This window comes from Pyxicephalus adspersus, chromosome 2 (assembly GCF_032062135.1).
Source record: "Pyxicephalus adspersus chromosome 2, UCB_Pads_2.0, whole genome shotgun sequence".
Lineage (NCBI taxonomy): Eukaryota > Metazoa > Chordata > Amphibia > Anura > Pyxicephalidae > Pyxicephalus > Pyxicephalus adspersus.
The window spans coordinates 94718901-94790989 of NC_092859.1; the positions used below are offsets into that span (position 1 = coordinate 94718901).

The following is a 72089-nucleotide window of genomic DNA, read 5'->3' on the forward strand; positions in this document are numbered from 1 at the left end:
AAAAGAAAGGTTATAAATACAAGAATATGCAACCTCAAAACCCTTACAATGAGCCTAATTTAAAAAAGCTCTTCAAAGGCTGGAAAGGATATACTTTCATTGGTGGAGCTGGGTGACACAGCAAACCTGGAATGGATCTGGTCCAGGACTGAAAACATTTGCTAACAAACAGCAAATGACTTTTAAGAAACCGATTCCAGGTTTTCTGGATCACCCATTTTTTTTACTAATGAAAGTGAATCCTTTCCAGGTGTTGGGGGCTTTAATAAACCAAGCCCAATGTGTTCATAGCCATTGTTCTTAGATAATAATGAGTAAGGAGGATTAAAACTGTTTCCAGAACAGAACATAAAAGCAAACTCATAATATTACAGTTGACAACAAAACAAGCTAATCCTACAGATTTTGGTTCCCTGCTCAGCCTCAGTAGGATAGCACTGTTCCATAATTTAGTTGCCCCCTGGACTTAAGTTTGCAGGGGATACTGTCTGGGGAGGGCAAGGAATGGCAGACAACTAAGGAACCCCAAATAAGGACAGGGTGAAACACACAGGTTAGCCAGGTGATAGATCCAAGGAAGTTAGAAAATGTGTGATCGGGAACAACAAGAGTCATGGAAGAGAGATCAGTTTGTCAGGTGGATAATTGAAGAGAGTTAGAAAGTTTGTGATCACCAGAAAATAAGCCAGAGAAAAGACAGTGAATAAGTGAATGATGAAGGGTTTTGGAAAGTTTATATATTTCAGGAGACAATGAGCAAAGCTTGGTCCAGGCTTCATCGGAGAATTGTCAATCGATATCATGTGGGTAACACAAAGTTACTAACAAAAGGACACCATAGGAATAGGCAAACAATATGCAATGATGGGTAGTACAGCCATGAAATCCAGAGTAAGAAAGGATCAGGTAGCTGAATTGTGGATTTACTGAAATACCTGGTTTTGCTACTGAAGGGCTGTAAAGTCCCATTAGAGAGCTTAATTGCAGCGACGTATGCATACTAACGGCCTGAGAAGAAAAGGAACAGAGCAGCACAGAGAGGTAATCACTCTAAAAAACAAAATCCTTATAAAGCACGAAGGATACATTCTTGACCCCTAAATGTATTAGGATACACACAACATTAACATCTCACTATGTATTACTAGGTATTTATATACAGCCATATATGGGTATACCCAAACACTTTTGGAAGCAATCTACCTAAACTGCTTGATACTCCACCATTTAACTGAACGGAAAGTTACCTGGACTGGGATTAATTTTAATGAAAGTTTAATATTTTGTATTTAAATATACTTATCTCGGTGTGCTATCTCTTGAGAGTTCAGTCTCTTATATACTGCATATTTAAACTCATAGCCATTTTAATATGTAGTCCTTGCTAGCATTGGATTGGACCCTCTTTGCCTTTAGAAACTGCTGTAACTCTTCATGGCATAGATCCAACAAGGTGCTGGAAGCATTCTGCGGCAATTTGGTCCATCTTGTCATGATACCATCACTCTGCAGATTTGTTAGCTGCACATCCATGCAAATCTCCTGTTCCACTACATCCCAAAGGTGCTGGATTAGGATCTGATGACTGTGGAGGCCATTTGAGTACAGTGAACTCATTGTCATAATAAAAAAAACAGTTTGAGAATATTTGAGCTTTGTAACACTCCTGTTTATCCTGTTGGAGGTAGCTATCAGAAGATGGGTACATAGCTGTCAAAAAAGGATATATTTGGTCTAACAATAAGGTAGGCTGTGGCATTTAAAGGATGCAAAAATTGGTGCTAAAGGCCCCAGACTGTGCCAAGAAGCTATCCCCCACACTATAACACCACACACAGCTAAACGGAAGATGAGTCAACCCAAAAAAATGAAAGCAGCCTGACAACCCTGCACCTCCAAAGATACTGTATTTTCAGTGAGCACTGTCACCCTTGGACACGAAGTGTGAAAAAGGGCTTACAAATCGGAATAGAGCTACCATGATAAAGGATTAGTAAATTGAATTATATTACATTTCATTTGGAATTTGGATATGTTTTATTGTGCGATTGGTCCTCTCTTTGCCTGTGGGTCCCACTTTGTAGGATTAAAGGTGGACAGGTACATTTGGTAGAGTACAGTACTAGAAAGGCTGACTGTGAGAGTGAACACTATGCCATTGCTCCATGGTTATCAGTGACCTCATGTAAGCAGCTGGTGGAAGTGGTGGGCAGTTTGACTGTGCATACAATGATCTTTATACTGAAACAGGTGAGTTGTAGGGATGCTAATTTGCATATTGCAGCTGAAGGATGAGGTCTGGTTTAGTGGATTTCTATAAATTGCTAGGGGGTTAGGTTATGAGTGGGTGTAACATGTGAAAAATACTGTTTGTCAGCAGGGTAAATTGATAATAGGGGGATAACTGATGAAGAGTACATATGGTACTGATGGGGTGTGATTATTCAATGCCATTCACTCATATTCAATTGATTATCAAAATATACTGAATTACATATTAAGCTGTTGTTGCATAAAATATAAGACACAAATTTAGTATGTTACAATGCAGACTTACCCCCCAACCAATCCAAATCCTGTAGGACTGTCCCAAGAATAGATCTTTCAGGCAACCTGTGGACCTAGGTGAAATGCCTGTTGGGTGCAAGGACTGGGTCATTTGTGTTTGAATGTGTTGCATAATGTGTTCGCCTGCCACCATCAAACCATGCCCCTAACAAATTCAATGTTTTATACTGTAATATAGGGAAGATCCATGCTCCCATTTTGTCTTGTGGGCTTTGGGTACCCCAGTTCAACACTACTTTCACCCTTAGTTCAACTAGTCTATTCCCATTTCATATGTCTATATTGGGTTAGTAACAAAAATAAGGCCGTTGCACACAGACCTTGATCAAGTCTCAGATTTACTTGCATTGAGCAGCAGCTCCACTTTAAATCTAAGCACAAAAATCCATTAATTAAATGATATCTGATATCATTTTCACATGTCAGTACTAGGAACAAAGCAATGTCTATTAATCTTGGGTAATGTAAAAAACACTTGTGTTCTTACATTGTGCAATAACTCAGAGGACTGCCAGGGTGCCTAAAGGCCAGAAGAAATATGATGACCACAAAAGAATGGAAAAAAAGAATAGATTTGTTCTGCATTGAGGAACTGGAGATAACAGTGACAGCACATTGTATATGGACTTTAACACTTTTACAAAAAATAAAATCAGCTTTTAGATCATTCTATTATTATTTTAATAATACTAATAATAATAATACTAATATTATTAAAATGAAGATTTTCCCATAGGTCTGGCTGTGAAAGTAAAAAGACTTGTGCCTTGTTAATGATTTGTATTGTGTACAGAGCCATAATGGCAGCTCTGCTGACTAATGTATATGAGATCAGCTCATATGTGCTCATATGACCTTCCTCTTTCTCAGTGACCTGATCCTCTTCTCATCTACACAGCTCAACAGAACAGGAAATAAAGCATTTCCTGGGGATTGGCTGTATGCAGACATATCTGAGAGCTTGTACATAGCTTATGGTGAAAACCTACAATACAGAGCCTGCTGTGACTTGTAGTTCTATGACAGCCAGGACTGCATATGATATATGGTGCTGTAAAAGTTAGTTACAACCCTTGCTTCTTGTCCTGTGCAGCATTGTGTATACAGCCATAGATGACTAAGCAGGGCACACCCACATTATAGGGACTTAGTAGAGTCCCTGGCAGGGCAAGGGAGGGGTATGCGATCTTTCCCCCATTATTCACCTATGTATAGGCGGGGCAGCCTGCACACTCAGCACACCTCCACTGCAGACTTGTCTCAGGGGCGGGACTTTGTGCAATCATTGGATTGGCTGCAGATCTGTGAGGTGCAAGCTGTGATTGGCTGACATCTTTCTTTTGTTCACTATCAGAGCTGAACTGCAGGACAGCGGACGTTTAAGTTGTGTGAAGCAGAAGTGTGTGAGAGCTGACAGCTGCGGAGAGAAGCACTTGTATCCTGTGCTCATTACCGGCAGGGCTGACACAAACCCTCTACACATGGAGCTGGAGAATAAAGTCAAAAAGGTGAGGTGATGTTCTGCTCTCCATAAGCTTCCTGGGGTTCCTGGCTGCATGGCTACACCCTGTGTCATGTCATTTGGACACTGACACTCATTTCCTGCTTCACCCTGCAACTACTGCACTCCGTTTATTTGTTTTACTTTCATTGTTTTAGGAAGTATGTGTTGTGGTTTCATAGTTTATTTACATCTTTGTTTGTTTATGTTTTGTTTATTTGGGACATTGCACAATAAAATAATATGCTAATAATAAAATGATGTCACTTGTTATATATATATATATATATATATATATATATATATAATATGACTTATATAAGTTTATAGAGAAGACCTCAGCTTTGAGCAAACTTTTTATTAGTATAAAATAAAAATGACCCAACCATAGAGAAATATTTTAGTATTTCTGACAGTGGTGACTCTCATTGGCTAAAAACCCTATCATTTATTAGCCCCCTTTTCCATGGCCAATCACTGCCCACTGTTCAGAAAACAAGCACTCTTTGATTGGCCGAGGAGAGAATGTGCATTAGTGTTGGCACCAATGGAGGTATTTTTTTATTATAGTATAATCATTTTATTTATCATGGCTGGCATTGTTTTTTAAATTGCCTCTGTTGCTTGTTAAAGGCTTAAGTTGTACTTTTAGGCTTTAGATATAGTAGGTTAAATCCCTGGTTATTGATTTCATTGATGTTTCTCTTCAGTTCCTGTCTCAGAGACACAACAGGAAGTGAGAGGAGATCCTTACAAAGGTAGCAGAGTTCCCCTTTTAGCAAGTTGTCATCAGAAGAATGCTTCTTGTCCTACTGATGACTTTAACACTTTGCATTTCCTATTACTTTCTGAGATCAGTGATAATGGTCAGCAAGGGGGGTTAAGAGGGTGAATTCACCTAATGGTTACACTGGCTGCTTTAAAATCTTGATTGGATTCTAATAAAACTTGTACATGCACTTTATTCAAGAAGCCTTAATAAGAACGCCCTATGGAGCCTATTTATAACCTATTGCCATCTCTTTGTTATCCAGTCTGATGTACCATATATACACTAAAGCAGTGTTTCTCAAACTTTTTAATATGGACCCCTTGAAATAACTTTCAGGTGTTCAGGGAACCCCTGCTATAATCCACAGCTCACAGTACATTAGTATGGTGGCCAGTGGGAAGAATGCCTCTTACATTGCTGGCCAGTGGGAAAAATGCCATCCTTACAGATACCAATGATCTTTTTGGCTATCAGATAAACTGACCTGAGAGGCAATTATTTCTCATTGCTTGTTGGGGAAACGCTGCATTCACTTGAATGGAATAGCCATATCTGGTAGTTATGTACACAGCTTTTTCAATTCCACTGCAATTTTGTACTCAAAAGCAATCACTTGAAAAGTTTTTTTTGAAAAAGCTGTTTGAAACAAATCCCAGTGATCTCCCATGTGGCATATGGCAATCGCTTCTAATGAAGTGATGTACCTATAGAGATTGTGCAGATCACTACTTTATAAATGTGCTGCCACTAGTAATAGTGTCTGTATATTGTAAGATTGTCAGTTCATTTATGAATGGGTAATCATTCATAAAAGTGACTATTGTGTCAGATGATCATATTTTTTTTATGAATGGGACGAGCACCATGATTGCCATCTTTTTTAAATGGGCCTCCTTATAATAACTTCTGCAGTGGGTATGGCATGGGCTCAGATTTTACATTTGGTGGGTAATTTAGACATCCAAATTTACTGGAATTTTTTTTCTTATTATTTTGGAAATATCAAATGGTGGATATTGCTTTCTTAAAGTCGGCTAAGTGAGAGGTCACTTCCTACCGATTTTTTTCATGTTTATTTAAAATGAAATACAGGTTCACTTTAGGAATATGAACTTTTTATTGAAAGCCATGTATATTACACATACAATATTTAGTGCATTCTACACAGTAAGAATTTTTACATTCCTTAGACATAGGCTAAAGGCACTGAGGCAAAAAAGTGATCCTTCCCTGAACTTTTACACAGAGGGGAAATGCGTCATGTCTTTAGGCAAGTTACAATGGCCTGTAACAGTTTCTATCAAAGGGTCCATTCATCCAAAGGTTCAAATGTCTGATGGACTGGTCCAGGAAATTTATAGCAGCTAAAGTTCCCACATTTTAATGACTATTGAGAATCTTCTGTTCTTCTCTGGCTATTGGTGCTGTATTATGCCACAATGTGCCATGGTACCAGAGGGGGGGTCTCAGTTTCCTGGATTGCCCAAATTCAACACTAATGGCAATTTTCTAATAAGTGGGGGCTTTCAAAGAGACTTTCTAACATTCTTCAGGTTTTAGTGACAGTGTCTGCTGGTCAAACCCCCCAATCTTTCCCCAACAATTATTTTTTCATGACTAGACCACTTCAATGAAATCTTTGTTCGGACAGAGCAGGGTTTGTGGGCTTTGGTGTAATGTGACCGTACCCATATGGCCATGAGTGGTTATTTATCTTTTCTGAACATTGTTTCCTGGGGTGTGGAGCCTGTAATACCATCCGCCCAGGTAAACTTGGACCCCAAAGCTTACCCATGATGTACCCCTGCAGCAAGGAGGCATTGGATGAGCATAAATTGATAAGTATACATTGCTGGGTGGGCAGTCATTCAGGAGACACTGCTACTGTGTTCTGAACAAGCAAAGTGACATTGCCTCTTTAAGAATGTTGCGTACAAGCCATGTTATTCATGAAGACTGTGACATATTGCTGTAGATTCTTATTGTCAAGTGTTTTGCTGGTGGATTATAAATTTAGAATACTGAGAAGGAATAGTGGGAACTAAAAGTGGCATTCTAAGAAATGAAAAATTTCCTGAAGAATGTTTACATTTGGGAATATTTTTATAAATATAAAATGTTCCATACGTAGATCTTAGACCTGGGATACATGGGAAGCTTGACAAATGTGACTTTGACCACCCCCTGCAGTGTATGGTGTATGCTTTACTTTTTTAGACCCATCTGATACTTTCAATGTGTAGTGTTGTCAGTTTGAACTCAACCTTTCTTGTGCCATGGGACAATGCTGAAGTCTGATAATAGTACCTGGGTTGGGGCCCACCATCGGTCACTACACAGGATCCAGAGATGTAAAGGGCAACACTGACCTGCTGAAAAACAACTCTATTGTCATGACACTTCAAACCAATACATATGAAAAAGAATAGTCGGTGGCACAGCTTCTAAGTTGTTCCTCGCCAGTTGTACCAAGTATGGAGCTGCTGGTAGAAGACATTGTAGTTTAGAGAAGGTGCTAACACCAAAGGAAGGCACTAAACCCTGTCAGTTGCTAGTGTTAGACTTACCCTAGGTACTTGAGCACTTTTCTAAGTTTTGTTATTGTAGGAGCTGTCTCACATAGGGAGAGAAGTTGTGTTTTATAAGGGGTGAGGATCCCAGTTTGGGTTTGTAATTGGAACTCCTAACAAAATGTTTTACTTGTTTTTGGGCATGGTGGAAATGTTTGAGAACAGCGGTCGCTGTTGGTCAGTACGCCCCACCGCAAGGTCACATGAAGGTCCCTGCTGGGGGGTGCAAGGCCCAGAGCCTCAGACCTGGCATCATTATTTCACTATGGGAAAAGTTTCTTCCCCTTTGAGTGACACACGGCTCCCCCGCGCATGTGTGGTCCCTAGATCCGAAAAGGTTGGTGATCTCTGTTTTGAAATACCTATTACATTTTCACTACCATTTAAGACATTTATTCCCTGTCCCTGAGACGCAAGGGTAATAATAAAAATTATGATATTAATATTTTTATATCTAATAGGAAATATATTAAATACATATGAATTATTTTCTGTCCTGGCAACATGAGCATAACAAGTGAATATATTCATTAGGGAACAGATAAGAACTTACCAATGTGGCTTACAAAGAAAGAACATGACTCACAATGTGCATTTATCTGAATAGGATTGTCCACAAGGGTACAAAATATTGCTCCTAGTTTACACCAGTGCTGTATATAAACAAGCTATAGAACAGCAGCAATATGTTTCAAGCCGCTGCAATCCATATATATTCTTGCCATTGGTCATAGTAATTTTTGATTGATGGCGAAAGATTAAATTTTGTGACATACCCTTGAGGTTAGTCTTGTATTATGATAGAAGTTTGTTTTTTCCATAAATGGAATTATTTTATTGCTTTAGCATCTAAATGTTTTTCCATTAACGTTTAGCTCAGCTGATGTCATTGTTTGCATATTTGCAGGTGTTTGACATGTGGATGTCATTTATGGATGCAAATGACCTAATTAATGACCTTTCTAGGATAAATCTGTACTGTTCCCTGCCATTCACAAAACCTTTTGGAAATGAGCCATCCAAAAGTACGTAAAGGTCTAAACTATTCTGACAGCTTGTTACTACATGTTCATTTTTTCATTTCGGAATTATTATGGTGTACGCACAGCTCAACAATAGAAAGAATCAGATATTTTTTCATGTATTTGTGCATTGGGTAACATGCCAGCAACCTTACATTCTGTATAAAGAAAAGAAAGTTGAAATTCCACTGATGCTTACTGGCAAAAACAAAAGTTCCAGAAAAGAGTCAACACCAGAAAATCCCTAAAATAAACCTGTGCTTGCCCATGCTGGAAAAAGTAATATGTCCACTTTACTGCTTACATACTCATTAGCACATCCTTCAAGAGCAGAAAAAGCCACCTTGTGTATGTATCTCTCATTTTGTAGTTTGCAGAGGCCTACTAATTTCCCCATTTGGTAGTGCTGGTGCTTGAGGCTGAATTATGTTATATTACATGTTCCTCTGTAACCAAATTCTCCAGCTCACCACCAGTCTCTATTTGATTCATTTTTTGTAAACCTAAAAGTGGTATTACTAGGACAATGGACAGCAGAAAATAATTTCTGTACTTTTTATTGGCATGTACTTGTACAGTGTGTACGAATGCCATGTCTGCCATAGCTTAGGGTATCTTTGGTACCTTTTGCCCTGGGTACCATAAGGCCTTGTCCTCGTATTAGGGATTCCTTTTTCCATTAGCAGCTAGAGCTGTGCAAAGTAAAGAAAAAGGAGGAATGTGTTGCTGGCTAGGGGGGGCTTAATCAAACCTGTTCTGCAAGTTTTAATTGTGGTTTAAGGGGGAAGCTCTGATCAAGGAAGAAAAGTTTGAAGAAACTCATCCACCTTTAAAACGCAAGGCAAGTTATAGTAGATTGTAAATTCTCTGAGTTTTTCAGTAACAGTTTTGTACTAGTCCGTTAAGATCTTTGGCAAATGTATTGTGACCACAAAGCGGCTTTTGAACTTGTCACGGTCACTACAGTTGATTGGCCCTTAGTGAGGTTTTATTTTGGATTTTTGACATTTTTAGAATGTGAGCATTTTTAATTGACCATTTTATTTTTTTAGTAGAACTATTGCCTCCCGATAAAAAAGTGTATGCTGCAGTACTGAATCTAAGGAACAAATAAACTATCACCTGACAAATACTCCTGCCAGAAACGTCAACCTAATGTAAAAGAAAGAAATAATTCTGCACTGCTCCTGAAATTACAGCAAAGTTGACATGCCCACATAGGATGTGTCTGTGTGCATTATGAGGGATTTCTGGAATGGGATGGAAAAAATATTTCTAGGGCATGGCTAGCCATATCTTGTCCTGACATTGGATTTGTTGTTGATATGCTCCCACTGTGTTGTTTTGGTCTGGGAAGGAAGTTTTTGTTTTTCACGAGGAGTATACATTCCATATCTCCGGGGTTTAGAACCTGTTTAGACTAGCATAAGAGTCCTTTGTTGTACAAAATAATCTTTTCAATATTTAGGTATATGTAGCAGGTTTTTTTTAATGAAGATGTAGAACCTGGTAAACTCCATAGGTCTTCAAAATAAAATAAATACAGTATAGCATTACTTAGAAGGAATTGTCTTTCTTCATTTCCCAGTCTTCTGATTAGAAGCTGTGTAATAGTTTTTATTGCACAACATGGTGGCTCAATTGCAGACACTGCGGCTCCTTTTCTAGGAATGAATTTCAATGTAATTGATGTTGGTTGATTTGATTTGTTTAGAAAATAAAGGGCAGCTATTATGAAATAATAATCTAAACAATGTGTTCATAGCAGTGAGTTGGATAAAAAGAACCTCCCTCATATAGTAGTATTCTCTCTGCAGTCTTCCCTGCAGTTCAGTTTTGTAAAACCCATTTAGTTACAAAAACACTTTTTCCCCTACAAACACAAAAATGACTGTTTTACCAATCATTGCTGAAAACATTAGTCCCTGATTTGGCAAACATTTGCTTGGCCATTTTTGGTGGTATTTCTGTGACTCTGCTCAGGAGGCATTTAGCACTTGTTGCCTTGTCTTTGTAAACGCTGAGTGAATATAATCCTTCTAATACAGAAAGTTAACTTATTCTCCATAACATTCATAACAAAATGCACAGGCACGTCTGCAGCTGTAGATTTGTGATTCCCATAAATGGCACTGACCAGGGGCCTGATAGTGGATGGTCTTAGGTTTAGACATCTTGCTTCACAAGTGTGAGAAAAACTCGGAGGGAAGGGGAACTGGAAGGGCAATAAAGTAGGGTAAGGATGGAGTTCAGTTTAAAATTAATCTGTTGCTGTGGCTTGCTTGCTGCAAGGCTGACAATGATTTAAAAGGTTCCTAGAGAGAAATATTTACCCCTATTTTACATAATTGAGCACAAACATTCTTTGTTGGAAGCAATGGTAAATATATCTTGACTACTATTTGACCTTTATCAACATAATATGACATATTATGTAGTTAGCAGATAGTCTTTGCCTGCATTATCTCATTAAACTATGTACACACTTAGAATAACTGGAAACCATCTTCCAGTTTCCAGTGACAGATGAACAAACAAGTGCTGTGCACACATCTCTGTTGTGTTCTATGAAAGTAAGGGACGGATGAAGACAATATTTTAACGTTTGTATGCAACCAAAGTAAGAAAACAGATGAAACCATGTAACCGGGCTGTTGGGTGCTTTGGCAAGACATAAAAAATGTTACATTGCATGTAACGCTGCTAGGTTACAGATAACTACACCACAGCCAATATACTACGTATCTATGATCTACACTGCAGAAAGGTATTGTACAGGGATGTGGCATACTTTAGAGATTTCAGCACACCATGGAAGAGTTATTGTGTATACCAGGGGTGTCAAACTCAAATACACTGTGGGCAAAAACTAAAAACTTAGACAAAGTCGTGGGCCAAACTTGAAACTGAAATAGCACTGCTACTACAATTCCCTGCGTCAAAAAAGCAGTTCAATGCGGGGCCACACGTATGCAGAGAGGTCGCTGGTTTATAGAAGCCAGTGATGCCGCTACTACAATTCCCGGCATTAATTGTCCCTATAAAACAGTCCAATGCAGGGCAACACATAGGCAGAGAGGCCACTGGTCTATAGATGCGAGTGATGCCAGTAATTGTAGTAGCGGTGCTATTTCAATGCAGCGGTGGGCCAGCTGCAACTCATATTTAGAATTCCTTTGGGGGCCAAAAAAAAGGAAGTTGCAGGACAGATATGGCCCATGGGCCAGAGTTTGACACCCCTGGTGTATATAAGTGGTTAGTAAGTTGCAAATGGAGGTTTTTGTAGTTCTCAATGGAACCCCTGCATAGTTGCTATTTTGTTGCTGTCTACAAAACACATCTTTCAAGTAGCAGTAATGGATCATGCTTCACAGCTTCTTAGACAGATGACTAATAACATGAAAGTAACAGCTTAGGGTATGGAGATGTCACTGGCATTTGATAAAATATGTTTTTATGTGTTTACTATAATAAAATATCTAAGCAAGATTGTTTGTAATGAAGATTACATAGCTGAAACCAGTACTTTCCAACCAAAATACTGCTGCGTCAATTTTTTTTTTTACTACTGATATATTATGCAGTATTGTACAATAGAAAGGGTAGATACCAAGCATGGTTCTATAACAAGAAAACCTATGACACAGAAGGAGAAAAAAAAACATGCCTAGTTGAGCATAGAATGCAATCGGTAGAGGGAAAGGAACTGTGGCTACTTTGTGGTGGTTAAAAGAGAGAGGAAAGGTGAGTTGTAAAAGTTTGTTTAAACTTGTTCATGGTAGGAGAAAGCCAAATAAGATGAGACAGGGAATTCTTGAGCAGTTGTAAAGAGAGAGGTCTTGAAGCCCAGGATGGAAAGAGGTTATAAGTGAGGAAGTCATTAGTAGGTTGTTGACCGAGCAGAGCATTATTGATGTGCTGCAGTACTGCCTGGAACAATCGACCATCTGAATTTCATCATTAGGTCTTCAGATATGTTTTCCTAGAAACATGGTTTGTTCATTACCAGAAAGAAATGGGCAACTCCCACGTTGATGATCTAATTTTTTAAGCGCTGTATTGAGGAGGTCTGTTTTAGCCTAGTATTTATACATTGATCCATTAAATCCATATAGAGAACAGACCTTAGCAGTACTATTCAAGTCAATAAAAATGCTGGCATAGGACATTTAGTGTTCGTCCTGTTGTCTATGTTTTTATTGATTAGAATAGTACTTTAAGAATTAAGGCACCATTTTTACAGTACGGCATGTCTACAAATAAATGCTGCTAAATGATAGAACTCAGTGTTATGGAAATACATATACTGTTATGCACTTATCTAAAGGCTGTTTTACTCTTCCCCATGATACAAACTCACTCAAAGCAGTATTGGACATCTTGTGTATCAGTGCAAAACACAATATTTTTGGCATCTTTTTACAATCTAAAACTGGCAAGACAGGTGTCCGTTGGAAGGCACAATAGACTGAATTCCCAAGCTTTTAGTATCGTACTTCAGACAATTTTTTTGACAGCTATGTTGTTTGTGTCTGAAATGTAGTTCATGTACTTGTGCATTTGAAGAAGCTGCCACATTGCAGAAATAGTTGGTTTGCAAAGAGGAAAATTGTAAATATCTTGAGACTCAGACACGAAGAATCCATTTCATTGCCTTAATAGTCCCAGAATCTACTTTGAAAAACTATTTTAATGGCACCAATAAATCAGTGACATTGTATTATTCTGTTTCCACAAAGTTGAAAATCCTGAATATGGTGCTATATATCAAAAACAGAAGGTGAAGCAAGTAACGGGACAAAGAATGCTCCACAAGGCCTTTTTATTAGCTTGGCCTCTGATGTTTACTTATATCTATATAAAATAGTTTTATGTACAGCATGCTATATAAATCTACCTTCACAGCTCTTGTTCTTGTCTCCTGTCGTCTTTTAATAATCATTCTGTTAAGCTCAGGAACCTGGTAAATGTATATTATTATTTATTGCTTTATTTTTTGTTTGACAGATGACTTTAGGTCATGAAGAAGGAGCTGGAGCACCTTGCTTGAAATGTAAAGATAAATGTGAGGGTTTTGAGCTTCACTTCTGGAGGTGAGTCTCTCGTCAGTGTATTTTCTTGATGATCAGCCATTCTGTCCATTTTTTAATAAAGCTGCTGGATGCTAGTAAATGCAATATTTATTTAAAAATGCTTTGAGCTACAGTTGAATAATAGAAGGTATATTATGAAAAATAAAAAAAACACTTAAGCCCAAAGGGTAAGTTCAAGGAGATAATGTATACATTCAGGAAAAGGGCCTGATTTATTAAAGCTCTCCAAGGCTGGAGAGAATACACTTTTATCAGTGAAGCTGGGTGATCCAGAAAACCTGGAATGGATTTCTTCAAATGTTTTGAATCCTGGACCAGATCCATTCCGGGTTTGCTGAATCACCCAGCTTCACTGATGAAAGTTTATTCTCCCCAGCCTTGGAGAGCATTAATAAATCAGGCCCAGCGTCTGGAAGGTTACCTTTTCCCTCACTAGCTCATCTGTCAATAGTCTGTCCTATTTGGGAAATTTAACTTTTCTTGCCTCCTGTATGGGTGACCGTTACTCGGGTGGAAAGTGAGAACTGCAGAGTAATTTAAATTTATCCGAGAGTTTTGACTGTAGGTTTACTTGACTACATGAGTAGAACTACTGTAAAAAAAAAAAAAAAAGCCTTTTTTTTCTCCTGATTTTCCTATAAACTGTAATTTTTTTTTTTTTTATCACTTCTTACCTATAATCCTTGCGATTTTAGAACCAATTGACAGATATCTAACTGAGAATGATTGGTGATGAACCATTTGCCTGTTTTCTAAAGCATTTTATCTTTTGCAAGATTCATTAGGTTTATTTATTCTCTCCCCTGATTATAGTTATGGCTTCCAAGTGATTTTTTTGCCCATTGAATTTTAGCACTGGGTGACCTAATTCTCACCCATGTATGTGACCAGGCATTGCATGAGCTTCAGAATCCTTACTGTGTTCAGTCCTTTGTCTACCTTGCCATAAGGGTTTGTAACTGTCCAGCCAGTGGTATGATTTCTATACCACTACAGTACAGTCAAGATTGTGACCCCACTTTCTGTATATTCAATGAATGCAGTGGTGTCGCCTCCTCATCCTTAGCATTCTGACGGGACGTAAAAGATTAGCATCCTACTTATAAGTTATCATCTCTGTTAACTTTGCCAGCACATGTTTATGCAGGAGAGCCTGGAAGCTCCTGGTTCGTTCTTTCCTACTTTCCCACTAATTGCTTCTGTGCTGGAATGACATGACAATTTCAAGGCAGATTTGGTAACTTATGTTAGATATATTGTTTTTAGGAAAAGCTATTTTAGAAAATTCACATTTCAGGCTAGTGGTATTTTGCTGTCACTAGCAAGTACTGTTAAATATTAGGCAGCCAGCAGTGGTGCAGGACATCACAACTAAGCTTAGGTATATGCAAACTCCAGTGCAGAAATCTGAAAATGGCTGTTATAGCTAGCCGAGCGCTGTGATATTTGTTGGTCTGATTTGTCCAACGTTAACCGTTCTTTGCTAGTGGTAATATTATTTGCTAATGTGAGCATGCCCTTATATAGCTAGATGAGAATACATGTCTAGTCCTTGGGCAACACTGAATAATGAATTCTGGATTTCTGTTTTTGATTTCTGGAATTCTGATTCCTGCAAAATTGGTTTCCCTTGATTAACAAGCAGCTTTTCATTGGGCATAGGGATTTTATGTTCAATACATTTTTATTTTTCTAAGCTTGTAGTTTCTATCCCCATCGGTTACATTAAAGCCACTAATTGCAGTTTTTTTAAAGCAAAATATCAAACACAATCATTTGGACTTCCAACCCATTGCCCATTATGGTTATAAATTGCTAATATCACTACGTTTCAGTGATTCTAACTCCCTGATAGTTGGTTAAGCTTCTTGCTGACAGATCAGCTGATAAATTGACAGCTGGGCACACCTGTAGCCAGAGAAGAGAATACAATTATTACTGTGCAGACAGTGCATTGCACAAGAGGACAGCAGCAACATTCACTAGAATGATATGCTCACATATTTCAAGTTAGAACTTCTCTTTCTGCAGTTTCACATTTTAGTGTGCCTGGAACTGAAAATTGAGGTTTGACTTTAGAAATTAATGAGCATCTAAGAGCTCTTCTGGATCCTTTTCTGTATACACAGAGATAAGTAGGGATGGAAAACCAGATGGTCTTCAGCCATTATCCTTCAAGTTTTGGACATAAAAAGTAAATTTAGTGTGCATTAGATTGAAACTTGAATGATTTTATTTTCTGCTTATATTTTAGGTCTTTTCAGGTTAAAGGAAAAGTGATTCTCGTCCTCCACTTTCTTACTAGTATTGCAGTAATGTTCATTCTGTGGTTTACATTAAAGGGAACTTTTACCCACATTTAATTATTTATACATTCTAAACAAGCCATAAAAACACTTTTCTATAAGCTCTCATTTATCTTTAAGCATTTAAGGTTCCATGCAGTGGCATAATGTTTTTCTAGATCAGATGTAAAACAGATCATGGCAGTCTGCCAGCCTTCTAATACAAAGCTAAGTTCAGACTAGCAGTATTTTACCACTGTGTTTTACCTTACCTTTACCTGCCAAATGAAAGGTGTTTTGTTTTGTTTTTGTTTTTTTTGTTCTCTCCTTTTTTTAATTAGCGGTCAATCTGGGACAAAAAAATGCAGTAACCAGAAATCCTTAACAAAATGTTTTGAGAAAGGAGATTGTGAATTTTGCTGGACTGTATTGTGTACAGTAGTCTCAGTTTTGGGTTTCATTGTGATCCTGGATTAATCTCTCTCTATAAACATTTCAACTGTTTTGATATATCTTGATTATAGCATTTGTAATTACCAATTTATTTGAAACTTCTAGAAAAATATGTATAAATTGCAAATGTGGGCAAGAGGAACATGAGGTTGGATCAAATAACGAAGATGATCGTAAAGTTGGCAAGCTGTTTGAGGATACAAAGTATACAACCCTTATTGCAAAGCTAAAAACTGATGGCATTCCCACTTACAAGCGGAACGTGATGATTTTGACTAATCCTGTAGCGGCAAAGAAAGATGTGTCCATCAGCACCGTGACTTATGAATGGGCACCCCCAGTACAAAACCAAACTCTGGTAAGTAGAGTTGTGTTGAGTAATAATAATAATTAATAAAAAAATAATAATTCTGAAAAAATATAAAGTTACTTACTAAGCAAAAACATATTTGTTTTTATAGTTGTGATAATTCTTTATATCACACAAGTCAACGGTTTAATTCAGTTCCTCATTTACTATATTACAATTCTAAGCTGAATGAACAAATGCAGTAATAACTGATGGAGCTCATTTGTACTTTAAACAGGCAATAACTAACTATATAGAGGTAACACCAATGGGAATGGGAATTTAATACACAATTCGTCACAACCAACAATTGGGAATTATACAGGGTCTTTTGATAGGAAAGGTGCATCAGAATGTTGGCCTCTTGACAATGAGAGTTTGCTTACTTAACCTGCTTGTAGTAATTAAGAAATAAATTCTCATTACCAAAAGAAGGGTGTGCTTACAACCTGTATTTTGTAACTGTGATGAGTTACATTAGTACCATAATAATTTCAGGTCTATGTATGCGTGATGTATTCCCTAGAGATAAGTAGGTATGTGACCGTTCTGACATTTCTCATGTGCTGACTCGCACAAATACCCAAATCCTTTGACATCTGTTGACATACAATACTTCTGATTCTGCATGCATAAATCTATCCCCCCAGGGTAGATAAAATTGCAAGCTGATATTTATTATTTTTTTTGTTTTTCTCTCCTGAAAAAAAAACATACATTTTTAATTACCAAACAAATTAGGCAGCTCTATACAATAAATGGGAGCTGCATATGACAAACCTACATACAATAAACAAACTGTCAAACAGGAGGACCCTGTCCAATTGATCTGACAGTCTAAATAGAATAAAGGGGTAAATAGAATGCAGTAGGTGGAAAAAAAAAATTCTTATGGGAGATAGGAAGATTGATAGGTGGATTTGGGGTATTTTCATTAAATTGCTTTTTGCTATCTTACACAAATAAGCTGGTAAGGGGTCCAAAATATTATTTTAGCAGCCCACAGAGTAGAAAAGATACCGGCTCCTGACCCCCCAGGGACTTCATCTTTCAGAGCTATGTGCTATCAAACTGGGATCCCAATTTGATGAGTTGCATAGGGTTCAAGGGTATATCATATTAGCAGGGTATCCTTCCCCAGGAATTCCTGCAACTTTAGGATCCTTCATACTTCAAGATCCATGGTTTGGGGGAGAGGGGCAGACTGCTCAGGGTGACTGGCATCACTACTTTGCAACATCATACCATTTCTGTAAATGGCGTTCATGACACTAGCAGATTAAGATGTGGATTGGAGAACACGCAAAACTCTAACTCTACTCTCTAAAAAACTATTTTTCATTTGGATTTAGAAAATGTATCTTGGATAAGATATAAATCTCCCACTGTATAGTACAAATGAACAATACATATATAGATTTCTTATTTTTATATAAAAGTTGCTGATGACGTGTAAAAATAATATATAAAACTCTGGCTGTTAATTGTTGAGAAATTCAATATTTCATAATGAATTTCTTTTTTGTTGGTGCATTTTTGGATTTTTGTTATTGGTGTATTTACCATGGAAATACCATTCTTTCTCTAAATTTGCTGTTCTAGGCTAGGCGTTACATGGAACTGATTCCAAAAGACAAACAGCCTGTAGCTGGTTCGGAGGGAGCCCAGTACAGGAAGAAACAGCTGGCCAAACAGCTGCCTGCTCATGATCAGGATCCTTCCAAGTGCCATGAGCTATCTCCTAACGAGGTGAAGCAGATGGAGCAGTTTGTGAAGAAATACAAAAATGAAGTCCTTGGTGTGGGAGATGTCAAGTTACCTAAAGACGTAGAGGCACAGGCAGGTGACAAGGGCAAGCCTGACAATGGGGCCCGGGGCACCCTCACAGCTGTCAAGGGGCCAGAAAACAAGGCAGCCGCAACACAAGGATCTGCCTATGTGAGTAGTTTTCATAATATGATAAAAGCATGGTAATATTTATGCTTCTTTGCTTCATGTGCTTATATTTAAGTCTTTGTTTAAAGCTGTCCTAAGTATATGGTTATTTAAAAAGAACAATTGGAAAAGCAGACTTACCACTGAAAATGTGAAAAACAAAGCTTTTTTTCTGTAAAATAAATTAGCCAGAGTTGGATTACCTACTAACTGCAGGTGCCAGTTTCTAAGCACATCCATACCCTCTCCTAGTCCGCATGTATCACTTATCAACAAATCCTATATCCAAAAGCTTGGCTAGAGGTGACTTGTGTATTCATCAGGAAGATGTACTGCCCCCCATATGCAATGGCCAATGTATGATGTATTTTACTTATTTATGTGCCTATTATAAATAACATAGCTCTTGATATCCATTAAGTTTATGGGTGACAGGCACATGCTGCTTAGAGGAAGGCACATTGCCTGTATACACCTTTTCCAAACCTAGACATTGACTTAAGGTGTAGCCAGCTTTTTAATCAGTGTATTATTAAGCACACCCAAGTAGTAGGCTATGTATACACTTGCTATATATCAGTTCCTCTACCAAGAGCAGCATTAACCTGTGGGCGGCAGCCATGGAGCACACACTGTTAGTACAAGTCAGCAGTAACCTCTCCCATATATCTGGGAATTTTTAAAAAAATAAATAGCAGTTGAAATCCTGAACTATAAAAATTTAATATATTTTATGATGTTTTTGCTACCATGAGAACTGCTGATAAGAAAATTGTTGGTCATTACCAGAGCCCCTTACAAGCTGTATATCTATAAATGTTAGTATATCTTCTTCAGGTACAGATGTGGAGTGACATTTAAACCTATTCATTCTTTTATACAGTAGTGCTTTAGTTGATTTCTTTTATTAAACTTATCACTTTTGTTCTTTTATCATGAAATATTTAGGAACTGTAGGGAACCTCCTAATTAATACAATGAAAATGCAGCACATGGGTCAGAGATGTAATATGTAATGCATATATGTAATATGTAATGCATATATAGGTCCTTTGTAGACCAATGTAGGTATAGGTAAGGTAAGGCTTCAAGCCATTGGAAAAGTCACTGTGGGATTCTGCAACTAGCATTTAGTATTTTGAAATGGTTCTATTCAAAATGAAACTTTCTGAAATTCAGAAATAATAATAACATCTGCTAATTGAAGAACCCAGCTTGTGTTATATGAAAAAATAGATGTTAATATCAAAACTGAAAATTATTTAAATTATGAATGTAGAATTTAGTGTTTCAGCCTCAGATGTCTGAAACATCCATAGACGAAGGTACCGAGAGGAACTTAAAAGGGCCAGACATTTTAAACATAATTGTTAATACCTTCCTAAAGCGGACCTAAACTCAAAATCCTTACTTTACATAAAAGGGTTTTGTTAAATGCAAAACTTGCTTTTTTTTTTTTTTTACAAAAAAAGGGGGGTGCAGCACCTCCCCTCTCTGTCTTGATTGCCGCGGCTATCAAGACAGTACCTACGTCACATATCCAAAGAGGCTCTTGGCTGCTCCTTCTTCTAATCTCAGACATGCGCAGAAGTAACCCTTTCATTAATGCATGCACAGTGAGATCGGCAATCCTTTTTCCCCATCTAGGTCACCCTATCTCATGCCTGCACAGTGCGAGAGCGGGTGATGTAAGAATACCCGGGAGGAAGATGTTGGCGCCTGGCGCTTCCTCTGCACTGGGCCCAAGACGAATACTCCAATGAAGCGGGACCCAAACTAAGAAACCTCCCGACGGATAAACAGATCTGCGAAAAGTGTTTATTTTATTAGACAAAACATGTTTTATTTTTTATTTTAAACTGTTTTGATTATGATTTATTACTTTCCTGTATTTTTAAGTAATAATTCCTCCTGTGGCAAAAATAATGTTGGGTAATCTACAAAAAGCATTAACTGCTGCCTTTTTTTTCTACATGTCAAAACATACAGCAAGTCTTTATAGTCTTTGTATTTGAGCAGACCAGACAGTTGTTCTGTTTCATATTTTCTCTACTGATACATCCTAGAAATAACACATGACATATTTATAGTTTGTGGTTAGATTTGTGTCACATAGTATTTATATTGCCACTTGCAAAATTTATAGAAGTGGAAAGTATGTTGTTGGACTAAAACAGAAATATGTGAAGTCCAAATAAGAGATTTCTCATTATCCATCCTTGAAGTGGATAAACGACCCACAGAGCAATTCGGCATTCCAGTAAAGCGTATGAGAAGAAACATACCACACAGACGTCTGAACTGAAAAGGCCTATTTATATAATTGTTAGTGGGTTCACTTCTTAGTATCGATGGACACTTTCTTTAAGACTGTACAGATGTGGACCCAACCCAGCTACGGGTGGACTTCAGTTACTGTGTGTCCACCTATAGCAGGCATGCCTAATGTCCGGCCCGGGGGGCCAATTGCGGCCCGTGTTCAGATTTCCACTGGCCCGCAGCCTCTGTCATAAAATCAATATTATGCGGCCCGCCAGCACTGTTGACCACAGTATAAAATACACGCGTACAAAAAAGCTATTTTATATTTCATTAGAGTTGATCAGCCACCTTGCAATTATCGGGCTGCTACTCAGCAGGCATAATCGGCAGGACGGGAGTCCCCATGTGTGCACAGAGAATCCCTTACGTCATTATAGTGGCCGTGTGCTGTGCGTGATCCGCAAGGACCACGGCCACTCTGATTCCAAGAGCGTGCTCTGCACGGAGCTCGCACTGACACCGGACTCCATGCACAGGGAATCCCTCATGTCACCCTGGTGGGCGCATGCTGTGCGGGACCCGCATGGACCATGCACACACTAACCCTGAGTACAAGCTAAATGGGCGGCCCCCACACATTTTCACCTTGCCAAATCTGTCCCTCTTTGCAAAAAGTTTGGACACCCCTGACCTATAGCCTCCTTAGGAAATTTCTGAGCAAACTTTTCTTGTGTCTAAAATTCCACCATTATAACAGTTATATTCTTTTGTTTAGAGCCACTCGTACAGAAGCACCTTGTCCCCCCTTATGGCGGCCCTGAATTCACTTCTGGACCACAGACATATATGGTCTTGCAGCTCTATACAAAATACATTGGTGCTGTACATGTACTGAAAGTTTTATTTTTTAAATGCTCCTCCTGTTTACAGGACAACTTAACATTAACTGAAAGCTTAAAGCTAATCCAAACCCACAAACAATATCATATTTCACCCCCACAAGCCCTTATTTACCCTATATTTTCACTGCGTGATTCTACCAGTTACACTCTTCTTTCTTGGTGACAATGATCATTCACTGTTCTTCAGCTGTGAAAGAACAGTCACCCCATGACAAAAAAACTAAAAAAAAACTTTTAAGGGAACTTAGACTTTCTGTACTCCACTATGGTGAACTGGGTGAGCTTGAGAACAAAAAAGAGTTGCTAAAGAGTGCATAGGAATTACAAGTTCCTTAGAATTTTTGCAGCAATAAAAAAGAATATACATATTTTTATATATATATACCGTATATATATATATATATATATATATATATATATATATATATATTGAGCAGAGCTAACAAAACACCTAATGGTATATTTAACAGACCAAAACTGATTAAGTACGGTCATGTGAAAAAAGTAAACCTCTCAATTCTAAATTTTGTTTCAGGACATAATAAAAGATCATCTGGTCCTTAGCAGTGTGTAAAATGATTCAAACCAAACCTCAGGTGTTAAACAAAACTGAAACCCAAATGAAGAACCCGTGTGAAAAATATGCCCCGTGATTTAGTAGCTTGAAGAACCATCTTTAGCCGCAATAACTGAAAAGTTATTTCCAATGAAACCATATGATTATGTATAGATATAACTTATTTCACTATAACCTATTGAACAGTCAGGGCCTATTGCTGAACCTACTCTAACATATGCAGCCACCTGCAGAATGATTGCATGTAGATAGAAAGTGACTCAGGAAATATCTGATGTGGTCTTTAGTCCAATCTAGGCTAGTCATCTACAGCCAGGGTTCCTCCACATGTTGCTGGGGGTTCATTGAGCTTTGGTTGATTGACCTCATAGTTTTGTGGCCAATGCCACAATTGACCTCCTGTGCGTTTAACGATGGTTCCCCAACCCTTGAAAATGATTTCGCTGGTTCCTCAGCAGTAAAAAGGTTGTGCATGCCTGATCTAGGCAGAAATTGCATTATTGGGTTATTATAATCTTTGTCTATTAAGAGTCATATGTGAGAAAATAGAATTGCAGGTAACTTAAACTTTTTACTGTTCAAATCAAGGCTTGTGACCAAATCAGTGTTCTCCCCAGCCCTTTATAGCCGGGCGCACCACCCGGCACTTTTAAGTAACCACCCTCCTGTTTCTAGAAGAGTTAGGTCACAATACAGGGGCTGCCACCTGCCTACAATTTCTCCCCACTCGGCTTTAAAAAATTCTGATTAAACATTACAAATCCTTTTAATTTTGTGACTGTCCTCTTCTGGAGATGATGCAGTAGTATGTCTTCCTTCCCTTACCTTTTCAGGTATCTTCATAGTTCTGTTCATTGGTACTGTTCTTTTTAAGAAGCAGTGGTTACTGTGTGAAGAATCTTCTTCTCTCAGCTATTTTAGTTATTGTGCCAGAAAGCTATTTTAAACATTTTGTTTTCAACAGATTCCAAATTCTTTTATCATAATTTACGGTGCAGCATTGCGAAAGCAGCGCACTCACCTACTTAGTAAACTCCATTCTAAGCACTAATAAAACTTCATGAGATAGTTTCTGTGGCTACATTTGCCTGTGTTTACAGGTTGTTGGTCTGCCCATGTGTAGCAGCCCCCGCACTGCTCGTTTATATTTATTTTCTTACGCTGATCCATATTTCAGCCATGCCTGGAACAGATTGTGTGTCACAGAACATCCTCATTACTCACAAAACTTCATCAGAAGCACATCTCCAGTTATGGGAATATCTTGCTTTGTAAGCAACTGCCACGACTGAAGCAATTTTTCCATCCAAGGCGTTCCTCTGGCCGGACAATGGGATGTTTGTGACTGCAGGGAAGGGTTAAAAGATTGAGAGGGCGAAGTATGCATCCTGACCCCAGCTCACAATTGGTCTACTAATTAGCATTTTATTGTGGCGTAGGGAGGGAGTGTTGAGACATTAAAAAGCACCGTGGAAATAGCTGTGCTACGACTGTTTAATTCCTGTAGCAAGCTTTATTCCTCTTAGTCACAGCCGGATTAGAAGTGTCCCAGAAGAGCTAATCGATGGTCCATGTCACTGTCTGCATGGCATTTTGGAGCTGTGAAACATGTAGGTGGCAGAACAACATGTGTTGCACCTGGCACAGTGTCAAACATGCTTTACAATTCTTTTCTTGTCTGTCTTCTTCTTTTTTCAAGCCTTTTGCTTTTCTGTGTTATATGTTATATACTCCTGCTCAAACTTTTTTGCAAAATGTTTATGTGACTATAATTTATTATTATTGGGTTATTATATTTTATTATTATTATTGCTGTTGTCCACAGTATTGCTTCCGCTGCAAGGAGAACATGAGGGAGGGTGACCCTGCTGTTTACGCAGAGCGAGCTGGCTATGACAAGCTTTGGCATCCTTCTTGTTTTGTCTGCAACACCTGCAATGAACTCCTTGTTGACATGATCTACTTCTGGAAGAAAGGAAAGCTATATTGTGGTCGCCATTACTGTGACAGTGAGAAGCCACGTTGTGCTGGCTGTGATGAGGTAAAATGTTATGTTCATTATTGGTCATTGTATATAAATTCAACTATATATATATATATATATATATATATATATATATATAAACTTTAAGCACACAAATTCCTTTTCTTTTTCAAAAACTCATAAATTTGCTTTCTGTTTGAAGCTATAAGTGGTCTTCACAAAGTTGAACATTATCTTTCATTTAATTTCCATTTTGATGTCTTACATTACTGTGTTAGTTTTATTAGGGCAAAGTGTAGAATGTGGTGATCTATAGCAACCAATAATTTTTGAGATGGTATGACAAACCGCACAACAGGTAACATGGTTGCATGGAGTTGCTGCCACGTTGTGGTTCTCCGCAATGGTTGAATAGGAATGGTTTGGGCCATGGTTGAGTCTGTGAGCTAAAGAAACTTCATAGCCTGAGAAACCATTTTTGATGCAGGTATATTTCTTATGGACTGGTCTTCTCCATAAAATTTTTTACAGGATACAACTTTGGAAAGACTTGGCATTGTTGCAGTTGGCTAAGGATTCTTCCACCAACTCTACGACACAGAGGTGTTAAACAGGGAATGTCTGAAAGATTTGGCTTTATGCAAGTTTGGCAAATGTTTGATACTTTTTAATATGAAGTGATGGTGGTAACAAATGCCTAATTTAATTTTAATAACCAATTACTTTCAGTTCTTTTGGATTTACAATGCTTAGTTTGTAGTTTTCTGTGTACTTTCTTCAAACCACTCAGTGATTCTTTATAGATTCACCATATTTGGTTTTCTGTCCCTCCCCACTGTAGATTTCATTGACACCAGCACTGCCTTTGCTGACCATTCCCTAAAGGCAGAGTAAATATTTTTTGAACTGGCCTTGCATTTTGTGAATGGTCAAGCATGGTTGAAGGCAGAGGCACAACACCAGCACCAACATCAGGGGGTATAAATACAGGGAGAGTTGCGCATCTTCTAAAACCTAAGGAATTATTTTTGACCGTTTGGCGAAGTACATAGTAAGTGATCACATGGCAAAGGTGAGCTCTATAAAGCTACAAAAATGACGTCCACAGATTTAGGCTCTAAATAAACATTCCAACTTCAAAAATTCATGAAGATCCCAGTGATGATATCAATGCAGGTGAAAGTTGTTCTGCCAACATTATGGTATAGTGCAGATCTTTGTGCAGCCTCTGGGCCCACGGACCTGCAACTTGGTCTCTCTCCTGTAGAGTACGGCTCTGACTGGACATTGAAAATAGATTTTCCTAATCTAGCCATACTTTTTTGTGATCGGCCATACAGTTTGTATACCGAGATAACCTAAATGGAGGGTGTTTTTTTTTTTTTTTTTTTTTTTTTTTTTTTTTTTCAAGCTGATCTTTAGCAATGAATATACTCAAGCAGAAGGACAAAACTGGCATCTGAAGCATTTTTGTTGCTTTGATTGTGATTGTGTCCTGGCTGGGGAAATTTATGTGATGGTGAATGACAAACCAGTGTGCAAGCCATGTTATGTGAAGAACCATGCAGTGGTAAGACTTTTCAATATATTACCAATTTTATTGTTACAATAATAACAATTTTAGAATTCTCAAATGCATTAAAATGGTCTTGAGTGTTCTACCCTCTTTCCAGTACCATTGACATTGTTCAATTGCAGGTAAAACAGTAATGCTATGTTGGGAATTTTGCTTTTTAATAGACTGGCTTCATTTGGGTTATAAGTAGACTTAAAGTATTCACACTTTAAGTGGTCAGTTGCCAGGGTATGGACATTCAAAAATGTACACATTTACAAGTAATATATTTATAAGTAATACATGGCTTTAGTAATGACATTTGAAGATCTACATAGATCAGCAGAAACATTGAACTGGTTGTCTAAGCCAGATCAGCTCTGTCTAGGCCCCCTTCCAGCAAAGGTTCGGCAACCTTTTAATATTTGTTGTTATCACATAGTGCTTTTTCTCCACAGCCCCTTTTAGCTGGGTGCACCACCCTGCACTTTCCAATAACCACCCAACCGTTTTTGGATCATTACTGAATAGTTGGGTCACAATACAGGGCCACCACCCACCTACAGCTTCTGTTCACCCAGCTTAAAAAAAAAAATCTGGGGAAAATACTGTAGTGTGTGTTCTGAGATGGGGGAGTTCTTCCAATAATGGCACACACTTAGCTTTTCGAAAGCATCCTGCAGCAATGACAGGCCGGGGTTCCTGTCACCTCTGTGGCCACTGGTGTACCTCCTGCAGAGGTCCCTGGTATCCAGGTCTATTCCCATCACCAACAGGAATAGAGCTATGCAATGCGTTGCATAGTTCATGTAACTTGCTGTATCAGCAAAAGGTCGCCAGGTTTTTTGGCTAAAGAGATTTTGCATGTCTCGCCACCTGGCCATTTTTTTGTATTATGGATTAAATTCTGCTGAGCTTTGGAAGCTTTTCAGACTGAGCACAAAAGATTAGTCACAGGTATTGCCTGTGGTCTCCCCACAGCTGATCATTTCTTCATTACTGACTTACCATGTCTTCTGTTCTGGAAATGAGTGTTTGTTTATAGAGGTTTCAGTGATGAAAGTGAATGCTGGACTAGATCCATTCCAGGTTTGCTGGATCACCCAGCTTCACTGAAAGTGTAGCCTTTCCAGCCTTGAAAATCTTTAATAAAACAGCCCAATGAGCAACACAGCAGTCACAAAATCTGCCTAAGAATCTTCTTACACTAGTAGTGAGAGACAGAATTCACACTACAAATTTACAGTGATTGGCACACAAGTGTGAATCTCGCATTCCAGGAAGTGAATGGCTATTTTCCAGGCATACAAGACAAAAGATACATCAAACACATAACATGGCAAATCTTCACTTTTTTAATACAGTTCCACTTTAGAAAATTCTAAATCCATGTTTTATGTTCAAAGTATAATCAAATCTCTTCAATGTTCTTTTATTCTAATGTGTCATTATTTACCCTTTACTTTTTTTAGACATGCCAGGGCTGTCACAATGCTATTGATCCTGAAGTTCAACGTGTGAGCTACAGTGGATTCCATTGGCATGCCACGCAGGAATGCTTCTTGTGTTCATGTTGTAGCAAGTGCCTGATTGGTCAAAAGTTCATGCCAATTGAGGGAATGGTGTTCTGCTCTGTCGAGTGTAAGAAGAAAATGACATCTTAGGGAAAAAAATGAACCTACTCGTAATGTTGGGATAAATAATCTAAAGTACGTGGATTCGGAATTTTAACTAAATTTTTAGAAATAAAAAAAAATCTATGCATTTACCAATGAATGTTAAATATCACACACAGGTTCTATATCAGATAACAAACAGCTGTTTTGTTTTTATTTTTTTTAATTTTAATTCAGAACCATAATTTATTCAAATATTGCCACCTCTTGTAGTACTGAAACCCATTTTTTCACATCATACCAGTTAGCTTTTGAATGTTTAATTACAGGATCAATGGCTAATGCACTTTACTGTTGGAATGGGATTTCCATGTTGCTTTAGAAGTTCACCTTTGGCCTGTCTCCTAACAGGAAAAAAATTAACCCCCTTTTTTGGCACCAGCAGTCTCATTTTAGGATGTCATCTGCAGTACTATTGTTGAGTAAAGCTGATCACTGTAGAAGCATCTTTATAGCATAAGTGGATCACAATGTATACAATTACATATAATCATCAATTCACAGGTGTCCAGTCCTTCCCTCTAATTTAAATTTAGTTTCCCTTTGTTTTATAATTGGTGAATTCCACATTCAGTGGTTTATCAATATGCCTTTTAAGCTGCGTACACACATCCAATATTTGTCGTTGGAAACGAACAACTAACTACCATTCGCCTGATAATTGTTAACAATAAAAGTGCACAACAACGCAGATGAACGAGGATTTTTGCTGGAAACAAACAACGTCCCGGTGGATCTGATTGGGTGACGATTGTTCGCAATCTATTGTGTGTACGGTCGTTAGTGATCGTGGATGGTTCTGCAATACACTTTCTCCTTTACATGTCACTTCCTGCATGGTTCAAACGATCGTATCTAGCGTGTGTACATTATTGGTGGATTATATTTGAAGCATCGTATCTTTACTTGTACAGATCTTTATCTTGCATGTACAGAATTGTGCACAATACGATCGTTCAAAATAATTGTGCATAATCATTGATCTGTCGTTAGTCGTTCTTTACTAACAACCAATATTGCACGTGTGTACCTAGCTTAAGATTCAGACTCCTTAAGGATGCAAATGACTAAGAATTATTGTAAGATTCTTTATCTTCTCTCACTGCTCCACCCTTGGCAAGCTTAAATAATCCTGGTGTGTGCAATATTTTTGTTAGATTTTACATGCCACGTGTGGATACACTGTATGAAATATTTATCAGAACACTGCCACATAATGTAAAGTTTGTATATATGTGCCTGTCATGATGTTTAGAAACGGCTTGATATGTAAGATGCAGAATACTCAAATTACACATTATTAAACCACAACATTAACCTACATGTCATAAAATCTCTCGTTCACACTGCCATGCATTTTTACCATGTGCTTGGATAAGGAAGGCGTTTCATTTAAATGGCCTGGCCAATGTGCCAAAAAAGTTGAATGCATAATATTTGGCAATGCATGTAGGTAAGCTTCAGGATGCTATTTAGAAAGAATGGCATTGCATTGCACCAATGTGTATAACTTGGGTTACCATTAGGGATGAGCGAGAATGCCTCTGACATTCTTGCGAAAATTTTCTCCAACTTCTGATAGGTCCGCAAAATTTTGGCGAACTGATTTTGCAGACCCATTGGAAGATCAAGGAAATCATTACAGGATGATTCCTACAGCTGTATTCATGAATGCAGGCGTGGTACACCTTCTCCTGTCAGTGTGAGTACCTCAGCTGTGCTCATCAATGAATGCAGCCGTGGGAATCATCACGGGATGATTCCTACAGCTGCATTCATTCATAATGAGCACAGCCGTGGTACTCCTGTGTTCTTGGATAGAGAATCTTTATCCAAGAACAGATGCTACAGGGCTGCAAGAGCAATTGACAGCTCCGCTCCCCTGGTTGCTGTTGCAGGTCCCAAAAAATTTAATCTCGATGGCCGAATTTACACAGGTCGTTCTCGCTTACATGTTTGGTAAGCGAGAACATCCCGATTCGTCGCAAGATGGAATTTTAAAATCTCGCTTGCTCATCCCTAGTTACCATGTATTGCAAATACTTTCTGCTGCACAACATTGTAAATGAGACCTAAAGCCTTTGCCCAGGCAGAGATGCACATAGCAATGTTCTTAAATGTTCTTTATTTACACTTGAAGTTTGAACTCTGGAAAAAAAATCAGGATGGACCTCAGCATTGTGCTCCTGCTTCCTCATTGACCAGTGTGTTACCTGGTGTGCGTCATAGACCAGGCTGTATTGATCTTACACCTAGCTCAGCATTTGAGTACCTAGATCCCCATACCAGATAATCAAAATTGGAGGGGTTTTATTTTCAGTGTTTTTGTGTAGTTGTAACCTGGACTTCGGTTTTAAGTCATTCACTTTATATACATCTATTTCATCTAGAAGCTAGTTCATATATGTCATCTAGAAAAACCTAATTCTGTACATAAATGGTAGTTAACAAGGAGGAAACATGTAAGCCATTCTTTAAGTTTATACAAGCAGCAAAAAAGAAAGTATTGTAACCAGACAAAAGATATTGGTATAGCATAACAAGCACGGTTTCCTGGTCATTGTTACATCGGATATATACATGGAAATTGGGTTCTTCATACAAATCTTTGGATCAGTGAGTTTATCTATGCCCAGCTGTAATATTGTTCTGTCTTATTTTATTCTTCTGTCTGTACTTTACACAGCTTCCTTGAATAATACATCTTCAGGTATTTGGCAGGTGGCCCTTTAGGCAAAATAACCCGAAACAACCAATCTTACTCCAATAATCTACTTACAAACACAGTGAAGGAGAACTGTGGTCAGCAGTGAAGCAACTACAAAAGTGGCGTGCTATGTGATCCTGATACAGGGTTGGGAGGATCTGTCAAAGACACATTGAGCAAGTCTTAGGATGCAAATAGAGAGGAACAGGTAAAAGAAGAAATGAAAATCCATTCCATGCTGTCATTACAAAATGGTAGTACACTAGGGAATTTTAAAGACAAGGTAATAAAATGTGCAGGTATTTAGCTGGGTACAGAGCTTAATCAATTCATGCATGCGCTTGTCAGATGAGGAGTTTTCTGTTTGCAGTATGTGCTGATTTGTCCAATCAGGGGACAGAATTATTCACATTATGGGAAATATTGTAGACTTTTTTTCATGTAAATCAAACAGCTCTAAATTTTATTTATCCAGATTTTCTTCAATCTGATTTATAAAGAAATGTGTGCATCTATATTTAAAGTCTTATCAACCTAAAAGTATTCCTGAAGGGGATGTCAGATCATCTTTCATGCAACAGTGTTACCTGATTTTTCTCATTTGGGTTTTATTATAAAAACAAAAGTCGTCCTAAATTAGAATACACCAAGTCATATTACTTCATTCTCATCTGTTAGGGGTTCACAGTATTTCTCATTGGCTAAGATTTTTTTTCCTAAAACTGTAACTCGATGAACCACATTTAATTTATCTGAATCTAGGTCAGCAAAAGTTGAAATCTAATTATCTAATTGGTCATTGTGTGAAATTGATGGATAGTCTACAGGAACAGTGTATTGTTGGTTGCATCAAGCAGCCAGAAGTTTTTTTGTTTTGTTTTTTCAAACCTGGATTAATAACATTACATTTTGAAGCCGACCGAATTCTACAGGCTATATGTTTCATGTGTCACACGTTTTATAGATAAGTGTTTAGGTATTCCTAAACCAAACCAGTACAAGATGCAGTTTGGACTATAAATCTTCCAGGTTGTTTTTTTAAAATTGAAGAGGAAGTGGCATGCTTCCTGCTGGTGTATGAACCCATTGTATGTTTTAGTAAGTCACTTCTGTAATGGAAACCACACAAACTTTGCTGTTTTACTTGTTGTAACTATGCAGATTCCAGCTAAGCCTTACAAATTCATCTGTTTATGCTAATGCACTTTTTCAGCAATAAAAAAAGAAAAAACAAAGAATTTTGTTTTCGTTAATGTGTGTGTCTATGAATTACTTAATAGAGTGGACTTTGCTGATTTTCATTTCACAAAGTTCCTGCAGAGGGAGATCATCATCAAAGTTTTGTTACCCTCTAGAAGTTTTCCAACAAGTGGGATTATTTTTAGCAACTCCGTGTATGTTAAAGAACACTACATCTTGGACAGCTGAAATCTCTTAACAGAAGAGAAAAATGGAACGGATTCCCATATAAGCCTATCAAATTCCTGGATTCATTCTCCTACTGCTGGGTTAAGAGAAATATAACTATATAATATAAACACAAAATAAACATGTATGAAATGTCACATCTCATTTTGGCATATGGAGGTTAACCTGTTTCTTAATACCCTGCGCTTATAATCTGAATAATATGATATCCAGAAATAACAGATTATTCTTTTAATTAATACTTAATAAATATTTTAGGAACATATTTGCTAAATCAAAGAATAAAATTAACTGTACACTCTTTGGTGTATTTAACCTCTCACATCATATAAGGTGCCATTTTCAAACTTTTTTCACAATACTGATAATGTGCATTTTTGGGTGGGGTGAGAGGGGGCATGTTCAGTTCCATGATATTTGAAGCATCTCATGCAATTTTATATTTTAGTTATCCGCTACATTTTAAATCTGTTTCCCAAAACTGCATTTGGTAGTGCTTCACAACTGGGGTTCCTCAAGTGGATGTTTTGGGTTCCTTGAGCTGTGGACAATCTCTGACAGGTCTGTTACCCCTGACACTAATGATGACTTTGTATTAATGACCTGAAAGAGTGACATTCTTTCCGCTTACTTCCCACTGTAAATATATTAATTATAGCAGGGGTTCCCCTGAAACCTGAAATTACTTTCAGGGGATTCCCCCATGTTTAAAAATACTCTATTTTTGTCAAAAAGTTCATGTGCCTAACCAATGCCAATGTATCATTATTTTTATAATTTGGCAAGTATGTATTTGTATTGGATAATATAAATCATGCCCAATGTTTGATTTTGGTGGACATATAATGACACAAAAACAAGATATTACAGTGGTGTATATAGTTTTGTATTTTGAAACCTTGGAGGTATTATCTGTATAGTCTTGCAATCAACTAAACAGAATACATCTTCTAGGTATGATATGCAGAAGCGGAATCAGGGAACCATTTCTAGCCGTACAATAAAGAATGTCCTTAGTAAACTTGCAAGGAATGCCTGCTATTTTCTGGAGTGGTACAGGTTCACTCTGAGTTCATGCCTTATGAAGATGATGTATTTTACTGTAACTTGATTAACTGCCATCTAGCTTAAGTGTTTTCTAAACTAATGGTACAGCAAAATTAAACACAAGAGATAAGCTCACATACCTGACTGTGCTAAGATGAAGCCACAGACTGTACTGTAATTTTACCATACACTATATATTATGATGTAATATTTCATATCATTTAATTTGTTAATACCATTTACCTTAGCATATTATTAGTTGTAGACTTGACTTAAACCTTATCATTCCTCTGTCATTTGCAACCCCTATTTAATGTACAGCGCTGCGTAATATGTTAGTATATATGTTAGTATATAATATATATGAATATAATAATACTTGTATTTGATATTGGATGCATGCTCTCACCATTTTATACAAACATATATGCTGTGTACATCTTCTGAATAATATTTTATCAGTTCTATAATTTAAAGAAAAAAGTAATCCTCTCCTAGAAGGTTTGTTACATGTGCTTCTTGCAGAAAGTTAGGTAACTTATGAAAGGTTATCATATGGAATACAGATGCTCATAGAGCTGCCTGTCATATCTTCAAAACTGAGCAGATAAGAAAAAGTTTTCTGTACTGCAGCTATGATATGAAGTATCACACGACAGTATTCAATCAAAAAAACTGACTTTTGTGGATTAGACCATATCATGCTGCTAAAAATTGGAGATTTTCGGGATAGCACACGCAACTCCAGATAGCAATGTAATATAATTGGTGCAGAATGTACCTTTTGCCGCACATTACTAAATCTAGTTAGCAACATCTGAAATTTTAGAAGAAACTCTTCCTTGAGAGGGCTCATGACAGGTCATTTGAATTAACACTTGAGTTGCAAATCATTTTCCTGTATTTATCATTTAAATTCTTTAAAATTTTAAATCAATTTAAATTCCTATTTAGAACATCTGCTGGCCTTCACTTTTTCTACATGACAAACAAGAACTTAAGGAAGGATCTAAACTTTAAAAACAGAGTAGTTCATAAATGTGCAGAATTAAAGTCCCTCCAAACTGTGTCCTCTTATTGTATATCTCCAGTAGGTACAAAAGGAACTTCTGCTTCCAGATTGTTCTTTTTACTGCTCTTGACCATTTGCCTTTGCTGTTCGGAGGATAAATATGGTTCTATAACATTTTTGTACATAAGTAAAGGGAAGCTATACCATTATTTTTATCATTACTGTTATTCTCTTTTAAGTAAGTCTTCACAATTATGAAGACATGACAAATGTGTCACAATCTATATATTAGCTTTTATATTGTAATGCAGTTATATGATGTCCTATTGTTTTTTCTGACACATAATTTTTGTACATAATTGCTTTTCATACTTTAGCTGTATTATACTGTTGCTTGTAATGCATTACATGAATTGGTACTGTTTGAAACTTAAAGTTGTTTAAGGTGAACACTCAAGGATGGCAGATGCACACCAGAGACTTCACATCATGGATCCTATTCTTGTGATTGAGTTTAACGATTTACCATGGTACGTCCACCTCTGCTCCCTTCTGGTCACCAAACCTCAGCGGAGGAGATTCTCAGAGTTGGGAAAATAGGCTCTACAAAGCCCTTTTTCTTTTATTTTTCCATTACCAAGTTGTCTTACCTAATACCAATGATATCCCTCACACATAACGTTGTTTTTCTGTCTGTATGGACCAGGATAAAGTTCATCTCCTAGATATGTGAGAATCCCTTGAGCCGTTTTTGTCTTAGGGGCTATAGTTCTGCTGATCTTACCATTGAACATGCCTCTTAGAACTGTTGCATCCAGAATTGTATCTGTGATTTGTATATTGTATTGGGCTGGCTTTTCCAGAAAGGATCATGGCTCATTACTGTTTGTTTGAGACTGTTTGTTTCTCAGGTCATGCCTTCTTATCTTACTATTCTGTTGAACTAGCTCCTTGTCTACAGTGAGCTCTTTTCTGTTAATTGGCATCCATTCTAGGTTGTTTGACTATTTATTTCCCATACATACTGCCATGATGTAACATTTCAGGAAATTAGAAAATTATTATTAGATAAATATATAAGTGGACTCCATGGCAGTGGGAGTTCCATCGCATTGGAAGTTGGGTGCTGGTTACAAAACAATGGGTCTGGCAGGTAGCTGACATTTATTGTTAAAGCGTTCTTTGGAGTGGTAAAGAAACAGGGACTACCTTTACACACTGACACCATGGCAGCTTAACATGTTTCAATTTTTTACCTGCCGCTAGCTTTTGCAACCTAATACAACTTTGGCCATAATTAATTCATTCAAGATAATGAACATGTCAGAAGCTTAGCACAGCATCACACACTCACAAAGATACATAATTGAAGTACTACTGCAAATATTATGTATGTGTGTGTGTATGTATATATTTATTTATAAAAATGCAGACCCCATGTTGTTGATTTACTAAGTTCTGATTCCCACTTTTGAATGAAGGATGTGATGATGACCTCTACAGATTTATTTACATTTATTTGTACCCTAAAGATGTATGTGTCCTTTTTACAATGTTCCAAGGCTTCAGTGTGTTCCAGAAAGAAAAGCCTTTACTTAATATAAATAATGTTATGCAGACACTAGGGTTAATTTGCTAAATAAGTAGAGGCTGTTACATTTTTAAAGTCAATATTCATTTTGTAAAGGATGTTTCAAAGTAAATAATATAAACTTATATTTGCTTTGAATATCAATTCATGTATGAAGAGAGAAAAAAACAAATCTGTTGCTTTGCACTGAATGGTTCTTCTTTAAGGCTGTCACACCCAACACATAACAGTCTGTCGGTTAAGAACAAAACTGGTTACCATAAATATCATTTCACTTTTAAGCAATCACTGATTGTAGGAGGTCTAAAAGAACCACATTTTCATATATTTTAATTAACTATGAATTGAGAAACTTTTTTTTACTTTACTTTCTTGGTGGTAAGTATTCCAGGGGGGATCTACTGAAATGCTGTATTTGTATTTTTATTAGGAAACAGAATACATAATTAATTGTTTTCACACAGATGTTATGTTCAAGTGTTCCTTTTCCAACTAATAATGCTTTGATGTTGAAAAATCAAATGCTGTGTTTTAAGTTGAGCAAGAGACTATCCCTAAATAAAGTATGCGATCCTACCTCTGTTAGTACTAAGCTCCAGAGTACACATTCCAGACAAATGATTCATTGAAGGAACATTTTAACAGTGCCAAATGCATGAGAGAAAGAGATTGTGTTTCTTAGATGCTGCAGGTGGAACAATGATCAGGTATTCGGTTTAAAGTAGAAATTAATATACTGAAAGAATTTGTGTTTTGTTATAATGCAATATTCACGGTAATTTAACATTTAGAGAGGTGAATTTATGGTAGGTGATTTAAATAGTATGGTGGTATGTAGGTTCTCCATAGTTCTCTTAGCCACGTCAACCACAGACCAGCATAGTTGCATGGTAAACTCATTTTAATGAGTCCACAAATCTCCTGAAAAGAAAATGCATGGACAACGGTAGATGAGGATAGACTAAATCTGTTAGGGGCAAGCAATTGCATGTGTGAATAAGCTCTTACTTTAGGCACAACTTTAATTTAAAAATATTAACATGGAGAACAGGTTCATGTTAAGGTTGTCCATAAGTTACATCAGCATTGTACGTTTATACTTACATGCCAAAGTAAATGTACCTTTCTCCATCGGATCCAAAGGTTACTCTGCAGACAGTTCCTATTTGATAGTAGTGAAAACATCTAAGTTTTATCGTGACTTTGATGAAGTAATTTCCAACTGCTATGCTGAATGTGAAATCTTTGAAGACTATCCAAAAACGTAAATTATGGTAATGACTAATGCTGTCCAAATGGAAATTATATATTCCTTGCAGGGGAAAAAAAAGAACTCAAAGTTTTACCAAGCAAATACAGAAAGAAAATACAGATAGTGAGAAATAGCAGTTGTTGCAGCATGCTTTTGGCTTTTATATGCTACAGTTTTCAAATACAATGTGCAGAAGAAACCTAAAGGAAACAAAAATACTCATTATGTAAACATCATGTCCTAAAAATTTCATTTTGCAGGCTGTGCTTTCATATATTTTTCCGTAAGCCTATTATCTGCATCTAGACTAGTACAATTCTATACTGATTTACCCTCCGACTGGAGACATCAGCAGCTATACAAAAGGCCTAAGCATTATAAAGAGTTTCACTGTTCCTCCTGCATATTACATAAAGCAAATTTAGAGCTATATCCAAAACATTTTTTATATTTTGGATTGAGTGGGGAAAGGTTAGAACCAATGTCAGATTTTACTGCTATCAGGGGGTCAGTTCAAGTTTTTTTCTCACTTTTTTCTCCTCTGGCTACATTTTTCCAAACAGGAAGTGAGTGAAAATCTTCAACAGGAAAACAAACAACAATAATAAGCCAAAAGAGATTCCAGCCTTCCCCTACATTGTTTTAAAAACATGATCATATCACTGTTTGAGAGTTCCGGTTACTTTCTGTCTAGTGGCGATTTGGGCCCTGATTTATTAAAGCTCTCCAAGGCTAGAGAGGATACATTTTCATCAGTGAAGCTGGGTGATCCAGCAAACCTGTGATGGATTTCTTCAAAGTCATTTGCTATGTGCTAGCAAATGTTTTGCATCCTAGCCAGATCCATTTCAGGTTTGGTGGATCATCAGCTTCACTAATGAAAGTCTATTCTCTTTAGCCTTGGAGAGCTTTAATAAATTGGATCCTTTATGTCCATAACAAAATCTCTCTAAAAAGTCTCGGAAAGTAGCAACACCTGACAGTATTCTTAATCCTTCCCTACTTTATACAAAATGAAGAAATACATTTTGGCTATAACTACTCTTGAGTTTGTATTTTAGCAGATAGAGTATCTTATCTTCCCATAAAGTTGGCAGCAAAGGGCAGCCCTGTAAATTTATATGTAGAAAATTATATTTCCTGATTTCCTTAAATAACGTGGTAACTCATCCTGGTGACAAAAAGCACGTCTGTACACAAAGCACATCTGTACTGTTTATTACTTTGATTTCACATACCCAACTGCTCCAAGCATGTGGTTTAAGTGGATGCCTGTAGAAACCAGAAATTGGTTAACATGACCTTTTGAAATTGATTCGTTATATTCACATTAAAATGTGTTCTTATGTTTAAGCTACTGTACATAAATATGCAGCAAAGGAAAAAATCTAGATTGTGCAAAATGGACACTTTGCAAGACAACATCAGGTATCCATGATGGTCACTAAGGTTCATGCATAAACTTTTGAATTGTAGCTTAAATGTAGTTCTAGGATGGAAAAAACTTAACAACCAGATGGACTAGAAGTCAAGATCTTGATCTGAAAATTAACAAATGTTCTGCAGACACTTAAAAGTTTCATCCCATTGTTCACTGACAGGTTCACTTTTAGGGGCAGTGGGCTACATCTGCAGTTCTAAGTTTCCACAGAACTAGCAAGTGTTTCTTCATCTGTTAAGCAGTCTTAGCAATACTTGTGGGACTGATTAAAAACTGGCAGAAAAAGAACTGTAAGATGTGTCAGAAACCAATTGCATTTTTGGCTTTAATGTTCACATTGCAGGCATAAAAGTTAAACTTTGCAGCAGATGGAAAAGTTGCTATAGGTTTTAATTTACTCCTGACTGAATAACGTTTCACTGTGGTATCTAAACACTCAAATCATTAAAATGTTTATAGTAAAAGTATAATGAAAGTAACAAAAAGTGAGAAAGAGAAATCATTTTATTTTTTACTATAGTGACTTATCCTATTATGCTTACATTTCCTAAGCCTTTTCCAGAAAATAATATATGTCAAACGGAATGAAAGCTGATTGACAAATTTGTTTTATTGAAATGAACAGGTTAGTAGCATACTGACTACCATATACATGTAAGGTACTTGTTTTCCAGATCTCGGCATTTCACCAGAACATTTTCTTTTACTTTTCTCTATCTCAATATTCTACATCCACTTTTGCAAAATTACAATTTAAAGCACACTTTCTTATAAAACATATATGCCACAAGTTTTTAATCAAAGGATGACAGGGGGGCAATAGTGAAGTAAACTTGATTCTCAGTTTCCACATTTTTCCAGACAGCAGAATCATCACTTAAATATGTAAGTGTATGCCAGAGTTTGACAAATAAGTCCCGTTACTTATGAGTAGAAAAGTTTTGCAAAAATGATTTCTTAATTGAAGTTATGTTGTTGGCAATGATGCACACTGAAGGATATGGTTTAATGCCTACTGGAAACAGAATTGGTTTACTCCTATTCCTATGCTGTGCAGAAAGTATAGAAGGACTCAGCAGGATGGGCCAGTCTACATTTGCATAATATTTAGCAACAATATGTTTAGAGACTAAAAGAAGCATGTCAAAAGGAGAGTTAGTCTAATTTAAGATATGCAATATAAAACCTTGTCATTAGCGGCACCCAGGACACAAAAAGGGTTTTCTGGAGTCAACCGCAGCACTTGATGAATGCTGTGTTGTTGATTGCAGTAGTGTGGTCTGTTACACTGCATGGGGTTAGAGACCAACTGCAGTCTTTTACTATTGCTTTAGTGTTACTGGTGAGATCATTTCTGCAGTCTGCCATCATAATGTCCAAGGTCCTGGACATTCAACTCAAGTCTAAAACTGCGTACACACGTGCAATTTTTGTCGTTGGAAAGGATCTTTCATGATCCCCCTTCCCTTTCATTAGGATCGGTTATCGTCCGTGGATCCGGCAGGACGGTCGTTCGGACGATGGACGACACCGACTGTACACACGGCAGATTTTCGCCCGATATTTGGCCGATGCCGATTATCGGGCCATAAAAATCTGACGTGTGTACGCAGCTTAACTCTCTTTAGTTTTACAAATACAAGTGGGGGGGGGGGCCAAGAAGGGATGGTATTTATGTATAACAAATATCTCATCAGTTCCTTAGAATTCCAGCCTGGAGATGATAGGTCTGGTAAAGGCCGGAAGTGGGGCAGTCCCATGGGTTTTCACAAAAAGGTATTTAAAAGTGCCGGAGACAATGGGTTTAATACAGCCAATTCCTCTACAAGAAATTTTTTAAGGAGTATTAAAATGAAATAATGATATCCAGGAAAAAAAACGCAGACAGTAATGTTTTACATTGGTGTTGTGGTAAAATGCCCTCTGACATTGGTGGTAAGAGGAGAAGTACTATTATAGTGATTGCCAGCGGAGAAGTACCACTTTACAGTGTCAGCAAGTACAAAAGTGCCCTCTTACCTTGGTGATGAGTTGTGAAGTGCCTCCAAACATTGGTGATAAGTGGAAACCGGTAAATACATGTAGATTATTGGTTTCTCTACAACATGACATTGGTGTTGTAACCATGAAGACAAGAAAGTAGGGTGAAGGAGTCAATGCAAATAAACAGCCCAAATGGTTAGCCATTGATTGAATGTGATAGTTGTATGTAGAAGTATTCATGTATATCAGCATATTTTATATCAGTTTCTCTTTCCTTATAACTCTTATTTAACCCCTCTCTTAATTACCAACAGAAAACAAGTCCTTGCCGCAGCATACTTATTCCTAACTTATACATAAAATGACAAAGCATCAATGGACTAAAAACTAGAGATCCTATAACTTGAACTAAGTGTAAATATTACTTGATATAAAAGTTCAATGATTTGTCACCAGTGTAAATTAGGTAAATGTCGTGCAATGTTTTTGCTATTGTAATACTCCAACAGTACATCTCTGCAAACTCTTCAAGATCTTATTTTAGAGTAGACCTACATTGGGTCAACTAGTCTCCTAGGAGGATGTTAATATAAATATGGCCCCCAAAATCATCAAAGGACTGTCATGGAGTCTCCTACTTGCTTGTCCGTCCCATTTGTAAACCAAATGGATTGACTTTTTATGTGACATAGAGCTTCCTGGAATTTGTAGTGTGATAACAGAATAATGTCTAAGAACTATAGTTAAGCTGTCTTTACTTCCCAAATTTACTTCCACAATAAATCTCTGCAAACAATTATTGTTTACTATGAAGTTGTAACAAGCTAAAAATACATTTAAAACAATGAAAATTGTATAAAAGCAATTATTAAATAAATTGACAAGTTTATATAAAATGGGAAAAACAAGGAACAGCTGTACTAGAACAAAATAATATCTTGGTATTAATTGGAATCTCTAAGGGTATATTTTATGAATGCCATAAAATATAGCTGATATGGGATTTAGTCAGTGTTGTAAACATTTATATAAAAATAATTAATTATATATTGTTATATAGTGGTAATGGAAATATTTAGCAGGAAAAAAACCATGAACTGGAATTATGCCTTTGTCTATACACATTACCGAGTATTGTAAGGTTCTTCCTGTGCTTTTAACTGCACACAATAGTTTATCTTAAAAAAATGAGTATTTCCTGCAAATTGGATTGCAATTAACACATGGTAAATCAGAAGGAAATTCCTAAAACACATTTAACATGTGTAATACAACTTAGATCTTAAATTTGTGCTTGACGTTTGGCATTTTATTAAGAAAGGTCACTTATTATCAAGCAGAATGTGCTTAGTAGCCATTTATACAAACATAATAGTACTAAATGCCTGGGAACTTGCCTCAGTTACCTGCATGTGATATGAATGTTAGTTATTCCAAATTGAGGGTAAAGTCTCACTATTGTACTTGGGTTACAGGAAAAATGGCACTTGGTTGTGAACCCAGGTCTATGCTCTCTTTTTTTTTTTACTCTACTTTATTTCTTTTTTTAATTTAAATGTTTTTTTTTTGAGAATAATTATATAAACATGGTACAAAGGAGTAAAACACAGTACACATATACAATTATTGACAAGCAATAGAACAGTTACAGCAAATTTTATCACAGGATAAAACCTAGGGAAACATAAAACAAAATAAAAGGGATAAAAGAAATGACAACACCATAATATTAGGAGGAACAATGTGTACCGGGGGATTGTTACGGAGAAGCCTGTAAGTATACCAGGAGGTCAATTGAAAGGACCGAATGAACTTCTATTTAGTATGAGTGGGAAGAATATTCATAAAGGATTCCCAAATGATAAAAATGCTCAACTCTGGGCTCCTTGTCCATAGAGGCTTTACCTACTCAATTTGTTTGTGTGATATACAGACCTTGCTTCACAAGTTAACTCAATAAAACAAATTTTGCCCACTGACATTCCAAGAACATAAAGTTGGGAAATTATAATTTTCTTTTTTTTGTTATTTCACAGTTTACAGCAAATAAAATTTATGAATCACAATTGTATTGATTCCTAAATTGATGCAATTCATGTTACTTTACTACTTATTTAAAACCAGGTTGAAGTAGTTTCATTTAAGCACAGCAAACTGTTTAAGTCAAGTATATTTCCCAATTTTTTTTTTAATTTATATCATTCACAATTATTTGATAATTAGATTTTTACTAAATATTATGACAAACCGTGACAATTTCAGGTATGAAGTATTTGACACAAAGCATATTATGACATAAAGCAAAGTTCCACACAGAGTACAAGGAGAGGGGAGAACACCCCAGCATGCATTCCAATACTTTGAACACATTCTACCATGCACCCCAATTTATTTAGCACATACATTACACTTTACAGGTGACATTTGTTGCTTTAAAGGCCAATCTGCATGTCCTGATCAGAAGCCCTCATTTTTTCAGTATTTTATTACAACATGAAAGTTTAACTGTATACCTGCACATTACTGCTTTGCCCCTTCCAATGACCATGTTCTACCCTAACTCCCATGGTAGAAGGTATGGCTATCTCCCAGTCACTTCCTGAGTTTATAATCTAAAATGTAAAACTTTTTAATGAATAGAGCTTCTGATCGTCAATTTAGGTAAAACACTAATCATCACCATGAAATATCGGATTGCCCTGTCATAATATGGCAGTGGTAATAAGACAAAAAAGTGTGAATGACTTGAGCACCTGTTTTTGATAAATACCCCCTATGGGCTGATCAGCTTATGTGGTAAGTTAAAACCTTTAAATGTATTCATGTACACATATTCTAAAAAATAGCAGGCCAGCTTCCAGGTAATAGGATAGGATAAAAAAGAGCAAGAGACTATCCCTAAATAAAGTATGCGATCCTACCTCTGTTAGTACTAAGCTCCAGAGTACACATTCCAGACAAATGATTCATTGAAGGAACATTTTAACAGTGCCAAATGCATGAGAGAAAGAGATTGTGTTTCTTAGATGCTGCAGGTGGAACAATGATCAGGTATTCGGTTTAAAGTAGAAATTAATATACTGAAAGAATTTGTGTTTTGTTATAATGCAATATTCACAGTAATTTAACATTTAGAGAGGTGAATTTATGGTAGGTGATTTAAATAGTATGGTGGTATGTAGGTTCTCCATAGTTCTCTTAGCCACGTCAACCACAGACCAGCATAGTTGCATGGTAAACTCATTTTAATGAGTCCACAAATCTCCTGAAAAGAAAATGCATGGACAACGGTAGATGAGGATAGACTAAATCTGTTAGGGGCAAGCAATTGCATGTGTGAATAAGCTCTTACTTTAGGCACAACTTTAATTTAAAAATATTAACATGGAGAACAGGTTCATGTTAAGGTTGTCCATAAGTTACATCAGCATTGTACGTTTATACTTACATGCCAAAGTAAATGTACCTTTCTCCATCGGATCCAAAGGTTACTCTGCAGACAGTTCCTATTTGATAGTAGTGAAAACATCTAAGTTTTATCGTGACTTTGATGAAGTAATTTCCAACTGCTATGCTGAATGTGAAATCTTTGAAGACTATCCAAAAACGTAAATTATGGTAATGACTAATGCTGTCCAAATGGAAATTATATATTCCTTGCAGGGGAAAAAAAAGAACTCAAAGTTTTACCAAGCAAATACAGAAAGAAAATACAGATAGTGAGAAATAGCAGTTGTTGCAGCATGCTTTTGGCTTTTATATGCTACAGTTTTCAAATACAATGTGCAGAAGAAACCTAAAGGAAACAAAAATACTCATTATGTAAACATCATGTCCTAAAAATTTCATTTTGCAGGCTGTGCTTTCATATATTTTTCCGTAAGCCTATTATCTGCATCTAGACTAGTACAATTCTATACTGATTTACCCTCCGACTGGAGACATCAGCAGCTATACAAAAGGCCTAAGCATTATAAAGAGTTTCACTGTTCCTCCTGCATATTACATAAAGCAAATTTAGAGCTATATCCAAAACATTTTTTATATTTTGGATTGAGTGGGGAAAGGTTAGAACCAATGTCAGATTTTACTGCTATCAGGGGGTCAGTTCAAGTTTTTTTCTCACTTTTTTCTCCTCTGGCTACATTTTTCCAAACAGGAAGTGAGTGAAAATCTTCAACAGGAAAACAAACAACAATAATAAGCCAAAAGAGATTCCAGCCTTCCCCTACATTGTTTTAAAAACATGATCATATCACTGTTTGAGAGTTCCGGTTACTTTCTGTCTAGTGGCGATTTGGGCCCTGATTTATTAAAGCTCTCCAAGGCTAGAGAGGATACATTTTCATCAGTGAAGCTGGGTGATCCAGCAAACCTGTGATGGATTTCTTCAAAGTCATTTGCTATGTGCTAGCAAATGTTTTGCATCCTAGCCAGATCCATTTCAGGTTTGGTGGATCATCAGCTTCACTAATGAAAGTCTATTCTCTTTAGCCTTGGAGAGCTTTAATAAATTGGATCCTTTATGTCCATAACAAAATCTCTCTAAAAAGTCTCGGAAAGTAGCAACACCTGACAGTATTCTTAATCCTTCCCTACTTTATACAAAATGAAGAAATACATTTTGGCTATAACTACTCTTGAGTTTGTATTTTAGCAGATAGAGTATCTTATCTTCCCATAAAGTTGGCAGCAAAGGGCAGCCCTGTAAATTTATATGTAGAAAATTATATTTCCTGATTTCCTTAAATAACGTGGTAACTCATCCTGGTGACAAAAAGCACGTCTGTACACAAAGCACATCTGTACTGTTTATTACTTTGATTTCACATACCCAACTGCTCCAAGCATGTGGTTTAAGTGGATGCCTGTAGAAACCAGAAATTGGTTAACATGACCTTTTGAAATTGATTCGTTATATTCACATTAAAATGTGTTCTTATGTTTAAGCTACTGTACATAAATATGCAGCAAAGGAAAAAATCTAGATTGTGCAAAATGGACACTTTGCAAGACAACATCAGGTATCCATGATGGTCACTAAGGTTCATGCATAAACTTTTGAATTGTAGCTTAAATGTAGTTCTAGGATGGAAAAAACTTAACAACCAGATGGACTAGAAGTCAAGATCTTGATCTGAAAATTAACAAATGTTCTGCAGACACTTAAAAGTTTCATCCCATTGTTCACTGACAGGTTCACTTTTAGGGGCAGTGGGCTACATCTGCAGTTCTAAGTTTCCACAGAACTAGCAAGTGTTTCTTCATCTGTTAAGCAGTCTTAGCAATACTTGTGGGACTGATTAAAAACTGGCAGAAAAAGAACTGTAAGATGTGTCAGAAACCAATTGCATTTTTGGCTTTAATGTTCACATTGCAGGCATAAAAGTTAAACTTTGCAGCAGATGGAAAAGTTGCTATAGGTTTTAATTTACTCCTGACTGAATAACGTTTCACTGTGGTATCTAAACACTCAAATCATTAAAATGTTTATAGTAAAAGTATAATGAAAGTAACAAAAAGTGAGAAAGAGAAATCATTTTATTTTTTACTATAGTGACTTATCCTATTATGCTTACATTTCCTAAGCCTTTTCCAGAAAATAATATATGTCAAACGGAATGAAAGCTGATTGACAAATTTGTTTTATTGAAATGAACAGGTTAGTAGCATACTGACTACCATATACATGTAAGGTACTTGTTTTCCAGATCTCGGCATTTCACCAGAACATTTTGTTTTACTTTTCTCTATCTCAATATTCTACATCCACTTTTGCAAAATTACAATTTAAAGCACACTTTCTTATAAAACATATATATGCCACAAGTTTTTAATCAAAGGATGACAGGGGGGCAATAGTGAAGTAAACTTGATTCTCAGTTTCCACATTTTTCCAGACAGCAGAATCATCACTTAAATATGTAAGTGTATGCCAGAGTTTGACAAATAAGTCCCGTTACTTATGAGTAGTAAAGTTTTGCAAAAATGATTTCTTAATTGAAGTTATGTTGTTGGCAATGATGCACACTGAAGGATATGGTTTAATGCCTACTGGAAACAGAATTGGTTTACTCCTATTCTTATGCTGTGCAGAAAGTATAGAAGGACTCAGCAGGATGGGCCAGTCTACATTTGCATAATATTTAGCAACAATATGTTTAGAGACTAAAAGAAGCATGTCAAAAGGAGAGTTAGTCTAATTTAAGATATGCAATATAAAACCTTGTCATTAGCGGCACCCAGGACACAAAAAGGGTTTTCTGGAGTCAACCGCAGCACTTGATGAATGCTGTGTTGTTGATTGCAGTAGTGTGGTCTGTTACACTGCATGGGGTTAGAGACCAACTGCAGTCTTTTACTATTGCTTTAGTGTTACTGGTGAGATCATTTCTGCAGTCTGCCATCATAATGTCCAAGGTCCTGGACATTCAACTCAAGTCTAAAACTGCGTACACACGTGCAATTTTTGTCGTTGGAAAGGATCTTTCATGATCCCCCTTCCCTTTCATTAGGATCGGTTATCGTCCGTGGATCCGGCAGGACGGTCGTTCGGACGATGGACGACACCGACTGTACACACGGCAGATTTTCGCCCGATATTTGGCCGATGCCGATTATCGGGCCATAAAAATCTGACGTGTGTACGCAGCTTAACTCTCTTTAGTTTTACAAATACAAGTGGGGGGGGGGGACAAGAAGGGATGGTATTTATGTATAACAAATATCTCATCAGTTCCTTAGAATTCCAGCCTGGAGATGATAGGTCTGGTAAAGGCCGGAAGTGGGGCAGTCCCATGGGTTTTCACAAAAAGGTATTTAAAAGTGCCGGAGACAATGGGTTTAATACAGCCAATTCCTCTACAAGAAATTTTTTAAGGAGTATTAAAATGAAATAATGATATCCAGGAAAAAAAACGCAGACAGTAATGTTTTACATTGGTGTTGTGGTAAAATGCCCTCTGACATTGGTGGTAAGAGGAGAAGTACTATTATAGTGATTGCCAGCGGAGAAGTACCACTTTACAGTGTCAGCAAGTACAAAAGTGCCCTCTTACCTTGGTGATGAGTTGTGAAGTGCCTCCAAACATTGGTGATAAGTGGAAACCGGTAAATACATGTAGATTATTGGTTTCTCTACAACATGACATTGGTGTTGTAACCATGAAGACAAGAAAGTAGGGTGAAGGAGTCAATGCAAATAAACAGCCCAAATGGTTAGCCATTGATTGAATGTGATAGTTGTATGTAGAAGTATTCATGTATATCAGCATATTTTATATCAGTTTCTCTTTCCTTATAACTCTTATTTAACCCCTCTCTTAATTACCAACAGAAAACAAGTCCTTGCCGCAGCATACTTATTCCTAACTTATACATAAAATGACAAAGCATCAATGGACTAAAAACTAGAGATCCTATAACTTGAACTAAGTGTAAATATTACTTGATATAAAAGTTCAATGATTTGTCACCAGTGTAAATTAGGTAAATGTCGTGCAATGTTTTTGCTATTGTAATACTCCAACAGTACATCTCTGCAAACTCTTCAAGATCTTATTTTAGAGTAGACCTACATTGGGTCAACTAGTCTCCTAGGAGGATGTTAATATAAATATGGCCCCCAAAATCATCAAAGGACTGTCATGGAGTCTCCTACTTGCTTGTCCCATTTGTAAACCAAATGGATTGACTTTTTATGTGACATAGAGCTTCCTGGAATTTGTAGTGTGATAACAGAATAATGTCTAAGAACTATAGTTAAGCTGTCTTTACTTCCCAAATTTACTTCCACAATAAATCTCTGCAAACAATTATTGTTTACTATGAAGTTGTAACAAGCTAAAAATACATTTAAAACAATGAAAATTGTATAAAAGCAATTATTAAATAAATTGACAAGTTTATATAAAATGGGAAAAACAAGGAACAGCTGTACTAGAACAAAATAATATCTTGGTATTAATTGGAATCTCTAAGGGTATATTTTATGAATGCCATAAAATATAGCTGATATGGGATTTAGTCAGTGTTGTAAACATTTATATAAAAATAATTAATTATATATTGTTATATAGTGGTAATGGAAATATTTAGCAGGAAAAAAACCATGAACTGGAATTATGCCTTTGTCTATACACATTACCGAGTATTGTAAGGTTCTTCCTGTGCTTTTAACTGCACACAATAGTTTATCTTAAAAAAATGAGTATTTCCTGCAAATTGGATTGCAATTAACACATGGTAAATCAGAAGGAAATTCCTAAAACACATTTAACATGTGTAATACAACTTAGATCTTAAATTTGTGCTTGACGTTTGGCATTTTATTAAGAAAGGTCACTTATTATCAAGCAGAATGTGCTTAGTAGCCATTTATACAAACATAATAGTACTAAATGCCTGGGAACTTGCCTCAGTTACCTGCATGTGATATGAATGTTAGTTATTCCAAATTGAGGGTAAAGTCTCACTATTGTACTTGGGTTACAGGAAAAATGGCACTTGGTTGTGAACCCAGGTCTATGCTCTCTTTTTTTTTTTACTCTACTTTATTTCTTTTTTTAATTTAAATGTTTTTTTTTTGAGAATAATTATATAAACATGGTACAAAGGAGTAAAACACAGTACACATATACAATTATTGACAAGCAATAGAACAGTTACAGCAAATTTTATCACAGGATAAAACCTAGGGAAACATAAAACAAAATAAAAGGGATAAAAGAAATGACAACACCATAATATTAGGAGGAACAATGTGTACCGGGGGATTGTTACGGAGAAGCCTGTAAGTATACCAGGAGGTCAATTGAAAGGACCGAATGAACTTCTATTTAGTATGAGTGGGAAGAATATTCATAAAGGATTCCCAAATGATAAAAATGCTCAACTCTGGGCTCCTTGTCCATAGAGGCTTTACCTACTCAATTTGTTTGTGTGATATACAGACCTTGCTTCACAAGTTAACTCAATAAAACAAATTTTGCCCACTGACATTCCAAGAACATAAAGTTGGGAAATTATAATTTTCTTTTTTTTGTTATTTCACAGTTTACAGCAAATAAAATTTATGAATCACAATTGTATTGATTCCTAAATTGATGCAATTCATGTTACTTTACTACTTATTTAAAACCAGGTTGAAGTAGTTTCATTTAAGCACAGCAAACTGTTTAAGTCAAGTATATTTCCCAATTTTTTTTTTAATTTATATCATTCACAATTATTTGATAATTAGATTTTTACTAAATATTATGACAAACCGTGACAATTTCAGGTATGAAGTATTTGACACAAAGCATATTATGACATAAAGCAAAGTTCCACACAGAGTACAAGGAGAGGGGAGAACACCCCAGCATGCATTCCAATACTTTGAACACATTCTACCATGCACCCCAATTTATTTAGCACATACATTACACTTTACAGGTGACATTTGTTGCTTTAAAGGCCAATCTGCATGTCCTGATCAGAAGCCCTCATTTTTTCAGTATTTTATTACAACATGAAAGTTTAACTGTATACCTGCACATTACTGCTTTGCCCCTTCCAATGACCATGTTCTACCCTAACTCCCATGGTAGAAGGTATGGCTATCTCCCAGTCACTTCCTGAGTTTATAATCTAAAATGTAAAACTTTTTAATGAATAGAGCTTCTGATCGTCAATTTAGGTAAAACACTAATCATCACCATGAAATATCGGATTGCCCTGTCATAATATGGCAGTGGTAATAAGACAAAAAAGTGTGAATGACTTGAGCACCTGTTTTTGATAAATACCCCCTATGGGCTGATCAGCTTATGTGGTAAGTTAAAACCTTTAAATGTATTCATGTACACATATTCTAAAAAATAGCAGGCCAGCTTCCAGGTAATAGGATAGGATAAAAAAACTAGTCAGACAATTTCACTTTGAATCCAGCTAAACTTCACTCACACATTTTATATCTCAATCAAACTTACTTTACATTTTGGCAGGACAACTAAAATGCACTTTTGCCTCGAGGTAACCTTTGCATGATAACAAACTGTACAATTTAGGATTTCTCATCCATGACAACATTCACCAGAATAAAAAGGGTGAACCTAACTAGTTACGGCACATACAACAAAAAAAAAACAACACAAATCATACCGTATATACTAATATATAAACTGACATTTTTTTTCTTTACATCCAAATGACTTTGGAAAAAAATTTTTATATTGTTTATATTTCTTTATTGTTTATATTCGGGCTCCTAGATGGTGCTGTGTCCTCCTGTAAGATGTAAAACTTTTACCGTCTGAGACAGTTTGTAGCACTTAACATGAGGACACAGCACCATCTACTGGTTGCCAACAATATTGCATAGAAGTTATTTTAAGCGCAAGCTACCCAACATACCCATTTGAACAGTACAAAAATACTATAAAAACACTATATAAAGAGATTTAGAAACTGAGCCCATGTGATTTTAATTGTTTTCCTCTATTTATTAAATAATGTAAGAATAACATATGGTGGATGTTTTTATTCACATTATTTTGATAGGCATTTATGTTAATTACCGTTTTGAATGTTAGAACTGAAGGCTACATTTTGTTTATGCAAATTTCATGTTTTTTCTCAGGTAACTGTAGAAACATATGTTTATATTCGAGTATATATGGTAATCCTTCCCCACTCCATCTGAAGCTACCGTAATATACAATTTTTTTATATGTAGTTATACTTTTAAATTACTAATTAATTAATATAATTAATTATTATTTTACAGTAAAATCAACTAAAGCAATGACTGGATACATGTTTAGGACTAGAATATTCTCTGCGATACTCAGTCCCATTAAAGAAACATACAATTACTTCCTTGTATATGGGTTATATATGCTAACATGCACTGCACTAAATAAACTTTATAAAGTTCATATTAAACGTCTCTTATGAGTGCCTGTTAAGTTGAAAAACCCAATCTTAACACATTCAATAAATCTATTCCTTTATAGAGTATATTTAACTGGATTTACCCCATATACATTTACATGGTCTGTCCTTCAATTGTGCTACATCAGACAATAAAGGTCATATTGAACAGAATAAACAAAACATTTGACATTACTGAACACCCTCTCCACTTGTTTCTAATGGGCTCTAGTACACTTAAGGTTTATTGCTGATGCTGTCAGAATAGCAGTAGCTGATGCAAAAGTCTGGGTAAGCTTCAATGGTTTTGTACAGTCAGTAATTGTTAGATATTTCCATTATCTTGGTGTTAAAACTTTTTACTGTGTATCATGTGTTATTATCCTATAAATACAGTTTTTCCCATGTGCAAGTGCTCTTAGTCTCCCTTTGTTGTAACGCAAGTTACCCATCTAAAAAGAAATAAATAAAAATAAAAAAACAAAACAGTATTCTTCTAACATAGTAGGGATTTTCTTATTCCAACCCAGTATCAATAATAAAGTATGGTTCTACCACTCAATTTGTATAGCTTACAGTCTAATCACTTTTATTATTAGGAACTATGTCCTGTATAGGTTAGCATCACAGTTTTGTGCTGATATACACAGGAGCTGAATTCCAACCCCTTCTTTGAACCTGAATTGTGCTCTGATAGGAAATCTATCTGTATTGTTTGGGAAAAAGCTAGCAATGCCAGAGATTGTTTTGTCACACCTGCCAAAAGAAACTTGAGTCAATTAACGAACATTTTTTTCAGAAGAAAGAACATATTATTTATATGTGGATAAGATGAATCACAGTAAAAATAACGCTAGAGTTATCTTCCCAAAATGATCATATCATTGTTCAGAACACACCCAGACATCCCTGCTCCTGTTATCCCATGATCCAAAACATATTTTTATAGTAATATGTAGACATTCATGTAGGGACCCTGCCAGGTGGGAGTGCCCATAGTTCAAATGTAGTTATTGCTTTGGCAAGTTGTACTGTAGTTTCCAAGCCAGATCTTTGTTTACAGTTTTTGCTTTTTATAGGTCTCTCGTAGCTTACTGATTGATTACTTTCCCCTGATGCTGTGAGAGTGTGACATCAGAAATAGTGAGTAGATCCTAATGGTGAGTAGATCCTAAATAGTGAGTAGATCCTAATGGTGAGTAGATCCTAAATAGTGAGTAGATCCTAAATGGTGAGTAGATCCTAAATGGCGAGTAGATCCTAATGGTGGACAATTCTAAATGATAAATGTCTATCTCACTCAGTTACCCTGTGTGTTGTTTAGTGGTATGGATGAGGAAGAGATATTAATTCTCAACCAGGGTCCCTACTGAAGTTGCTAGGGGACCCCTGAGCAATGAGCAATTTGTACATCTCAGGTAAGTTTAGGGGACACCAATGATCCTTTAGGTTATCTGTAAGGGTGGCATTCCTACCAATAGTCAGCAATGTAAGAGGCATTCTTTCCAATGAACACCACAAATGTAAGAGGCATTCTTCCTACTGAACACCACACTAAAGTATTGTAAACTGGAGATTGGTATTATAGCAGATCAAAAAAGCTGTTGTAGAGGGTATGGGTCAGATCTTGGCCCTTGGCCTTAGCCCAGCACTGAAAGGATCTGTCCTGACTTGAACATGGGATCTGTGGGTAATGCTCTCCATAAATGTCCTTTGCCTTGTTGGAGGATATATTCAGGATTTTGAAGAGAAAAGGGTTGAAAAGAGGGATTTCCTGTGCTGAAGAGTGTCAAGGAACAAGAAGGGCAGCTCTAGGTCATTGCAATAAAGAGTTCAGTGTCTGAGAATGAAGGTATATTATGTGGTGCCTATGGAATTTGGACCTACCTATTCTTTGATTTCTGACCTGAAAATAAAGACACTTTTGGACTGCTTTTTTTCAGGACTACAATATGGGAACAAACCTTCTTTTCCTTAGATATCAAAGCTCCTATATGGTAATGCTACGACCTATATATTCAGTATAAACTACCCACTAAGGTATTGTTACATTTTTATACTAAGTTCACAACAATATAACGTAACTCACTCTAATGTTCCTCATTATATTATATATACTCCTATCATAAAAATCTAGTGCTACCTACTGACTATTTTATTATATTAATACCTATTTGTGTATATTCGTTTTAAATACTAGTTATACTAATATTGGATAACTACAGCACTATCATATATATACTTTCAAATACCTTATCTACTGGATAATAATAGTGTACCATGAATTGCAGAACATTACAAATATCTATTTCTCATAACACCTAGGAATCATCACCCAAATGCCCTTAAAGAGCCTTACAAAGGATGTTCTATTCCTAACCATAGGACTAGCCCTATTGTAAGTTAAATATCCCACAATATATACTACCAAACAATTATGCTATTATTGTTAAAAACCTACATTAAACAATAAAATTTCTGCTGTTCATCCCCTTTTACCTCCCCCTTCTCATCCCTAGTTGCTTTTTTAAGCACTAGGGCTTTTATAACTGAATCACTTCACAAGTAGTATGAGAACAGCTGGCCTCCACAGAAAAGATTTCAGCAATACTACCAAGTAAGCATTATTAGCATCAATCTGATTACTCTAAAACCATTATACTGTTTGATATTTGATATTTGACCAATATTTGATATCTGACTTTTCTTATTACCTACAACTCAAAAGGACTCCCCAACTAACCCCTGAAGAAGCCTTATCAGGCAAAACACGTCAGGTGGGATACAAAACTATTGCTGTCTGAACAGGACCAAAACTACTTGAACCGTATGCTTACCTGTTACCTAGCTTAGTTTTCCTATCTTAGCACTAGGCACTATAGGCACATAGGTCATCTCTGTGTAGTTTTAGATTTTTTTTGATTCAAATAAAGTTTATTGTTTTATGAAAAACACTCCGTGCCCTAAAAAAAGCCTGTCTTTTCTCTATTCCTAAAACTCACCTTCTGCTTTTGTTCACATTAATATACTGTTGCATGTAAAAAGTGCAGTTAACTAGAGGTTAAGCAATCAAAAATGTGGTTGACCTTACATCTGTGTACAACAACCTAAAGACATGGTTTCCACATGGCTTTGTCTTCATGGTACACAGTTGTCATAATGAGCTTCTATTGTATTGTAAATTTAAATTGTATTTTACATGAAACTATACAAATCACCATAAACACATTAAAACATTATGTTCCACAATAATCCTACTACTCCCTTGCACCATAGGCCTAAAAGAGCCCATGTCTGCTTTACCAAGATTCACCAGCCATCCAGTCATGATCTTACTACCTTTACCCCAAGCTAGATATGTCACAATGGATACACTGGGGTGGTCATTTCATACGATGAAATGCGCCTTTAGGATCAGGCAGAGTTAAAATAAAAGATAGAGTTGCCCTATAAGACTGCCCAACTGAGTGACAGGAATGCAGATTGCACACCACTACTGTCTTTACAAAGTCTGTGGGTGGAGTGATCTCCTCACCCAAACACTCTATAAAGTCCCATAAAAAGGAGGCGGAAGTCAGAGGGAGAGGGCTGCAGCACCCGTAAAGGCACAGGAAAGTGAACCAAGTGTCTGCACAGGGAAGTTTGCACTGGTGAGGTGCACTGGGTCTGCTCTGGGAGGTCTGCAGTGGGGGGTCAGCACTGCGGTCTGTCTTTGAGGGTCTGTCCCAGGAGGTCTGCACTGGAGGGGTCCATTCTGGGGGGTTTGCAGTGTAAGATCTGCATGAGGGTGTGTTCTAGGTTGTTCATGATGGGGGGTTTGTACTGAGGCTTGTTACTGGGGGTCTGCACTGGATATTTCTCCTGTGGATCTGCATGGGGGGCAGTTTATACTGAGGGTTTGTACTGAGTCCTCTCACTGTGGGACTGTACCGAAGCCTGTCACTATGATGATATATTTATCCAAATATTATTTGCTGGAAATGGTAAGGCATTCTCTAACTAGTCTGTTGGTTGCTAGATTGGGCTTGATTTATCAAAGCTCTCCAAGGCTGGAGAAGATTTAATATTTTTAGCAGTGAACCTGGGTGATCCAAAAAACCTGGAATTCGACTAAACTAAATACTTTCATGCTGTGAAACACAGCATATGTTAAGTAAGCACATGTATTGGAGCACATGTTATGGGTCAGTACACTTAAAAATCCTTTTTTAAATACAAGCTATGCCTAAGAGGTCAAGTCATCTGTTTATGGCATATATGCCAAGTGGTGCCCCTGTCCCTGCCCTAATCCCTGACCGTGCATTTCGTGGTTCATTGTGTTCCTTTCTATTTGTGTGGGTTCTAACTTATCCTGTTGCATTGCTCTTTAGAAATTGGGTCACGGTTTGCCAGTATAATCAGTACGCAGCAAATCCCCAGGATGTGCGAAGTTTGAAAATTTTGAGCTTTTGATCGAAAACTTTGCTGGCTCACAACTTGAAATATAATGCAGAGCATAGTCATGCCACTATCTAGTTGAGTCAAACAGCCTTAACACTATTTTATTGGAACTATTAACCAAGCCACTAAAGGAGTAGACTCACAGTCACGTCTTGGAGCTGTTAGTAAGAGGACTATACTGTTGATATTTCTTTTTAATTTGGCATTCAAATATGTCTTGTATTGAAATGCCAGGCTCTCTTGACCCTTGTTTGAAAATATCTTCCCTATTAGCCTTACAGAGTCACCCACATAGACTTTAGCAGGGTTTGCTGCAAGTTGGCACTTTAGGAGAGATTTGTGAAGCTGTTTGTGAACAAACACAGGCACAATCCCCCTTTGTACTTCTTTAAATGTAAAAGAAATCTATAATGCACCAGTAGAAGACCCTCAATGGTCACAGACCCAAAAACTCAAGCTAAAAATACATTCTGTAGCATCTGCTAAAAGCTGAGATGTAAGTGTTGAGTGGCTTGGCACTTAAAGATATACATCTTTCACATATACAGATTTGGAATTGTGGGATTCCCTGACAGGTAAACATGAAGGACAAATGGGTTCTAGAAAACAAGGGTCAGTTAGGTTCATGAAATCTATAGTAGGAAAACTATTATAGGCAATATAAAGGTATTTAAATCACATTTTTAGAGTATATCCCTGAATTATTTTACTTGTACGTGGACGTAGCCATAATAGTAATGTGCATATGACAACTTAAAATTAACTTCATGTCACTGTTCCAAATCTCCCACGGTTAAATTAAAATGGTATTACTGATATCCGATGAGCTTGATGAAAAGAAAAAAAACAATATGGCTTTTATGTATAGTTTAAAAATGATTGTGTGAAGCCTAATCCTAATATGGAAACAAACAGGCTTTTCTGATTCTGATTCATAATGAAAATATGCAAGAGGGCTGGCAAATGTAATGCAGCTGGCATGCTTTATGTGCCAAAGGCTATTTAGATTACTCTAAGAAGTGCTGTACATGTCACAGGATACAGTCATTTTATTTGTTTGCAAATGTTAATATTTTAGGTTTTTAAAAATAAATCTAAAATACATTAAACTGGAAAGCTAATGCTGCTGCTTAAAGTAAACCTGTCACAAACTTGGCCAAATCCAACTAAGCATATGATACTAAAGAAAACATACACAGAATATACAGCACAACCAACAATTATTAGATCCTAAGTGGTGTTGTTTTTTGGTTTTGTGCCCAATCATTCAATATTCAGTTCTGACATTAACATGTTCTAGCTACCTATGGTTAGATCTTCATTGTACACAGCGGGCAGACACTGTGTACATTCACTCACTGTAACTTCTATTGTTTGTAAACAGCGTCCTGTTAGCCGTTAGCGTTGAAAATGCCAGTAAGCTATCCTCAACACCACCAGCCAATCAGCCAATGAAATACTCATTGGCAGGTGGTGTCATGGGATGTCCTACCATCTATAATAGTTTCCCCTTAATTGTATGTCCAGCCAAAAAAATCATTCCAAAATACTTGCCTAGTATTCAAACATAATGTAAAAAAATCCAGCATATTAAGTTCTAATCAAAATGAAAAAAGAAAAAAAAAGGTCAGCAAATTCCAGATAAAGATAAGAATTAGCATCTGGAATTCAAGTGATGAAACACACCCACTAGAGATTGTAAAGAACTCTGTCACAGTTAGTAAATGAATGCCCTGCTGTGGCTTAAGTAGAGATCAACAGATAACCATCTGCATCCTTTGTGGTGCACTAGTACTAACTTTCATGCACATACTTGGCCAGACATGCTTAGACAGAGTGCTACAGAATGGAATGGCACAATGTTGGATCTCTGAGCCTGATGAGGGATCAGAATAATATTTAGTCTGTGAAATAGGTAAAGTGGCAGCACCAGGATTCCAGGTTTGAATCTGAGCCAGTACACTATCTGCATTGAGTTTTTATGTTCCCCCTGTGCCTGTGTGTGTTTCCATTGGGCCCTGCAGTTTCATCCCAAAAACATGCAGTTAGGTTTATTGACTTTCCCTTAAAAATTGGGTTTAGACTGCGGTAATGACAAAAAGCTATGGTAGAGACAATATTTTGTGAGCCCCTTTTGAAGGACAGTTAGTGACATGACTATGGAACTACTACTAATAAAGCTCTACGTTATATGATGGTGCTATATTAATACAGGTCAATTATATTAATATTGCAGTTGTTGAGCTTTGCATCATATATTGAGAGGATTCCAATTTTCAAAAACTAAGGAGAGCAATAGAACATCAAACTAATATGTGTTAATAATGCACAATTCAATATAATTTTTTTTATCACAACATAAGCATTCATTACATTTGGTGATATCAGATACTGGATTCAAAGCCAATACTAAAACTAATAATATTGAAAGTCTTTGTCTTCAAAGCATATACTGTAAATTTGTTTCAGACCAGTGGAGCAGTGAACTGCCCATAAACATTTGATGAATAAACTGTGGTGAAACGGATATCAGGACCCTAATATCAAATCTCCAGTCTCTCTAAAACATCTGTCTTTTTTATGCTGTTTTGCTTCCTTCTGGTCTGTTTCTTGCTACACCAGCATTGATTGACACGTGAATTCTGCAGCTATATTTATTACCCACATCAAATAACCCTGAAAATTGCAAGATTCAATAAATGACATAGACATGACCTTTGGTGCTCAATCCTAGTCCGCATATGTTCAAATTTGTGTACTGCATCATCGTAGGACGTACCATAAAAAATATATGGACCATTACCTGGTTTTGCTCATATGTAGAGTCAGACCAGGCACTGGGATTTTTGCTTTTGTGAGCTGCTTTCTGATGGGGAGGAACCTAATCCAGTGAATGCACAGAACAAAATTAAGCCTGACCCTCAACAATTTGAGTGCAAGAAAAGAGGAAGAAGATAGTGCTGCAAGACCTGACCTGTAGTAAGAGAAAGTGGTGGAAAAGAAAACAACAATATGCAATGAGCTTGAGGTGCAAATATTTTTTTTTTAAAATGGAACTAAACCTGTGCTAATAACCTATCCCTATTTTATTGCAGGGTGCAACCATCTTTCTTCTTTTCTTCTTCGCCTAAATTGATTAATCACGTATTTTTCCAAAGTGAGACCTTAGTTGCACATTAAAGTCTTATTGTAAACAGGTAAGTGGGGCTTGGTTGGTTGGGGGGTTGTGGTTGTGATTTATAGGCTTGGGCTTTTGGCAGGTCCTCAAGGTTGGTATCTGAGTATTTTTGGGTGGTGTCTCTGGAAGGTGGAGTGGTACAGAAAAGGTAACTACAGTATGGATGCTGGTGAAGGGGCTGCTTTGTGATGGGTACCATCCCTGAGTTGGTGTGGTGTGGCTGGAGACATAAAAATTAGGGACTGCCAGACCCCATTTGGGGGTGGTAAAAGGATGTCCCCCCTTGAGGACCAAGAGCCAAGTGTAAAGATGGTTGAAGGATACTGGGGGTTCATTTTGGTACCTAAAGGAAGGGACTGTTATATTGAAAGTTTTGGGGATACATGAGAAGATGTTGTGGTTGTTCAGAGTTATGCATATATATATATATTTACTGATATATACAGTATATTTACGTTTATTGTAAGTTAATAAAGCGTCTGTTTTCAGCCATTTTTTCCAGCAATGGGTTTTGTGTCATTATTGGGGGCTGGTGGGAGGTTACATTGAGGGTGGTTAGAAGGTGGCTGGAAGGGGGTGTGGCCTGCTGATGGCGGAATAAGAAGCACATTGCCTCAGCTCTGATAGGGGACTGGAGAGCACACCTTAGGGGTTTGCCCACCAGACAAGATTTGGAACCAAGTATTGGCAGGCTGGAAGCGTCATGCAAATCCGAATTACAGGCCATGCAGCGCTCCCTACAACAGGTCACAGCTACCACGCTTACTTTGCAAAGTACCAGCACAGACCTCTCTACCCAGATGACAGTCCACAGTACGATCTTAGAATGGCACGAAGCTCAACTTAACACTTTATTTTTGCTCCATGACGATGCTGAAAACCGTAACCGGCGCAATAATAAACTTATCAAGGGGTTGCCAGAATCTGTTCGGAACTCAGAACTCCACGCCACAGCATGTACTATTTTTGCATCACTCCTAGGTCTGCCTCCTGATGTGGATCAGGAGACTGATTGCGTACACAGAACCTAGTAAAAGCCATCAACGGCCAAGTGAGGTTATCTGTAGAATTAATTTTTACAGGACCAAAGAAGATATTATGAGGAAGGCCAGAGAATAGAAGAGAAGAGTCTAAAAAAAATACCTGGGTGCTCACCTTCAATTACAACCAGATTACTTCCTGTTCACGCTAGACCTCAGAAGAGCTCTCAAGCAGCTGCTCGTTGTCTTGAAAGAAAGAAACTTCTCTTATAGATGGGGGTATCCTTTCCATCTGATTATACGCGAGGGTGGCAAGAACCATATTCTCTGCTCCCCGGCAGATCTTCCTCAGTTGCTTGTAGATCTACATCTCCCTCCTGTCTCTTTACCGGATTGGCCATCAGCGATGCTCACACTGCGTCGGAGCCCTCTTGTTACCTCCTCAATTCATCAGCAACATCCTTCATCCCTACACCTGCTATACCTGTCGAAGCTACTCCTAAGCCCACAGACGGGCCCAATGTGCGACAAGTAACCTCTCCATCAAAATGTTTTTAAGGTCAGAGTGTTACTTGACTTTCTGAGCCACCGCATACCGGCAGATTGACATCATCTACTGTATTTCCGGCCTCACACTTTACCTACCTGGTCTTTTAACATTGCAAGTAGTTACCCTGATTGGAAACCCCTTTTCTTTTTTCTTTTTAGTCCCCGGCATACTATTTTACTTACCCAAAAAGGTCTTTCAGCTTCAGAGAAGATTTACTCCAGTTCACTCTTCCTGTTTCCCACGTCTTTTCTCAGATTACCTGGAGGATCTTCACTGGGAGTTTTTCAGGTTCATAATCCAATTCAATGCTCCTGTCCAGAAGAGATTGCGACCTTCCCTTGGTATTTGTTCTTCCATTGCAGCCACCTTAAAGCAGATGGCTCTTGGGCACGACATTTTCTATCTTTTTCATATATCGCTGGGACATTTTTCTAAATTTTTCTGCATTTTATCCAGTTTCCCTGGTGAAAGGAGCCCCAACATTAGAGTTGACTCAGAGTGGACACAGTTGGCTCTCCCTCCTCTCGTGGACTATACATATACTGGTATGTTCTTTTTTCATTTATTTTTTGCTTTTTTGGATACAGAAGCTGGTTATCTGACGCTCCACTGGCTACCTTGCTTGCTAGTTGGACCACCTGAGAAGACCATCTAAAATACATGGTCAGTACGATCAAGGGCTACCAGTGGATAGATACGCCATAATGTGATTATCTCCCTTAGTTGGTTGTACAAGCCCACTTGGTATACTTGCATCACAAACTTAGAGTTGGCGGGTACTCAAACACTTTTGTGATGGTTCGGAATTACACAGCAGATGCTATTCCCTGAAAGCTCTCCTGTATTTAGGGGGGTGAGTGGTGAATGGTTTTCTATACACCTATATCATTTACCTTCTTGACTTATGTCTTTTATTTGTTCTATGCAAATGTTCGGAATTTAACATAATATTATACTATTTGTTTATTATATTTCCTAGTTCTGGCTGTGCGGGTTCTCCCGGGTGGGATTTGTTCATCCACGCTGTACACTGACACTACCCCACATAGGCCTGCTGTCTTTATTACACGGAAGTTTGTGATTTATCGCCCCCAAACATCCAACGACAATTCTTGAAAATTCGTACCCTCAAATGCTAAAGGTCTTAAAAGCCCCAACAAGCGTTCACAATTATTATATGCCAAACACAAAGCAAGAGTGGAAATATTACTTCTCCAGGAGACCCATTTTCAAACCAATCAGATCCCATTACTCAGATAATAGACTCTGACCCCCAAGGAAGATACCTGATCCTTAAAGTTTTCGTATGGGATAAGAAATTTACAATTGCCTCCTTTTAAGCACCCAACCACCAACCCACAGTGATTGTCTCCCATTACCTGGAGACCTTGAAAGGTGTTGCAGAGGGCACTATTATTGCAGATGGAGATCTAAATTTTGTACTGGATCTCTGCATCGACACCTCATCCAGGAAAACCCCTATTTCCTATTCCAAACTGAATTCCTTCCGTTCCAAGCTTCATGATCTTAGGTTTTTTAGATATCTGGCGCACTCTACACCCAACGACCAAACATTCTATTGAATATAACATTGGATATAACATTTAACATTGAATATAATACATTCTATTCAAACCCACACTGTATGTATTCCCACATGAACTATATTCTAGTGAGTCATCCCGCACTTAACTGGCACCCTTCTGCATCCATAGGCCCCTGCCCCTGATCTGATCACTCTTCTGTATGGCTGACCCTTTAAATCCCACAAGCAGGCCCTAAAGAATGGACATGGAAGTGTAACGGCTGCCTGTTCAAAGACTCTATATGTGTCCTAGACACCAGTACCAATTTTTTTAAAGACCACTCCTCGGACCCTACCTCACTTCCAATACGGTGGGAAGCTATAAAAAGCAGTTCTCGTGGGGGGCTCACCTCTGACAAGGTCCGCTCCTTGAAACATGTCCATAAGCAAAAAATGGCCCCTGACGTATTCCTAGAACTGACTGTGGCTAGAACACACCTCTTGGAATTATATGATCTAGCACACCAATGCCATTGCAATCGCTTCCGTAAATAGTCTACCAATATGGGGATAAACGTGGTTGGCTCTTGGCACGAGGTCCCCACCTGCACACAACAACTACATATATTCCCTCTATACAGACAGCCAATGGCAAGATGACATCCATACCCAGAGACATCTTACAGGCATTCCACAAGTACTACTCTGATTTATATCAAATACAATCGGACCCAGAGTCTCCCCCCTCTCTTCAAAAATATACCTAAGAAACGGCCCTCCCAGTACTAGATCCAGAGGTGACATACAATCTAGAAACCCCATTTCCTGAGGAAGAGGTTAGTGCATCCACACCAGCCCGTAAAAGCCCAGGCCCAGATGGTTTTACCCCTCGATTCTGCAAACTACATGCCCTAAATCTTGTACCCTTTTTACCTAGAGTATTTTCCTCTGTATCTACAGAATTCACTAGTCCCATCACAGAGCCTTGAAGCACACATTACAGTTCTCCCCAAACCAGGAAAGGACCACACAATATGCTCCAATTATAGGTCCATATCTCTGATAAATGTTGATGCAAACATTTTCTCTAAATTGATAGACAACAGACTCTCCCCATACATGCCAACAGTAATACACAAGGATCAAAACGGGTTCATCTAGGGAAGGGAAGCTAGGGATAACACCATTAAAGCCATTTTACCGACCCAATATGCTAAATCTACGGGAACACCAATTTGCCTTTTATCGACAGACAGTGAAAAGGCCTTTGACAGAGTCAGCTGGCAGTTCATGCATTTGGCGTTACGCCAGGTGGGTTTAGGCGTTAGAATGATATCGAGAATCTCAGTGTTATACTCTTCACCAAAAGCCTGTGTGCAGGTCAACGGTGCTCTATCTGAATCTTTCCCAATCTCGAACTGTACAAAACAAGGCTCTCCTCTCTCCCCACTGCTTTACACATTGGTCATGGAGCATTTAGCCGTAGCCTTGAACCAAAATCCAGATGTTAAGGGTGTCACAATAGGGGATCCACAATACAAACTATCACATTACTCCCTGCATACTACGATAACTTTCATACTGAAGGAATTCGATAAATTTAGCCTCTATAGCAAATTCAAGGTGAATTACTCAAAGTCTGAAATACTTAATATTATTCTGGGCGCTAGTCAAATGTCATCAATCAGCACCAACACTTCCTGGGAATAATGATTACATCTGATCCTTCTAAAATATTTGCATTTAACTACACCCCACTATGTAGTAAACTGCAATCGGATCTCCAGAAATATGATTCCTTACTCCTGAATTGGTTCACACGTAATGACACTCCCAAAATAGATATTCTTTTTAAGTTGCTATACGTGTCCGAAACGGTCCCCTTCTTCTTACCGGTAGATTATTTACGTAAATTACATTGGTTATTTCGACAATTTCTGTGAAAAGCAAAGCGCCCCTGGTTAGCATTCTGTACCCTAGCCAAACCTAAGAACAAGGGCGGTGTAGGGGTTCAAGATATTATTTCCTATTACCCTACATCTGTCTGTTCTAATATGACTGATACAATGGTTTCCTAATAAAGAACTGAAGGAATGGGTATTGTTAGAAGAGTCTCTTTCTCCAATCAATCTCTGGTCCTTACTTTGGGTGGACCGGTCTCTTACACCCAAATTTTCCAATACCTAAACTCATAATAGATTTATTACATACCTGGGATGTCTCTATCAGATCAAGCAAGCTATAAAATAGACCAGGCCCCATGACACCATTATTTTATAACCTGGCATTCCAACCAGCGATGGGTGTAACACGATTTTTAATATGGTCCGCCTGCAATGATCGCCACCTTAAGAATATACTCTTTAATATTTGAGTACCTCCTATGTCAAGATGCTATCTTGGCTTTTCTATAGACAGCTGACATCCTTTGTCTCACCTTATTCCCTCACCAATACATCATTGATACACAGGGGTTTGACGGAACTTGAAGCGTTACTCAGTTCAATTGAGCACCCCACTCACGTAATCTCTATGTTGTACGGGCGGATTGCCCAGAACTCCGATTCCACCACCCCTGTGTATACACGGTACTGGGAGAGAGACCTAGGCCGATTCATTACTGCAGAGGATTGGGAGAAATCCTTAACACATAAGCTTGCACTGACATGTAAAGCCCAGGAGACTAATTAGAAGATTTTATCTAGATGGTATTGTTGCCCAGTGGATTTACATCATATTTCCCCACAGCAGTCTGATAGATGATGGCGTTGTCACTCACAAAGAGGGACAATGCTTCATTTATGGTGGGAATGCCCAACCATATTCCGGTTCTGGGAAATAATTATCCGGTTATACAACGATTGCACTGGGTCCACCATTCCTAATAACCCCAAGGTGACTCACCTATCTATGGTTCCAGGATCGCTCAAAAATATTAAGAAGGGCGTACTTCACCACTTTCTTACGGCCCCTAGGCCCTGATCCCGAGATTATGGAAACAATCTATAGCCCCTTCATTCAAAGATTGGGTCTTGGAAGTTGAGAAAATCCGCCATATGAAAATGCTGGTTGCAGAGGATCATGATTGAAAGGAGCATTTTAAGATAACATGGGCTGCCTGGGACTGGTTTAAAGAATCCCCCCAAATCCAAGCACATATAAAGGTCCAATTATCACCGATTCCGTTATGATCCTGGATTATTAGAGGTTCTTCTTACTTACTTACTTCTTCTTTACTTCAGTTTACAGTGTTTTGATTGGAATATGGATATATTTCACATTCTTAGACCACTGGTTGTTTATATTGATAAAATGTTATTGTATTGTATGTGTTCTGTTTATTTGTATGTTGTTATTTATCCTGTAAACTTAAAAAAAATGATTGAAAAGAAGGTGGCTGGGCAGCCAAAGGGGGCACTGGGCATCTGGGCTCCTCAACTCATGGTGGTAACTTTGAATCTTATTGTCCACCAATTTCATTGTGTTACACTCACAGATGTGCATAAAAAAAGCCAGAAAAGCAGGAAATGCTCTGTTCTATAACATTCACTCAAAGCATCACAGAGATAAATATAGGCTTATGCTAAGTATATTGCATAGTTCTGGAACTCTTATCTCTTTTAAAGTGTATTTAAACTGTATTACAATTATTGCAGTGTTTAATACAATGTGCTGTTAACTATTTCTAGAATGCGATGCACGAGTGCCTTGCTTTTAATCAGAGTACAGATGTTCGTCTGTTTTCCTTTTGTTTGTTATGCCACTTTCCATGTAAACAATCTGCATTTTGTTGGAAAAGTTTCCAAACTGTGGTGGAGTCTTCTTGCTGCAGGCTACAAATTCTCTTCAGTTAGTGGCATTTAGAAACTGTTTCCACAGAAACAGAAAACTGGCTACAACAAGACAAACTTATGAGAAAAGTTCACATATCTTACCAACTGTCAGCAATGTTTACTTATGTTATCTGTTACTTACGGGAGGATGATTAAGAAGAATGAAATCTTTATTAAACTGGGCCATTCTCTATCATTTTCCTCTGTACTTTGAAAATAGCGAACAATCACCATGGTTGAAATAAGGTCAGGGTTGCCAGAGCTATTGTCTTGGTTCCTTCTTTTGGATAATTGTTTAAAAATGGTTTAGACATCATGCAAAACAACTTTAAATTGACCATACAAAACATTTTTCTTATTTGCTGTCATATGATATAAAGAGCATTGCAATTTGTTTTGTACAAATGTTCTATGCTTTTCTATCAACTTTAATTTAGCAACATATATGGCATCAATATCATGGTATTCTCTCTGCACTTTTCACTGATATTGCCATGTACCTGGTGGAAATGGAAGATGATGAGGGTGGCTTTTCTTGCTTCCTTGGACCAAACTCTAACATGTGTCATAGGGGGAAAGAACAGGAGTGATTGTCTGCAGTAAGTATTAGGTAATTGAACGTAAGGTGTACCTGATCTTTTGATATTTTGTTTTAACAAAATGTATTTTTATGTTTCTTTAAAGCATAATTAGCTACATACCTTGGGTATGTTACATTGTCTTTTGTCCTGTTACTGAAATATTCCCACTACAGAATTCATGCTAGTCTACAGACAGAAAGTGGTAATATCTGAGGAATGGACAAAATAAAGATACTTGCATGTTCTTATGTAAAGTGTAAAGAGAATCATACATTTACTTTGTTTCTTTGAAGTCTCATTCTTCAGATATCCCTACTTTTTTGTTTGTAGACTTACATCAACTCTATCAGCAGGAAGTGGGAGATTCTCAAAAATGGGACTTTATGGAGATAATGTAACGATATTTAGTTCTTTATGTTTTACATGAAAACTTATAAACACCTTTAATTTTAGAGGACCATAGATATATAATCTGGAATATACTTATACTAGGCATTAATCAGCTGGGCAGATCAGCAGTGTCAGAAATAGATGTTGGTGTTAATGTAGTATGTTGCAGAAGAAAGGGACTGGAACAAGCAGACTTCAGCAACAACCACACAATACAAGCTCCAAATTAATGGACAGGTGCAAAATCTGGGATAGAAATTTCAGAAACAAATGAGCAAAATTAGAAACAAACAGGGCTAGAAATAGCAGAATCTAGATCAGACAGGATATAGGGACACTCCTGGATCGGTGGTACCTTTATGGATTGTACCTACCTCACTTTTATTGTGTCCATCCCTATTTGAGTTCTCTAGTCCCTAGTTTTGGGGGACAGTGTGTACACAGGTGTTTACTACCATGTCCCCTTTGGTGAACAGTAGTGGAAGCATCACTTTTCTAACTTTGGATGCACAGCCTGCAAATAAAGTTTGTAAATGTTTCCCGAAAGCTTCACAGCTCCACGGACTAATTAGGGTTTCATATTTCATTGCTAGAAATTCCCTATCAGGTACAAGCACAAGAAATCTTCTCTGTATTCTCTGACCAGCTAGGTGTTTTACAGACATAAAGTTTAAAACACAAAGCCATAAATCTTTACATTTGGCAGTGCAAAAATGCAAAGCATTTGAAGATGAAATATGCAAAGGTCACTTTGTAAGCTGTGAAATGCCCACAAAACCTAAAAAATTCCTTGCGATACAGGTTGTTATTATTATTCAAACTAATCCAAACTTTGTATGGTCTTTCTCCTCCTTACATTCCTTGCGAATATATGGCATGGAGAAAAACAACAACATCATTCTACAAATTCACATGTACCACGTGGACCTTGACGTCTTTCAATTAATAAATGAAGGAAGCTAGCCTTGTTTTCTTATTGAAAGAAACATGAAGTCATTTTGTTATCTTAATTTTTCAGACCCTTCTCAAGAGACCTCAAATAAGTGGCTCTCAGCCAGACTACAAAATACAGAATAGCTGAAGCATTAGTATATAGATATATTAGGAACAGTCGCTAATTGGTTTTGCAGATGAAGCTATCAGATTACATTTGCCAAAATGGTGTTAGAGTAATGGAAACCCTAAGCTTGTACAATAGGCTTTGATATTAATCTCGCTAACCATTTATTTTTTTTTACACTGAAACAAAGGAAGGAGTTGCAGTGCTCTCTCTTTATAAGAAAGTCTCTGTTTTAGCACTCAAGCTACTCTTGAACTAGGCTTCCCACAACATCTCTGCCAAATCTACACAAACTTTCCTGGCTGGCATTCAGGAAACTACAGCTCGAACTGTAGGATGGAAAGTTGAAAGTCTTTGCCTGGATACACTGAAACATATACAAACACTGCAGTGTAGGGCAATGATTCATTCCATAAAGCCTATTTTTTTCATGTCTCTGTGCAGGGGGATTCCTAACCTCTGAAAGCTATTTAACAGAAAGAATTTCTTTTCACATAAAAAGTAATGTAAAATGTATGCACTTATCATGGTTATTCAAACAGCAGCGTAAAAGTTAACTAACGTCAGAGAAATGTAAGCGTTTGGAATTACTTTACCTAAAAAAAATGTAGATTGCAAATATTATGTTATTAGTGATCTTGGTTTTTTTTTTTTAGCAAACATTGTTTTTTTTTACTATGTCAAAATGACAATTATTTTGATAGCGTTTGTTAAGGTAGGTAAAGCAGTTGAAAGTAAAGAAAAAAACATATGCAGTGCATTACTGCAATACTTGCACATATTCAGCTAAACCACTTAGCTCTAAATTTCTGTTGTGAGCTGACAACACGCAGCATTTTTGTGTACTGAGTGGTTCCACCTTTGCCCAGTTTTCCTTTGCAAATTTACTCCGGTAATCATCAACAGTTTCTTTTTTTTTTGCACATATAAAACAGATATAACAAAATAAGTTTACTTTTAGACCTAAAAGTAATAAATAAGGGATATTTTTTGTTGGGGTATACAAATACATTAACATGAAAGCCTGCACTTGGCCGTGTAACAATATTTTATTAGTTTAACACACACAAATATAAACTGCAATGTAGAATACTAGTGACCCATAATAACTGACCACAAATAATTACCTAAAGTGGATTTATCACCAACATTTTGACTTAAGAGTTATATATATTTGACTTATAGAGTAAATATTTGATTTTTATAGGGGACAGCCCTCCCCTTTTGTCTTTATTGGAGCACAGAACCTGGTGGGATACTTACATCTGAGCACAAGATTTAAGTATCTGGGATAATTCCGACTGCTCCTTCTGCACTCGAAGGGGCAGATCATGCCACCCTTGCATAATAAGTTACCTAGAAAGGGATATATCATTTATTGATAAGGTGTTTTTCTTGTGTCCACTGTGGAATCTGCTTAGTTGTGCAACATTCTCTTCGAAAATCTTCTCCACCTACCCCATAGTTGCCTACAAGCATTTTTTTTGTACTTTAAAATGTTTGGCTGGAGTTATGGGAAAAGTCTTCTCATGAAATCCAGTCTCTGAGGCTTTGATTCTTTGTTAATCACCATGCCAAGAAATAATGACCTGTAAAGTCAAGAGGAGTTGGTTTCCCTACTGCTGCTATGAAGTCAGTGCCATGAGTTGTGCATAATTTTCAACTTGAGCTATTGGTTTCTGTAGAAAACAGAAGCATGGAGACTGTGGAATATATGACAGAAGATAATATATATGTGGGCAGTTTTTTATTTTTGTTTTCTAACATATTAAAATTAGTCTAATCTTCATTGGTAATGTGTGCTAATTTTGGGCTCCATTTATAAAAAATATTCCCTAGTTGGAATCTTCTAGGTCCAAGTGTTCAATGGCAGTAATTGATTCACATGAGGGAATGTTTGAGGGAATGTCAGATACATGATACCTGTTTTATAAATAGAGCCTTTTGAAATGAAGGTTAAAAAATCAAGGTTGTTCTTGCCTGTCCCTCCTTAACCCCCCTATTTAATATTATTTGATTGGTTGTTACCATATTTTCAGAGGTTTTTCCATTCTTGGATGTGCTTCCATGCTCACATACAACCATACATGTTCTTACAGTTAGGTCATAGATGCTCAGATGCAGTCCAACTGCAGACTTTCAGCTTTAATTCAGTGGGATGAACAAAAAGATTGCAAAAAAAGTAAGGAACTAAAGCCTTTTTTTTAACACATTCACTCATTTCAGGGGTTCAAAAGTAATTGGACAATTGACTAAAAGGCTATTTCATTGGCTGGTGTGGGCAATTCCTTTGTTCATGATCAATTAGGCAGATTAAAGGCCTGGAGTTGATTTAAGGGAGGGGGGGGGCTTGTGTGTGGAAGATTTTTCACAGACAACATGCGCACAAGATGTGCATTCAGGGCCACAGACTGGTGAATAGTGCTCTACATCAGGGTGGACCAAAGCCATTAAGGAGAATATTTAAATTTCGTTTGGACAGCAGTGTATGCTGCCAGTTCTGACCAGCTACCTTAAGCAAAACCTGGGACCTCTGGGTTCAGATTCACTTGTTGTGGCTTATTCGCTTGTTCCTGTTGCAGATCCTGACCTCATCTGCCTGCTACCTGCCTGGAACCTTGCCAGTCCAACAACCACTTCTGACTATCTTCTAACCACTTCTGTCAGCCACCTGCCTAAACCTTTGCTTGTATACTGACCACACTTGTGTGAAGCATGCCTCAACCCTCTCACTTGTCTACATACCCAGCTTTTTCACAACCAACCATGCCCTTCGCCCTGTTCTGCTTCTCTTATAGTGTATTTGTCTACTTTCAGTCATGGTGCTACCAAGCGAGATGGTTGACCCTCCATGTCACCAGCCCAGTAGGCAAGAACGTACACAGGGCACAGAGCCTAAGCAGTATCCCAGTCTTCACCAGAGCCTCTAGAGGTGAGGGTGTTGCGCTGCGGGCAGCACAGACTGGGAACTCCTTGTTCAGGAAACTGTCTTTTGCCAGTCACATGACCCGCATGTAAGAGAACCCACCACCAGAAGGAGTGCGGGAGCAGAGGCAGCTCAGGTGGTGTTCTCACTTCTGCCAGCAGATAAAGTGCTTCTGCCGAAAATTCTTGTTCTCTGGGCTAAAGGGGCAGCTGTCAGGGGATCACATGACTCTGACCAGGTATTGACCAGCGGTCAGAATTCCTGAATAGGGCTTGCTTATGGCTGCAATGGAATGTGAGGTGGGTGGTACAGACACAGGCACAGATCCCCTGGTCCTGTGAGGATGCACCTACAGCATAGTCATCTGTTGACCTCCAGGGCCGGCAGCCCAATATTCCTTAAAGAGCACTCTGGTGAAGACTAGGATAGTTGCTTAAAACCTTCTCCTGGATAAACTTTGCTGGTGCACAGCAAAACAGAATTATTGATAAGTAAGAAGACTTGGAATTCCATAAAAAGATGTGTTCAACAACTTTAGTTGCTCTAACTCCATATTTGCTGATCATTGTAACTAACAACTCATTCACACTCTTTTGTTTAAATGAGCATGTTTTGAAAAAAGCTCTTGTCATGTGTTTTTATATGTTCACATAGACATCATAATTTGAAGGCCCATAGAAGTTTGTGAACATGAAAACACATGTATTTTTTATATGTTTTAATGTGTTGACAACCCCTAGTAACTAATTCTTCCCCTTGATACCTACCATGTAATCACATACTACTTCAAAAAAAATGGCTGCTGAAGAGGGAGTGTTTGACTGGGAATATGGTCAAAGAATGCTAAAAATGTCTTTAAACCCATGACATGACATCAAAATGTTCTGTTAAAAAACCTGCTGAGAAACTGCACACAGCGCAGACACAACTATCTGAATGGGGTCTTAAGGCAATGTTGAATCTGGTCTCTACTTTCTAAACTTACCTACTGATTTTTAATGGGTTGGGCAGCCTTATCGACAAGAAGGCTTGGAAGGCAGTAAGGCCAAGCATATTACTTTAGCTTTTAACTCCAGTTCTACTGATCACCTTAAAGAAGGCTAGCCTCCATTCTATTCTGTAATCATATGCTTAGTTTGAATTGCCCACATTTGTAAAAGCTTTTTATAAGGAAAAAAATTAAAAGGACCACTCAGTGGACTTTGTACCCAAGCCAACCAGTGTCTGCATTTGTACAAGCTCCCACCCTGGTATGTTCTACTAAGTTAGATGATTTCCCCTCACAGCCCAAACTTTGGCATGAGCTGCAAAGAGAATGAGTAATTTACAGTATGTGTAGTCTGTTTACCAAAGGAAATGTTTCTTTTAAGAAGCATTGTTCTATGTCAGGTAAAGATCGTTAAGGTTTCTATTTATGAAAATTAACTTACATGTTGTTTAAACATCAGCTGCATTATTGTTAGCAAAATACAAACAACCAAAAAACTTTTTTTGTTTTTGCTTAGTATAGTAAAATAATAGGATAAAGAAAATCCTCCACCATTTACCCAAAATTATTCTTTCTTTTTGTAGTAAATGTAAATTAGAGAATTTACTGACCTAATGCAATTCTCTATTTTTAAAGTTCACAGTTTTTATTATATAACTTTTCTTGCACCATGTAGATATTTCTGTCTCATTTGAAATGACATTTACATATAATGATGGCCTCAGCTGGCTATGACTGAGAGGATCCTTCTATGAGAAC

General features: G+C 37.3%; 1 protein-coding gene across 1 annotated transcript; it reads left to right on the forward strand.

Moving 5' to 3' along the window:
• Positions 1 to 3922: 3922 nt before the first annotated feature.
• TES (testin LIM domain protein) lies at positions 3923 to 27501 on the forward strand (the record flags this gene model as incomplete). Its single annotated transcript, XM_072401546.1, is given in 7 exon segments — positions 3923 to 4076; positions 13441 to 13526; positions 16370 to 16622; positions 18216 to 18551; positions 24115 to 24330; positions 25685 to 25843; positions 27301 to 27501. Coding segments are annotated over 7 exon segments (1269 nt in total). The 3' UTR covers positions 27493 to 27501.
• Positions 27502 to 72089: the final 44588 nt, after the last annotated feature.